The sequence below is a fragment of the Salvia miltiorrhiza genome, chromosome 2 (genome assembly GCF_028751815.1).
Source record: "Salvia miltiorrhiza cultivar Shanhuang (shh) chromosome 2, IMPLAD_Smil_shh, whole genome shotgun sequence".
NCBI classification, from domain to species: domain Eukaryota; kingdom Viridiplantae; phylum Streptophyta; class Magnoliopsida; order Lamiales; family Lamiaceae; genus Salvia; species Salvia miltiorrhiza.
Window position 1 is genome coordinate 48253271 of NC_080388.1, and position 72089 is coordinate 48325359.

Genomic DNA, 72089 nt, shown 5'->3' on the forward strand with positions numbered 1-72089 from the left:
TACACTCAAAAAGTGGGACCCTTAAACTATTCACACTACACTCCATACACTTCTTAAAACCCGTGCCGTCCACAAATGGGTACTCATTTCGTGGACGGAGGGAGTATTAAATAATCGTATAAAATTATTAGATAAAGTCTGTATTATTAAATAATTGTATAAAACTATTAGATAAATCCAACATATCTATTTAATTATAAATCCTACATATATATAGCAAAATAAATCTTATCCGACGTGGCATCGTATAATCACTCTATTTTAATTTTCTTCAATTTTCATTCATTCTTATTTTTTTCTAAATTTTTAATCAATTTTCATATCTAAAAAAGATTTATATTTGTATTTTATTTTATTATATAATATTAGTTTAAGTTTATCACATCATACTCACAAATTAATATGTATATATATAATACATTTATATATAGATGTATTTACTTAAATAATTAACTATATATATATATATATATATATATATATATATGATGATTTCAAATTTGACGATGTTGTTTAAAGTTTGAGACGAGTTTATTCTCATAACTTAATTATAGTTTCACAAATTCTAGACAAAACGATACTTACAAGTAAGTTATAATCTTCAAGCTCCATACAAGATGATGCTCAAAATTCAGATGTGGTATTTCAAACTCCGAAGAATATGGTTTTCAAAATTTTGACGTTCAAATGTCGCATGTGGTTTTTAGAGATTCATATGATTATCTGGTCTTATTAGGTCCATATGAGATGATACTCAGATGACATATGTTTAATTAAATTATCTCTTATCCGTCAAATTTAAAGAATTTGAACAAACTTAATAATACTCCCTTCGTCCCCCAAGCATCTTCCTAACAGAGGATGACACGTGTTTTAATAAAAGTTAGTTATGCATTTGATAAGTGAAGAATGAGTCTCACAAAAAGTGAAATTGTAAGAGTGATAGTTAGTGAAAGTGGAGAATGAGTCCCACAAAAAGTGAAATTGTAAGAATAATAATTAGTGAAATTGTTTTCAAAAATAGGTTAGGAAGATATTTTGGGGACGAACCAAAATAGAAAAAAACAAAAAAAAAGGAAAATGTTTGAGGGACGGAGAGAGTAAATATTATCGATATACGATTAACAGTAAATGCGACACATCAATCGTACATCATATCATACTTCAAATTTACATATTTTTTTTCTTCTAAAATATTCAATCCCACATCAACTTTTTATAAACTTCATCAAATGAATATTTATATAAAAATGTAGTTCTATTAGCACAACCTACATTTAATTGAAGAAAGTGATTAAGATTAATATTATTTCAAATACTGTATTACTAATTTAATTTGATCACATCAAATTAATTAAAGAAATAATTTATATATAAACTATTTCATATGTTATAGTAATAAAAATAATTATAAATAATGATATAAAATAATTCCCGTCGAATTTCGACGGGAAGAAGGAGCTGCGTATTATGATTATTTTTATGAATCAGTGTTGTTCTTTACTTGCATTTGATGATGCAAATTCTTAGACGTGATCAAACTTAATTTTGTTAATCAATTTACTACCTCTTTCAATGTCTGTCTTTTTCCTTTGCAAAATAATTTTCTTGCCAATCATGTGAATAATAGCATAATATTTGATAATTTATTTACTTACTCTAAATATAGGAAATGTCGACGAATAATGAAGCTATTCGTTTGAATGCCATCAAGTTAAAAATACGAAATAAATATGTGGTTGTCAGAATTTTGTGCTTATGGGTTCAAAAAGATAAATTAGGCAATGAGGCACTTGAAATGATCGTGATTGATGAATGGGTAAGTCTTATCACAGTTTTATTGAATAAATAGTTTTGTAAAATTATTAATTTTTAATTTATACGATCTAATAACATATTTTTATTAGGGGTTATTGCCAGAAAATACATATACTTTGTCAATTTTCTGGTTTATATCATGACTTTATAATTTGGCCAGAAAATACATCAATTTTCAATTTAATTATAATTATAACATGACTTTATAGTCTGGCAAGAAAATACACCAAGTTTCAATTTATTCTCAATTATAACATGACCTTATTTAGATTATTTTTCATCATAGATGTATTAATATTTATTGTATTTATATTAAATTGTTATGTACAAAATATTTATAATTGATTGATTAATTTTTATAAAAATTAAGTTAGATGATTAATTATTTCATAATATATATATATATATGTGTATATATATATGTATGTATTTTTAAGCCATCAATATAATATCTTGTTATATATATATATATATATATATATATATATATCATATATATATAAATTTGATTTTAATGTTCTATTAATATATTATATATATATATATATAATAAGTATTTATTTATTTAAATTATGAAATTATAAAATATTAGGACCAATAAAAAAAATTGTGTACATATATAATAGAAACTATGTTAAAAAGTAAATAATATTATATATTATTTACATATAGATATATATTTATCAATAATATATGTATTTATATATAGTATATTGTGAGATGAAAAGAAAATTAAAAATATTTAATGTATAAAACTTGATATTATTATACTAAATTAATTATAAGGTCATGTTATAATTGAGAATAAATTGAAACTTGATGTATTTTCTGGCCAGACTATAAAGTCATGTTATAATTGCAATTAAATTGAAAATTGATGTATTTTCTGGCCAAATTATAAGGTCATGATATAAACCAGAAAATTGACAAAGTATATGTATTTACTGGCAATAACCCTTTTTTATTATGTAGGGCAACAAAATCCAAACATCCGTCTCAGTAGGGTACAAGAAAAAGTTTCATGAGTTACTTAAAGAGGGACAAATAATAGTTATTAAAAACTTTCAAGTAGTGGAAAACAAGCCTAACTTCAGCATATGCAAAAATCAATCATGAGTGGAAAATCGGTTTTAACCTTCCCGCTCCTCTTTCTTTTCCTTTTTGTTTTCGTTTTAGACGAGTACTCTTTTTTCCTTCTATGATTTTTCCTACCGGATTTTCCGTAAAATGATTTTAATGAGGCTCGGCCCTTAGTCTGCTTCTTTTGTGCTTTCAAGGGTTTCTTAGGTTTTTCTTTTCTTTTATATATAATCGCATTATAATAATGTGTAATATGAGGATGGATATATTTCATCTTTTACTCTATCATGTTTGGCTTGGGACTTCGAAATTTGCTTCTTCTTTTTTTTTTTTGGAGGGGGAGACAGAAGTTGACTTTTAAGCATCGAAAATTTCTAAAATCATCATAATCAGATTGGATTGATGGAAGTGTCTAAAATTAGTTTCTTACAATTAGCTTCGGAGTTGAGAGAATTGTTTGACTAAAAATTAGTAAAAATATATTTAGTTAACATCTTTTACTTTAAAACAAATTTATTTAATGCTTTATTTTAATAAAAAAGATTCATCAAATAAAAAATGTATTGAATAATTACAAATATTTATATGTTTTCATTTATTTCCGTCGATTTTCGATGGGTTACCGACTAGTTAATTGTATTGTGAGTGGAGAAATAAGATCATCACGTGATAAAAAAAAAGAGAGTAAATAAGTAGATATATTGAGGATAATAAGTTGTGTATTGTTCAAAATAAAAAATAACTAATTTTTATGAATGTCTCGAAATAACAAAAATAAATTATTTTTTAAAAAATGGGAAAATATTTTTTTTTAGATAGGGGTATATTTGTTCAACTAGGATAAACACTCTTGTAAAAACGTGCAAATCAAACAATAGATACATACAATGCAAGTTATACTAGATAAACTTTTCTTAATAAATTCGACTTAAAAGAACTAGTAAAATTCAAAATTCAGACATTTCAACCACAAACTCATCATCACCACCGAATAGATTATTTCATGAAGATAGTAAGACCCAATTTTGTATATACGTGCTCCTTTACAAAATTATTTAAACCGCGACTAGGATAAAGAAATTTGCAACAAAAACACCCATCCATGGATTTATTTATTATTAGAGTATGGATACTCTATATATTACTCCATTCGTCCTTAAAATATGCATCTTCCTCTTTTTTTATTTTGATCCGTTTTTAAAATATCTTTCTAATCTATTTTCGCAAATAATTTCACTAATTTTTATCCTTATAATTTTCACTTTTTGTGGGACGCATTCTCCACTCTTCAAATACATAACTAATTTTTATTAAAACTCGTATCACCCTTCCTTGAAAAGATATTTGATGGACGGAAGGAGTAATTGTCATTTTGTAGACTATAATAGAGACGACTGTTACATGAGATGTTACGAGATTTGTCAGATTTGATATTCTAAAGGATAAACACAAATATCCTATCTGAAGTATAATTGCATTCAGATATACTTTTCATCAATCAGATAACCCACAAATTTGATCAGCTACAGACCTATGGACTTATTATTCTTGGAAGATAATTAATATATTGATCGAGTTTATGATCCGGACGGGTTCTTATCTAGCTAGGAAATCTTCATGCTACATCTATATAAAGTGAAGAGAAGAACGAAGACAGGCTAGCAGTTTTTATTCTCTTAAGTCTTAGAATATTTCGTGAATTATATTTTTTAAGATTATACGTTGCTTTTGTGTGTGATTTGGTAACATCGCTTTTTCATGTTTTTGTGAGTGATGTTCGTGATTTGTTTTCTTTCTATAAGATGTTGGTGATATCGAGTTGTAAGGGATTAGGTGGTGTTCGCCGGAGTTCACACCTAGAAGATTAGCCATTGTCTAGCTTTCAATATTTCATCGTTGTTGAAATTTTGGAAGTTATAGAGGCGTAGAAAGGTTGAGTCTTTTTGTAAGTCCTGCTGTAACTTAACTTCACAGAATGGAATGTTTTTCTTAGGCGAAGCCCCCCAAACGTAGGTGTTCGTTATCAATCTTAGTGTTTTCGTTTGTTATATTATTTATTACATTCGGTATTATAGTACTACTCTGTGTACAAATTATATATGTTCCGAGATTAGGTACACGCACTTAGGCAGGTAGCAATTTCATTTATCATTTATGATATTTAAGCTCAAATACAATTGAGGCTGCGTTTAGTTTGATGAATAAATTTATTCATGAAAAATGATAAATACCAAAATTTAATTTATGCCTTTAAATATCTTATTTCTTTTTCAACATTTGACACAAAAATATTTTTTCTTCCTTATTTTCACTTCAAGGATGGATAATATTATCCATTTATTCATCCTTGAAGTGAAAATAAGGAAGGAAAAATACTTTTGTGTCAAATGTTGAAAAAGAAAGAAAACATTTAAAGGCATAAATTTGTGTTATCCATCCTTTTTTATTGATAAATTATCAATCAAAATAAATTCAGCCTGAAAGGTTTACTATCTGAGTAGATCTTCAGTTTCATTGTACACACGTGATCTATTAATTGTACACACGCCCACTAGGGCTGGGAATCGGGTCGGGTTCGGGTACCCTACCCGAAAAAATCGGGTACCCGATCCCAAATAAGGCCGGAAACTGATACCCGACCCCGAACCCGATTTCTTAATCGGGTACCCTAATACCCGACTCGGGTACCCGAATCGGGTATTCGGGTACCCTAAATTACCCGAAAACATAGCTCAGTTGGTAGATTCAAATCGGCAAATTCAAAGATTCAAATCGGCAAATTCAAACCAGGGCAGCAAATTCAAATCGGCAAATTCAGCCGAAATTCAACATTAACAGTGAAATTCAAGGACCAAATTCAATTATTCAAAGCAGCAAATTCAATTATTCAACATTGACATAAGAAATTTGTATTAAAGAAGAAGAAGAAGAAGAAGAAGAAGAAGAACTGGGCGACTGCGGGCGGACGAGGCGAGGAGAACGGCGATGGCGGGCGGGCGGGCGAGGCGAGGAGAACGGAGACGACAGGCGGGCGAGGGGCGCCGCTGGGTCGCCGGATTTCTGGATCGAGTGGGCGCCGCGGGCGGACGAGGCTGGGAGGCGGGCGGGAGCCGCGGGACTCGCACGAGGCTGGGAGGCGGGTGGGACTCCGGCGCCGCTGGGTCGTGGCGGGTGGCGGGTGGGACGATGGGAGTTGCGCCGTTGGGTGACTGGGTCGAAGAGGGAAGAGAAGGAGTTTGGAAATTGGAACAGAGGGAGGCGGCAGGAGACTCAGTCACTCAGGGAACAAAATGGGAACAAAATGGCTAGGGTATTAAATAATTTAATATATATTTAATAAATTAATCGGGTATTTCGGGTATACCCGATACCCGATCGGGTATACCCGATACCCGATTTTTTTACACCCTAACTACCCGACCCCGACCCCGACCCCTAATTTTTCGGGTATAGGGTACCCGATACCCGATTTTTTCGGGTCGGGTATCGGGTACCCGATTACCCGATCCCGAAATTCCCAGCCCTAACGCCCACTAACATGGGTTGTGAAATACTAGAAAAATGGCTATTAAAGGTTTACAATTATCAAGCAAGACACCAAAAAAGTACTTTGAAAAAATTAGACACCAAAAAAAATAAAAATAAATAAAGATACATGAGCTTTTATTTATGAAGCACTGTTGCTACGAAAATTATACTATAACAATAAGGGTGCGTTCTCATTGGTTGTAAATTTATCATAGGAAAAGAAATGATAAATAAAATTTCACCCTTTAAATCCTTCATTTCTTTTCTCACATTTCCTACTTGACCCTTATTGATTCCTCATTTACATTACAAATGAGGAATAATATTATCCCTTCAAAAATGGTGTGATAATGTTATCCTTCCTTTATAGTGTAATTGAGGAATGAGTAAGGGTCAAATAGGAAATGTGGGGAAAAAATGAAGGATTTAAAAGGTGAAATTTTGTTTATCCTTTCTTTTCCCATGATAAATTTACAACCAAAGAGAACGCAACCTAACACGTTGTTGTCCTCCAAGTTGTCCACTATGAAGCGTGATGCAAGCTTAAACGTGTACTAATTCACATGAAAATTTATGTGATGAATCAGCATTTTCACATTTAATTAATGAATGTAATTTTGAGAGAACTTTTAGACGAATGTTGTTGAATTGAATTGGCTATAAATTGACAGATCTAATAAAATTATAGGTAAAAATTCATACGAGCCTCGCGAACTCGAAATGTTTCGGTTAGAGTTGGTTTAAAATTTATTGTGAATTTTATATAATTAGAGTAACTTGTGTCTATAATGTTCAATTTTAATTAGACTCTCTTGTGTTGTGTTCACATATATGTTTGTAAAATACTCGATTATTGATAAAAGATTTACAAATTTTCATCCGATTTTTATTTTTGACATGTTTTATGGAGTAAATCTTTTGAATAATACTAACATCTTATTCCAATTTATGATGGTTGGAGAAATGACGTGATATGTCTTTTTTTTTCACACTATGAGAGTATTTGATGTGTACTCATCATATATTATTCATGAAACAACATTATTTATATATTGAAATATCAAAATGATGTCGTCAAAATGCATTAAACTGCTAAAAACTAATGTAATTATTATAATAATTTATAAAATATTTTAGTAATTGTCCCTATAATATAACGAATACTATTACTACAATATTCCATCCACATTAAACTATCGTCATTCCTTTTCTGTTTTTGTTGGATGATTAAATCCAGTCCACGATTGAAATTGTTGGAGCATTCAAACCGGAAGAGTGGCCCACAAAAAGTCTGGCATAAGTCAACTCTGGCAGTCTGCAAATTGGAAATAGAAACCAAAATACAAATAATAGCAGCGGCCCATATTTCCCGCGTCGCGTGAGATCATAACCACCAAACCCTTACACAACTTGCCACCTCAAGACGGAAAGCATCACACTCACCCATCCTATTCCTTCTATCTTTTTTAGATTGTCCCAACTACTTTAACATTTTTTTTTGAATAATTAATTTATATATCATATTAAATATAAATTCATATATTTTGACATTATAATTTTAATCTCTTAAATAACTATCTCAAAAATAAATATGCTGAATAAAGTGGGACAGAAGAAGTATTGATTATCAAAGGTACGTATTTTGATATTCCCTCCGTCCCATAAAAACATGTATAGTATGAGACGGCACGAGTTTTAAGAAATTATGTAAAGTATAGCTAGTGTGAGTGGAAAAAGAGTCTAACATTAATTGTGATGTTTAATGGGAGAATTATTATTATAAATGAACTGTGCATGTTTTTATGGGACATACGAAAAATAAAAATTATGCATATTTTTATGGGACATAGTGAGTAATATTTATTTATAACTTACTTTAAGTTTTATACTTCCTCCGTCCACGAAATGAGTACACATATTTTTTTTCTTCGTCCGTCCACGAAATGAGTACTCATTTCCCTTTTTGACAAATGTACCTCACACATCTCTTTAATTAATACATTCAAAAAGTGAGACCCTTAAACTATTCACCTTGCACTCCATACATTTCTTAAAACCCGTGCCGTCCGCAAATGAAATCTTATTACACCGTGATTAGTCTTTTTCTTCTTTTTTGGCTCTCAATACAATTTTTATTTTGCAATACTATGGTTAAACCATGTTTAGTCATTAATTTTATTATACCGTGGTGTTGTTTTAGAAGATCCAATGAAAGCTTATGATATTTTTTTTTGTATTTTGTGAAGGTCGGACATTTTTTTAAATTCGGACCAAAGATCGTACCACAAAATTTAATTAATGTAATTTTTTTTTTTTGAATTGGGGAAGTTGGGTAGTGAAAGCAGTGGGGTTTAAAGTCGGAACATCTTTGATGTGCGACTTACTGTGGAGTTCGAGGATTTTTTAGGACAGTAACTTAGATTGATTTGGAAATTAGAACAATAACTTTCGGACTTGTAAAAATAGGACACTAATTTTTTTTAAGAGTAAAATAGGACACTAATTAATAAGTGTTGCATCCGCAGGACATTTTTCGGCCAATTATCGGCCGAGAAATGTCCTATTTTTACGACGCTTATTAATTAGTGTCCTATTTTTATTCTAAAAAAAATTAGTGTCCTATTTTTACAAGTCCAAAAATTATTGTCCTAATTTCCAAATCAATCTAAGTTACTGTCCTAAAAAATCCTCTGAATCACCTACTGTGTGTAAACAGTAAGGTGCCAGTAACACCATGCGAATTAATTAATTAATTAATTGTCCCCAAGGGACATCAAACGAATTGGTGATACTAATAATTTAAAATATAAATGAATTCTACTGCCCACTAGCTTGTCTACTCTATAGTGGTGCACTAATTGATCATTGACTATTTGGTTTGACTCTATGAATTCTGGCCGACAATCAGGTGAGTTACTGAGTTTCACGTGGCGGAGACTCGGGGTTGACTCGGCGGTGGATGCCGCGATTCTTAGACTCGCAGCCGCCGCGTTTTTCAAATATGGGCTCTTCGACCTCCCAAGAGCTTAGTGGGCTTGTGCTTTTCATGTTGGACTACGGTGCTAGCAACTTTGTTTTTTCTTTTCATTTCTTTTTTCTTGTTTCTATTGTTTGGTTATCGTACATTATTTTTTGAATACCAGTACGCTCTCCCGTGTGCATCGCACGGATGCACGGGCTACGATTACACTAAAACATCAATATAACTTAATTAACAGCTGTCATTTAATATAATAATTTTGGCTCGTAAAAGTCCAAATCGTATATTATTAAATTTTTATATAAGTAAATAATTTGTACACATAATTAAATAAATATATATAATATTTAAATTCTAATTTTAAGATATATAACTAATATTTTATTTATAAATTCATATTAAAATTAATACAAATTTCCTCCTCCCTTAATTACATTAAAAATGACTGCAGTTTAAACAATTATAATTAAAAATCATGTTAAGTTTTTTATAAGGAAAAAAATGACATATGCTTATGTTTGTCGCCAATAAATGAAAATAGAGTATGATATTCAACATTATAGATAAATGAGAGCGAACACAAATTAATTTTAATATTTTAATCGATCATAACTTAATAATCTCAAATTTATTTTTTATAATTTTTATATCAGATTAAAAATCTTTTCACAATCTTTAATTTAACATCCATTTTGAGCATTATTTTTATAATAGAAATTAATGATTTTTTGAAAAGAATTAAAAAAAAAAAGATAGAAAATTTGGAGGAAAAGTTTATGGGAGAGAGAAAAATTGTAGGTAAACAAACTCCTCAGTATTATATATAGATATAGATTACTCTATGAAAGATTTCTGCCCTTTTGGATTAGGAAAATTCGCGGAATAGTTTATCAAGTACTCCATGTGCGTTTCCCCTCAAAAAAAAAAAAAAAAAAAAAGTACTCCATGTGCGTTGTTACTATTAAAAAATGTTAACTAAATAAAATTCAAGTTGGTATGGAGTGGTTCCAAATTCAAAAATGTTACGAGCTATTCTATTAGTATATGCTCTTCATTTTTGTAAAAAATAAAAAATAAAAATAAAATAAAAAATGTATGTCCAATATTGGTAAATAAAAGAAATTTATGATTACTTGCTCTCTAACAAAAATTTGAAATCAAAGAGCCACGAATTCAAGTCATGCATAACGAATTTGATTGAGAAATGATTAAGCTTGTAAAAAGTTCATTAACTGGGAATACTAACTTCCACGCAAAATACTAACTAGCAAATTTGCTTTATGTAATCGTTCTCAACCCCAGACGAGGGTTGTCCTGTTTTATTAAACTCCTCTGATGTTTAGTTGTGAAGTTTTTCTTTTTCTCTCAAAAAAAAAAAAAACTTCCACGCAAAATCTAGTACCTAATAGTTACGACTCAAACTCAATTAATCAAGAATTGAGTAAAACCACATACGATTCCTTTTTTTTTTTTTTTTATCATCTTCAATACAATTAAAATTTCTTTCACGTGTTTAACTGTCAATTAGTTACAACTAGTATGCCCATTCATGCGATACACGACAATCATCAAAATTAAACTATATATTTAAGTAAATAAAAATAAATATTAAATAAGATCAAAATATAACACATGGATTACTCAATAAAATCCTGGCTTTAAAAATATAAATTTTCAACTTTGTATAAAGTGTAATGATAATTATAGTTTTTAAATAAATTTAAAATTATTCAATAATGAGAATTAGCATTATGTAGTATTGTTATGGAGTGTTACGCGTTATAACAAATATATAATTATTTTGACATACAAACATAAATAAAATATTATAAATTTTTAATGAAGAAATAGAAAATAAAATATTTTGAATTTTAAAAATTTCATAACTTATTTGTTTTAAATTCATTTTTGATGATTTTTATACTATATTAAATTTAAGATGCATATTGAATATTTTTTCATGAATCATATTTGACGATATTTAAAAAAATTAAAATATATAAAAAAAAAGTAAAAGAAAAAATAGTGGAAAATTAGTGGGAGAAGAGAGAGAGAGAAAAAAGAGGGAAAAATGGAGGAAAGAAACTCCTCTTTTATATATTATATAGATTTATTTTATTTAATAAGGGAATAAGGATAGGTGGGCTACACATGTAGAACGGTTAATTTTATTTTTTGTTAGGATTTTGAATATTTTTTCACTATATAAAGGCAGAAAAGAGTATTTAAATAATAATTTTAAGGTCCCCAAGGGGACACCAAGCGGTGCGACCTTCTGTGTGTGAACAGTGAGGTCCCGGGTTCAAACCCACTGCTCCCCCTCCCCAACTCCCCCAAGTCAAAATAATAATAATAATAATAATAATAATAATATTTTTAAGATTTCAATTGACGATGGAAAACAGATAAAAAATAAATGGATATTATAATGGGCTTGGAAATTGAAATAAAGCTGAGGGCCCAAACCCAAAGAGTTGAGGTCTTGTATTGGGCTGTATACCACCAATTTGATAATCATCATGCGTGTAGATTATACCAACAAACAAGGCAACAAATATTACCCTATTTCAATAGTTTCTTGCGTATCTATAAAAGAGAAAGATAAAAAAAAATTCGATAACATTTACGCACAATCATCAGTTATAGCATGCGAATATTATTTAATAATTATGCATAACGATCAAATATTAACGAAAACAAGTATTATTCTCATCCACAAATTTCAAAGAAAAAAAATGGTATATCAAAATTCTCATCATTTGTTCACTAAGACTTGCATAAAATATGGGGACACGGCATGATTGACGAAAATGTTATGCAATGAAGTTGAAAAGATTAGAGGGCACTCTCTAATCTAATTTGAAAAAATAGCTTAATATTTACTAAATTAACTTAGAAATAGAATTTTGATTTCTTTTCTTTTCTTTAACTATAGAAGGAGAACCGTGAATATTGAACAGTGAACACTATACTTTTTACAATTGGAGAAGATTTTTGCGACTTGAATGCTTATGGAGGAAAGATACTTTTGATCTTAACTTTCTATTTTCACATGATTCATAATATTAAAATGATTCTTAGTTCTTATATGTTTATAAGATATCTATGTTAAACAAGGATAATCTTTGTATTAAGTTGTTAACAACGAAACCATGATTCAATCTTTTTTTCTTTTTTTTACGGAACATGATTAAATCTCATTGTTCTCTTTTTTTCAAATAAAAAAAGTATAAAGAATATTTATTACTTTTTTTTGATAAGAATATTTATTACTACTATAACTAGTATAGAGTATTAATTTATGCTTGTGTTGGTCTAACAGTAAAGCAATTAACGCCTAAATTTAAAAGTCTTGGATTCAAATTTAGCGTGATAGTAGTTTTTAAATTTATCTATTTATAAAAAAAATGAATATAAAATGTTCCATTCGATAAAGAAAAGATCTAATCCACAGTATATATTTTATTTGGAAAATGATATTTCGGATAATGTACATTAATCATTAGCCACGTGTAACACATCAACCATCTACCTCACCCTTCTCTACTCCATTAGGTCTCTCTGCTCAATCATCTGCTGCTGCTTCACTCACTCATTACAAATCACAATGAAATTCTCCATTTCTTGCTTCCTCGTCATCAATTTTCTACTATTATCACCCCTGTTTCCACTCCTGCACGCGCTCGACTCCATATCCTTCACCACTCTCGGAAGATCAAGCTACGCCTTCGACATATTCGCCCTCCCCGCAGCCGCCCCGCCCCAAGAAATCCGCCTCACTGATGGCAACTCCGTCAATTTCAACGGCCATTTCCCGCCCCCCGCATCCCTCTCGGGTCGACCCGACCCGAATACCCAACTCATCTACGTCACCGAGCGCAACGGCTCATCCAAAATCTACCTCGACGTGCTGCTTCACACGAGAGCTGGATCGAGAGCCGCCCTTGAGGTCTCGACCGAGTCAACTCGCTCGCAGCTCGTTTTGATTGGCGACGAGCAGACAAACGGCCGGGTCTCGATGAAGGACCGCCCGAGTTTAGTGGGTCATAATTTGATCTACATCTCAACCCACGAGGACCCGGGCAAGCCGCGGTCAAGTTGGACCGCGGTCTACTCCACCGAGCTGACCACCGGGTCGACCCGGCGGCTGACGCCGCAAGGGATCGCCGATTACAGCCCCGCCGTTTCTCCGTCGGGGTTGCTGACGGCGGTGGCGTCGTACGGGGAGAAGGGCTGGAGCGGAGACGTTGAGGAGCTCGGCACCGACATCTACGTGTTCTCGACGCGGGACGGGTCGGGTCGGGTCAGGATCATCGAGCACGGCGGTTGGCCGAGTTGGGCCGACGACTCCACTCTTTACTTCCACCGCAGGTGTGAGGATGGTTGGTGGAGTGTTTTCGTGGCGTCTTTCCACGTCATCGGCGGAGAGATCGACGTTGACTCGGTGGTGACCCGGCGGGTCACTCCGCCGGGTCTGCACGCCTTCACTCCTGCGGCTTCTGCTGCCAACAAGAGCTTCATAGCGGTCGCTACGAGAAGGCCCGGGTCGGATTATCGTCACATAGAATTGTACGACCTCGTTTCTAACAAGTTTTATGACTTGACCCGACCCATCTCACCCAATACCCATCATTTTAACCCGTTTGTATCCCCCGATTCCGGTTGGATCGGGTACCACCGATGTCGGGGTGAAACCAGCTATGGGAATGAAAATGGCAATGATTTAGTATTAGAGGATGTTCGGAGCCCATTACCGGGCGTTTCCTTATCCCGGGTTGACGGGTCGTTCCCATCGTACTCCCCGGATGGCCAACGAGTCGCCTACGTGAAATTCCCGGGAGTGTACGTGATGAACAGAGACGGGTCGGGTATCCGGGAAGTATCCAACTTATACGCCTTCGCAACTTCTTGGGATTGGAAGAGAAAAGTAGTGTATACCAGTGCTGGACCCGACTTCGCTAGTGAGAGCACCAAGGTTGACATAGTCTCAATAAACGTGGATGATGAAGATCTAAGTCATAATTACAAAACACTAACCAAGGGAGGTGCAAATAATGCATTCCCTTCCCCCTCGCCTGACGGGAAATGGGTCGTGTTCAGATCAGGGCGAAGTGGACACAAGAATTTATACATAATGGACGCGTTCGATGGAGAAGAAGGCGGGCTCTATAGGCTAACCGAGGGGCCTTGGTCCGATACGATGGGCAATTGGTCGCCCGATGGTGAATGGATCGTGTTCGCCTCGGATCGGGAGGACCCGGGTGCGGGTAGCTTCGAGATGTTCAAGATCCATCCCAACGGTACGGGGCTCCAAAAGGTGATCCAAAGCGGGTCAGGCGGGCGAACCAACCACCCGTGGTTCAGTCCGGACGGGAAGCATATTGTGTTCACCACAGACTATGCAGGAGTCTCGGCCGAACCCATTTCAAACCCGCACCATTACCAGCCCTACGGTGAGATCTTTGTGATAAACTCCGATGGGTCGGGGCTCCAGAGATTGACCCACAACTCGTACGAGGATGGCACCCCAACTTGGAGCCCCAAATACATTAGCCCTACTACAAACGTGGAGTGGCCTTATGGTGGATCCAAGTGTTTGTTTGAGGATTGCCACTGGCTTAACATTCCCCCTACCCTCGCATCTAAGAGGCAATGTGCTGCTAAGTAATTTTCAACTATGTTTTGCTTGTTAGTTGGTGTAATACATATGTGTATGATAAATAATGCAATAGCCCTCAATGTTGTTTTCGCTAGAACTCAATGTTGTATAAAAAAGACCCAATATCGAAATAAGATCATAACAACATTGAAAAATCTGAAAAGATCTCATCTATACATGAAGTGATCGACGATGTTAGGCTAGAACTGAGTTACACTACTGCAATGAGCTGACATCCCATCCAATAGAGAGCATTGGAAGTGTTGCAACCGAGACTAGCTAGCTGCTGCTTACATCGTTGAAATATTCTGTTGGTATTGATGGAGGGCAGTATTTCTTTGCAACAAATTTGTACTGTTTCACAGAAATAAATATTGTTAATTTCACCATCAATTATTTGATAGAATCATTAAACATCCATTACTGCAAGAAATAATCTCACCTTATGCTGGCTGTACTTCTCCCTGATTGCAGGCAGGCTTGAATTGTTACTGTTGCAGCAAAAACCGTGTAGCGCCAACACACAATCGCGCAACTCAGAGGGTTGGTAGAGGGTGTAATGCTGCAAGGTGGCATTCTGCATTGATACAAACACGAATTAGGAGAGGCGCGACACATATAACTTGAAGCATGTCTGCATTTCTCAGAAATCTGACATACCCAAGGCCTCTTAGAAGGGAGGAGAATGTATCTTGCCAAGAAGATTGATGAAGCTGCTATCAATGACGGGGCAAAACTCAACATACTGTACTCCAATAGAGATAGCTCCGCGACGTAGTTGGCCATGCACTCCAATTGCATCAATGGAGCCTCATTCACCCCTTGTGCAGCCCGAACGAACCTCCTATAGATACATTCAAGAAATACCAAATGTTAGTTATCTCATTCTCAAGGAGTTCTAACCATCATATGTGTAAAATGTGATTTACCTCAAGAAACATTTAGCCGTTGGCGCTGTCATTTCAAATTTCAAGTAATTCAAAACTGCAGATTCCATTTGCAGAACCTGAAGGTGAGTTTGAACTTTTTATGAGAATTCATTCATGTTCAAAAAGTAGCTGTAGATTTGAAGGGGATGTGAAAATTGAAGAGTACCTCTTCCTTAACATATGTGTTATCTGTTATATAGCAGAACTCCTCCACCTGAGGTGCACAAATCTCTTCATATTTTCTGCAGAAACACACAATCATATAATCAGGACATGTCAATTTAGTGCACAAATCTCTTCATACAGGAGAAATGTAAGAGACGAGGCTTACGACGCAATCATCATGCAAGCTACACCAAGAAGTTGTAATCTTTGTCTGTCCATGACATTTCCGGAGAGATAACGATCTATGTAGTTAACAGCCAGGTACAAAGTGTCAGGAACAAGTCTGTATTCCTCAGCTACCTGTGGTTCCAAGAATTTGTCAAGAAATGAATACTAATACAAACTGGAACAACAAACTTCAGTTACATAGTAGTAAATGAAAATGAAACCTCAATAAGCCAATCAATGAGAATTGCTCGCATGCTGGCATTGATATCCTTCTGCACCCTCTCCATGAAGCTAGCAGAAGGCCTTTTCTTTGCCTAACAAAATTAAAATGGATAAATAACTGTTATTGACAAACAATTCAAGTAAAACAGAAGATGTCTGTCAGAGCAATCTCTAACAAATACCTCAGATGCTCTCAAGTGCTTGTATATATCACAAGCAATGGTTGCACAGAGCTGTGGGTCTTCCAGATCATCGTCCACCTCGACAATCTTGTCACCTGCTTCCATTGCTGCTACTGCATCTCGCTTGCATATACCCCCTGCAAACAACAAGGGATATTGTCATCTCCCATGATTTAAAATTGCTTCAATAAAAGATATCTAGCATGCTAAAGCAAATTTTCACAGATCAAAGCACAAACCTTCAATATCCATGGGTTCTGGGATGCAAAGCATGTTTGAAGCCCTTCTCTCAATGGAATCCACTGCAGCAAGATCATTATTATCCACATACTCGACATCGGGGCTTTTCAGAGAATCACAAGTGGACATGGATTCATCCATTGAAACGGATAATGAGTCTGATTTGTCTGGAGACAAATTCATACTGTATGAAATGGAATCAGCAACAACAGCCTTAGGAATGGCTACATCGCTCTTCGTTAAAGACGAAGATCTACCCGCAGCAACCGTGTTCTGTTTCATAGAAGTGGTTGCTGCTGGCAGAAAAGCTCCAGAGAAGCTTGCATTTGAGGAAATCGAAGAACCCTTCTTTATGCTCACGATTTTGGTGGTACATGGCACCTACATATGTCAAGATTCAATAGAATTAGTCCTATGAAGTACATAAAACTAAATTCATGTCTGAAACACAAAATTACATGATTAAGGGCTTCTTAATCATTCAAACACTAAGACATCATGTTGAAAGATAACAAGGTTACTTCAATCATAAGATGACTTATTCAAGAAATGATTTTGGCTTTGCAGTTTCACAGGTAATACAAACTGTAAATACTCTTTTTTTCTTTTACAAAAACGGCAGCAGCATCGAGAGAATAATTCAAGAACAGTACTCTTTCAATAGTGTGATTCAAAAAAGGGATTGTGTATCGTTATTTAAACCCTGGGTTTATAATCCGTCAACGGTATAAAGGTAGCTTGAATCTGTTCCCGACACCTTTAACAAAGAAAAAAGTAAAACGCCCAAAAAACCTCAAAACGAAGTCCAAATTTGAAACTAATTCAACTCCCGGGGCAATGAATTTGTCAAGACTCTTCTTGAATCGAATATTCAAACAAGAGGCCTAAGAAACTCATCAAATGAGCCCAAGAAAACATCAAACAGCTAATAAGTTTTTCCCAAGAAACCATGCACGTACGATTCAACAATCGTTAAAGAAGTTGATGATATTAAATGGGTTTGATAAAGTAGAAATCACATTGAAAACCCCCTAACTGTACAAAACCATAAAAAAAAAAAAAAAATTGAAATGCAGAGAACAACACCCAAAACCACATTTCCGACGTAAAAACCGAAAGAAACGAAGTCATAAGTTTCAGACGTACAATTTTGGAGGATTCGGGCGCAGAAACCCGGCCCGAATTGAAAGAACCGGATCCATGCCTCTGGTTAGTGACGTTTGCAAGCGCCGGACGCTTCTTGGTGGCGGCGGCCGACGACGTGGCCTTCCCAATACTCTCGGAGGCAGAAGCGTGGCGCTTCGCCAGAGACGACGTGGTCGACCTCCTCACTCCCGCGGCACTCGCCATTGATTGACCCCACAAGCAATGGCGAAGGGTAAAAAACGAAGGTGTTTTCGAATGCAACACAAAATCAGGGCTTTTTAATTGCAGCGGAAAAAAAAGAAAGAATTAAAACGCAGTGTTAAATGCGAATGAAGTGAGAATGTGATGAAGAGAGGAATTAATAATAAATGGTTGCTTTCGAGCGGGCAAAAGGGGGGTGGGGGTCCGATTTGAATTGCGGATTCATCTGAACCGTCGGATCAGATTTGGGTATTCGTTAGGAGCGGACAGCGATGGGCCCCACCGGGAGCTGTATTTTTGAATTTGCAGGGGCCGTAGGTGACTGAAGGGAGCTTAGCTGGCGGGCCTTGATTGGACGGTGAGGTCACGGTGCTGTGGGTTTAGAGTTGGATGTTGAATTTGAATTCGAATTTCAGGATCTTCGTCGTTGTGTTTGGTGTGCATTGGGAAAGTAGAGTTTCTAATTTTTATTTTTATTTTTATTTTGCACCAAGTCCAAGTGAAGGACAGTCGCTTTTTTTTTTTTTTTTTTTTTCTGAAGACAAATGAAACTTTCATATACTATTACCAAAAGTGAAAACGGTCATTATCATGGATAGTCACTTACTGTGCGACTTAGAAACAAAATGCAATGTGACAAAAAAAAAATTGTTAGATGTCGCAAAGTGATTATTTGAATTTGTGGGCTTATATGGAAATGTTTTATTTTTTTCGAAATTTTAATTTGAAATTAGTGGTTTCTATGTTGCTGTTGTTTATTTTTTTTTTCATTTGTTGACTGGTACGTTTTTTATTATTTATACATTGGTTTTTGCAATCTTCAAAGTTGAATGAAATATTATTATTAATGTTCAAATTGAATGCTGCCATTTTTAGAGTGTATTTTCGGGGAATTTGTTTTCTTATGGTATAGTAGTTAATTAGTTTGAATGAGTGTAACTAAAGTCAATTATTGTTAGTATTTTGGAGGAGGAATTATTTAGTAGGTGGTTATGAATAACGGCTATATGAAAGATAAGAGAGTTTTGACTGTTTTATATTTTAAATAATAATCTACTTATGTATTAAATTATTAATTAAAAAAAAGAGAAAGAAGAAATATACAGTAGTTGAAAGAAGCATATTTTGAAGTGGATGACTAGATGCGAAAGACTTGATATTGAGAATTCAAATTCAAAATCAATTACTTCATGCTACATTTGCTAATTCATCATCTCTGGATAATAATGCTTCACATTTAATTTATAATGAATGCACTAATCACGACAAGCAAAATTTAAATTTTAAGCAACATATATGGGCACGTTGAGCTTTTTCAATTTTGTCATCTTCTCCGTCTAATTTATATTTTCTTGTTCAATTTTTTTCTTTTCATGTATTGCCACTTCAACTTATATTTCCTTTTTATTCTGCCACCTCCATTAAATATTGAGGTTATCGATTTCTCCCATTCTTGTTCATTTTTTTTTTTGAGAAACCTATTCTTGTTCAAATTTAACTCTCGCTATCATGTCTAGTTTTGAAAGAAAAATAATAATAATGAAAAAAAAAATCAAGTTTTCTTTTAGGAAGGAAAAAAAAAATTCAAGTGAGTGATTGTTCCAAGTATTAACAAAATTTAAAATAAATCACAGCATATAAGTGACTGTACACTGATCCAACTAACAACTGTTTTATCTTAAGGCTTAGTTTGATAGCCTTGTTATGGCTGTATTACTTCATTTCCTAGGCTAATATTTCTGTTTGAAAGTCAAGTAAAATAATCAAGGAAGCCCATGTTAAAGGAAAGGCCCGGGGCTAAATCACTGTAGCATCAAGGAAACACAACCGAGGCTACCCCTCGGTTAGCTAAGCTAGAGTTGCAAGTTTAATTTTTTTCACAAAATTGCCCCCAATTCATCTCTCTCTCCCTTCCTCGTTTCTTCTTCTTCTCTGGAGAATCACGCACACTCACCAAATCAGAATCACTCGCAAAGGCGGCGGCGCCCCCTCCCAGCGAGAGCAACCACCAATCGTCCCCTTCTCCCTCGACTTCTCCCTCGACTTCTCTCTCTCTCTCTCTCTCTCTCTCTCTCTCTCTCGTCTCTTACAGGTCGACGGAGCTCCCTGCGCTGCCTCCTCCCTTGGCGATGGTGAAGTTGCGACCGCCTCCCTCTAAATCCCTAGTCCCCAAGGTCGAACTCCACTCCGGCGAACAGCAGCGAAAGTTGCCACCACGGTCTCCCTCCATTTCTTATCATCGGACAACATTTTTTTCTTCACAGAATTACGACCAATTTCACACATGGCCATCGCGAAATCTCGCAAATTTCTTGCGAGGTATCAATTTCTGCAAATTTCCACTCTCTTAAGAGAGAGAGTAAGGCTGTCTTAATCCTGTGGTTTTCAATCATCACTCCTTGTGCCGTACATATTCTTCGAGTTGGTTTTCGCATCTCTCTCTCTGGTTTTCGCATCTCTCTCTACATCGCTGCCCTTTTCCTTCGGTAAAATCTCTCAGCATTTTTCATTTTTTTTAAGAGAGAGAGTTGAGCAAGTGGGTAACTTGGTGGACGCAAGCTCTCTGCAATTTCCATTTTTTTTAAGAGAGAGAGTTGAGCAAGTGGATTACTTGGTGGACGACAGAATATTATGTTGAATCTTGCAATGGTTTTACAAATTCTAGGAGATGATGGCGGTGGGGGATGGGCGGTGAAAGGGATTTTACATTTTTTTTTTTTTAAATTATAGAAGGTTAATAAAATTGGATTAATTCAGTAATATTCTTAAGGATATTTTAGACATTTTATTATTATTTCATGAAGATAACCTGTGTTATCAAACAACTTTACTACCTTTTTGTTCTTATAACACGATGGTTATGAAACACCGAGCCTATTTAGCTTTGCTTGCCAAACCCAGCAACCTTTCCTTGGGTTTGAGAAAATGTCATTAACTCAACCAGGTTTTCAAACGTACCCTAATTGTTTTTCCCTTAACTTTTTGCAATAACAAATATAAGGAGGCAGCACCCTAATGTAGTTAAAACCTTTTAGTCATAGGAAATTAAGCCATACAAATAAAAATGTGAAAATAATAGCATTTATGACTAAAATACTCTTTACACTGTTACACACTCTTTCGCAATCACACATTTTTTCACACTTTTGTAAAAAAGTGTGTAACAATGTAAAATACACTATTACACGATTTTTGAAAAAGTGTGTGACAATGTATTTTACATTGTTACACATTTTTTGGAAATTACACACTTTTACGTTATTACACACTTTTGCGAAAGTGTGTAACTGTATTAAGGGTATAATCGTACATTTACATTAAAAATGCTAGTTTTTTCATATTTTTATTTAGATGAACACTTTTTCCTTTTTTATATATAAGAAGGGCTAACTGAGCCCATTAACTCCAAATGAATGTAAGTTATTGAATTTTCCAAGTTATAAAATTACACTAGTTTAAAATTTGGAAAAGTAAAAAATATTTAGGCTCCGTTTATTAGATATGTTAGAATACGACTAAATAACTTAAGTCAAGATATACCTTGCACATAAGAGGTGATTGATATTTGTGTATTTGTGTTTGGTAGATAAGACATATGGTTAGATTCTATTGAGAAATTAAATATTTTGTGAAATTTATGATCATTGAATAGATCAATATTTTTGACGAATATGTCAATATTTTTTATAAATAAGCATTTTGATTTGGGGTTCAAATCTTGGAGTGACGAGATTTTGTAAAATAAGCTTATTCATCAAAATTATTGACTTGTTCATCAAAATTATTGATTTATTCAATATTTTTTAATTTTGTAAAATATTTAATTTCTCAATGGAATGTAGGGAGGGGCTAGAATAAAAACAGCTCTTAAAATATAAAATACGAACCGACTAAAATGTATGAATTTTATGTGTGTGTGTTGTTCGCTATTTTATTTAACACACCACAAGTGTACGGGTGCAATTGTGTACAGTAGCAAGCAAGGTCGTATTCCACAGAGACTGAATTAACCAATTCCTATCCTAAATTATTCTACTCTATCTGGATAACCGAAATTAAGAGTTTTGATTTTGAAAACAAATTAAATAAATAAATACTGAAAACAAAATAAATCAAACTGCGAAACAAAGAAACAGATATGAGAAGATTTCCCAAGGCAAATGTTTCAACAGATTATCCTAACTAACATGTTCAATTCAATTAATAAGATAATTCCTAAGGTAATCTCTAAGCTAGTTCATACCCACTCCTGTGGCATACAAACCGTTGATTACATGCAAGACTATCATCCCTGGATCACACTGCTAACATGTAACTCCTAAAAGTTCATAGGATCAATGCCCTCACAATTATCAATTCCCTTTAGAATTAAAATAAATGTGTTCTACGTTCTTAGTTCAAGTAATAATCATCATCTCGCGATCTCAAATTAAAACCTATGATTATGCTAAATTGGCGTTCAAGCAATAAAACAAACAATTATAAAAAAAACATAAAAAGGAAAAACAATCTCAATTAATTGAATCAAACAGTCAGAAATTCAAATCATGTCTACTCCCTAAACCCTGGGGAAAAATGATTTTAGCCACACATAGACATATGACTAAAAATCAGTATCTCAATAAAACAAATAAACATTCAACAATAAAACCGTAGTAGAATCGAGAATCTTCAGTTCTTGCTCTGGCTCCGTTCTTCGTCTCTCTCAGCTCTCAGGAAAAGTAAAATATGATAAAAAGTGATAAAGGTGTGATCCAAAGGTCCTGAGAATAAGTTCTTGGGGAGTATTTATATGCCCTAGGTCAAGTAGGACTCAAAAATACCCGAAAATCGCGTATAAGGCTGAAAAACGGACTTTTGGGCGGAAACTCGGCAGCTCGCGCGGCCGCATGGCCAGCCCGCGTGAGCTCGCGCGGCCTTCTCGCACGGTCCTCCAGATCTTCCTGCTCCATCGCGCGGCCGTGGCATGCGGCCGCATGCCCGGACCGCGCGACCTCTGACACACGTGCTCCGACCCGCGAACTTCTCGACGCTCGTTCTTGCTCATCCGATGCTTGATTTGAGCCCCGTTCGTGCCTATGGACTCGTCTCTTCACTTACTTCACTACACTTCATCCAAAACTTCACAACTCGAGTCCAATAACCTGTAAAAATAGCACGAACACGGAAGAGTAGTCTATTCCACAAAACTAAGCAAATCAAATCAAAGACACTCAAGAACTCAAAAAGAGACGCCCAAAACACTAAAGAATAACGCGATAAAGGAGTGAAAATGCATGTAAATCATGTGTGTGTGTGTGTGTGTGTATATATATATATATATATATAGAGAGAGAGAGAGAGAGAGAAATGTTCAATGGAGAAATGCAAATGTTGTTAGAAAAGAGAAACAATCTCTAGGGGCATGTGTACTGTCACCTTTATAAACAAAATACCAAGAACACAAAAGACCTATATCTTATTTTCAAAAGTAGTAGCTGGCAGCATAGGGCTAATCTTCGGGACTTGAATTGGCTGAGGAGTTTTAACCTGGAGGGCCGTGAGATGTTTGTTCCCTTCATCACCGGAGACGTCACCTCTTTGTCTGAGTAAGAGTCGCGTGAGTTAATCGTGGAGCTGATATCAATAATGTCGTGCGAAGGCTCATATTTGAGGATATGCTTAGGGCCGAATGCTGCGCACATAGGCTCATATTCAGGCTCTCCCTCCTTGTAGTACGCCTGCGCCCATATATTGTTCTAAATTGCCACACCAAAGCCATGGCAGTTAGCAATACATTTGTTAACAACATATGTCTTATTGGATATATACACATAAACTCACCGTGAATATCTTATCCCACACCTCATCGGTAGCATAAATGCGATTGTTCTCCCGGTCCCAGTCAATCTCCGGCATTTGCATTAGACCTTTGTATGTATTGTATCGCCCTTCCAACACAAGAAGCCTAGCTTCGATGTCGACGAGGCTGAGAGACTTCTTAAACGCCTTGTTGATGTCCACCGTCGCGATCAAAAGCACGTGAGGACTCGTGACGCTGGATCCGGCTGCACAATGAGAATTACATGAGCATTAAGAAGATGATGAATATTGTAGAGTTAGAAATGCAACAAAAACATAATAAAGCCAACTGGATCTACCAAGTCTTCCAGATTCACGCTCCACTTCCAGTAAGGCGTCCATACCCTTCTTCCACTTGGCATCATAAAAAAATCACTTCTGTTCTGGTATATCCTTCCACTTCATTTTTTTTCCCAATAAACACTTGATGAGCTTGTTGGTAATTCATTCACTCTTTGTTGTAGGGCAATTTATAGAGCATTTTTTGAGGATATGAAACAAGTTTTGCATTTATTTGTGAGTTCAACGGGTAGTTGATACATCGTTTCCATCTTAATTATTGAAAAGACACCATTTATCAAATCACCTTATTGGCTGCATGGGGTCATAATGAGAAATGCAGCAGCAATTTATCTTATTTTACGTGTGTTGCATTAGAGGGGTTAAAAAATGGCGGATGTTGAAATGATTTCACCTAACACCTGTATTAAATGCTAATATCCATCTAACATTCAAACACATATTTTCTAATGCCATAAGCACCAACTGTTGACAAAAGACCAAGTAATAACCCACTTCGATTCAAACACATAAGCACCAGTTAAATTATCCATCCCTAAGATTTAACAAAAGCCTGAATCAAACGACATATTCATGTAGCATTACAACATCTAGCAGAAACACTAGTAGATAGTAGTTAATTTACAATAACTGGAAATAAGTTCAAACGAGTTTCCCTACAACAATCTGTGTCACTTAAACCTATCAACCTATTCAAGCGCTTCACTTGATCGGGGATTCTATGAATCATTCCATATGGCTCAACTAACACTCGTCGGTTTCATTTTCGTGTCTTATCCTTTTCAATACTATCGAGCACAATGATTAACTGTATCATTTGTTCTTGTAAAATCTCTTCAACGGCCATACATACACAAGCATTTATACGCCTCATATTTGACATTGTTTTCTGTTATCACAAAAGCACCAACAAGCAAATTCATATACTGAAATCATATATTCCCAGCACACACACTACAACCAGCATCTAATACACAACAACATCATGGCAAACGAAAATACATGAGCATAAACATTTCAGAGTCTTCAGACAGTGCACATACTTAAGCAAGCGTGAGTTTCATTCAAGCAAATGTCACAACTTGTGATACAGCCACATATACCATATCTTTTTCACAATCAGATTCAGGTCCATAGTATGAGGATGAAAGCACTCACTAGATTTCAGTAGCTTTCCAGCGATGCACAAGTAGTTCTGATGCGAGCCCTAGCGCTCTCAAGAATTGAAGAACCCAAATTGGGCGGAGAAACTTCAACACAAACCTGCGAAAAAAGGGACCCATCGAGGTGAAGAATTGGGGGCAATTATGCCCATGAAAAAAATCTCTAGAGTACTCATGAACCAAGCATAAATTCCAAGCAAATGAATTAAGACACATTGTTTTTCCTCTATGAGATTATTTCATCTAATATCCAACACCCAGTTATACCTAAATCACGTACTAGAAAACCTGTGCTCCAAATGAATAAACTTAAACCTTGCTTCTCAAATAGAGCCACAACTACCACAAACGACAATAGCAAATGCAATAAACACGCGAAAATCTCAATGACCAGGTCGTGGAATACAAATTGTCATTCTCAAAACACATGGACACACAACTCAATCCCTAATTAAAACGAGAGATTACCGTGCAGTAGAACCCAGAGCAGAAACGACGGCATCCTTGGTAATCCCGTTGCAGCAGACGGAGAGAGAGTAATATGCGAGAGGTCAGCGGGGCGGATGAGGGTGGAGTAGCTCCGAAGTTCCACCAGCTTCTTGGGGCAAACCAGAATGGCGAAGCCCTGCGGGCGGATGAGGGTGGAGTAGCTCCGAAGCGCCACCAGCTTCCTGGGGCAAACCAGAATGGCGAAGCCCTGGAACAGTGATATTCACTTCGAAGAAGGCTATCTCGAATCTCTCTTCTGGATTGGAGGTGTGTGATGCCAAGCTCGTGAATTTGTCTATGATATGAGCGGCGAGAAGAATTTGATTTGAATTTTGAGGTGAAAAATTGGGGGCAATTATGCCCATAAAAAGTTAAGCTCGATTTATTGTAGCATTCGGTTTTTGGAACTGAGGGTGACCCCAAGTTGAATTTTCGTTGTTGAATAGTGATTTTGCATCGGGCTAGTGACATAATGCGGGCCTTCCACTTTATTGGACTTACAAATCAAACACAAAAAGTAGCCCAACTAAGCAACTAATATGCTATTAACTTACAAATCAAACTAGGCCTTAAGAGTGATCCGGGGATGATAAAATTGCATGTAATCCATGATTTGTATGCCACGGGAGTGAATGTAGACTAATTTTGAAATTGTCTTAGAAAGAACTTGTCATTGATTGATGATTTTATCTAATTTTCTGAATCTGTTAAAACCAAAACCTTGAGATATTTATTCTTCATAGTTTTCCCTCTTTTTGGCTTGAGTGAATTTATTTCTGCATTCATTTATTTTAATTGTTTAAAACAACCTTTTATTTTCTATCATCAAGATAAAGGACAATAGCTTAGAATAATAATCATTAGGAATCAATCCATATGGAATACAACCTTGCTTGCTGTTATACACAATTGCACCCGTGAACTTGCAGTGGTAAAAAACAAGCGAACAATAATAAAATGAAACAACAATGACTCAATTTATTCGAGCCTCCTAATAATCACTTGGAAATCATACATTTGACATTTCTCAACAATTGGATAAGTAAACAGTCCTTAATTAACCTTAAAATTGATTGTTTGTAACCATAGCTCAAGATCACATTGCATTCTATTTTTCGATATTTTTTCTTCACCTTATGTGGAGACATGTTGGGACAATGATACGAGTCAAAGTAGTCAGAGAACACAATATTTAAAAGGGCTATTGTCCATAAATCCACAAATTAAACCTAAAGTTTGTTTTTTAATTAATTAGTTAGGTCTATTTTTTTGATATATATATATATATATATATATATATATATATATATATATATATATGAAAAAGTTCATTGACGAATAACATAATTGTTTCGAGTTCAATGAGAAATTCGAAGGTACCGTTAGAAACCTTTCGATGTTAGCTTTCTAATGATACCATATCATTGGTTTGTTATCATCAGAAGTTGTTGAAATAAGGGAAAAAAATATAGATTTTCATGTCATTTTTCGACCACTTTCTTTGACCAAAACCCAACAATATAAGTATTAATAGAGAGTTATCAAAAAGAGCTTTCCAACTATACCTTCAAATTGATTATCAGACTCTAGATAATCAAATTGCTATGCTAAAAAATAACAGCACTAAAATAATGCTAGAAAATCATGAACGTGGTTGAAACTTTGAGACTTTGTATATTGATAAGTAATTTTCGTGTGTGTAATGCGTAGCGTATATCGTGTAGCTTGTGTGTTTACAATGAATATATGCCCATATTTATAGGCTAAAAATATTAAGAATCCTAATAGGAATAAGACTTAGTTTCTATCTCAATATAACTAAAACTCTTTAAGTCGATCTCTATCTTCAAGTCAATCTCCTATTTTATTGGATATGTGACAACTTCGGGATAGTGTCAAATCCTGCATATTCAGAGTTGTCATCAAAGTTGTCATCAAGATTGGGCTGAAGCTGAATTGAGCTAAAGCGTCAGGGTTGCAACGTTGGGCTTGAAACACTGAGCTGCAGGGCTGTACAGTTAAGGCTGCACCGTTAGGGCTGCTCAACTCTGCCACAACTTAGTCTATGTGTCGATTTAACTTTGATCTTCTATTTTCACCTGTAACAACATTTGACATAACTCATAGGTACAAATTAATTGTTAGCTTTGGACCTTTAAATCTTGATTTATTGGTCCAGGCTTATAAAGCTAAGCCCAACAAAAAGGATGTACGAAGCTGTCTTCATCGCATATTATTGACCAAAAACTTTTGAATTCAAGCCACTTTTTGACCAAAAAAATTAATCAAATCAAAACCAAAAGTTAAATATAGGTCATATATTTATAGGCAATTAATCCTATTTAGAATATATATTTATCTAACCCCGAAAAATAAGAGATATGTGCAGTAAAATATACGAACTTTCAACAAATTTTGATTTTTTCCATTACCTTTAAAATTTGAATAAGAATACACCATCTTTTGATTTTTCTGATTTTTCTAAGGGTAGGAAATATCTCCAAATAGAAGCTGATTCTAGAACTTTTGACTTAATTTTTTTGATACCCAAGCATGAGAGATAATAAAGGTGGCATAATAAAACCGATGCATATGTGAATTAAAAATCTCTCACGCTTAATTGTCAAAAAATCTAAGTCAAAAGTCATAAAATTAGTTTTTATTTGGGGTATTTCATACATGTGAGAAAAATCAAGAAAATTCAAAAGGTGGTGTATTTGTTTTTAAATTTTAAAAATAATGGAAAAAATATAAACTTATTAAAAATTTGTGTATTATACGGCAAATATCCCAAAAATAAAGTGTACTAATTTCGGAGACTTCAAGGACTGAAACGAAAATTGAAAAAGACTATAAAGTCCCAATTTTCGCCTCTTATAATAAGCGGGAAAATAGAAAACCCTTTCCTCTCTGAAGGAAAATAACCTCAATTTCACATTGCAGCAATGGCGCCAGTTTTGCCGAGCTCTCAGCAATGGGTCGAGAAATAGTAATCGATCGATTTACCCTCCCTCCTTCCGTCTCTCTCTCTAACAAGCACACTCTTCACTAATTTCACATTTTTGTTCCATGTTTTTTCTGTTAAGAAAGTAATTTTGCATATGTGAATTGATAGTCGACCGAAACAAGTGAAGGATGTTGCGCACCAAGAAGAGGTTGTTCGAGTTCTTACCAACACTTTGGAGACAACCAATGTAACATTCCTCTGTTCCTATTGTCTTTCTTAATTTTGTTTGCCTTTTTTTTTTAAAAAAAGTCCTCTTCAACCTTTTTGTGGTGTTGTTTGATTAAATTTTCAGTGTCCGCACATGCTATTTTATGGGCCTCCCGGTACTGGGAAAACCACTACAGCTCTTGCCATTGCTCATCAGCTTTACGGGTAATCTCAGATTTCTTGCTCTGATCCGAATTTTGGTTCATGAAGGAAATAGATCATGCTTTTTTTTAAGTTATATTAAATCAATGAGATTACAATATTTTTTTGATCGATATTGATGCTTTTTAGTTAGAGTATCAGTAGTGGTGAGTTTATATTGACTGGTGTTTGACTTGAGGCCTGGCAAATAATGTGAAGATAATTAGGGAAAAATGGATGATTCACTTTATGCTGATGCTTAGATGTGAATCTGAACTGAACCAGCTTTTCTCTATAGCCCTGAGTTATACAAGTCTAGAGTACTGGAGCTGAATGCTAGTGATGATCGTGGGATAAATGTTGTTCGTACGAAAATAAAAGATTTTGCTGCTGTTGCTGTTGGCTCTGCACGTCAAGGGTAGTAATCTCTATATGTTTTAGAATGAAGCATATAGCTTGTCTTTCTGTGTGTCCTCCTTTCTCATTTTAATGCCTTTCTTGCTGACTGTAGTGGTTATCCTTGCCCACCTTATAAGATTATAATTCTTGATGAGGCAGATTCGATGACTGAAGATGCTCAGGCACGTATGCTGGTTTCTGTATGTAGTATTACGTATTATGGATGTCTTATTGAGTGTTTAATTTATGGCTTCACAGAATGCCTTGAGACGCACCATGGAGACATACTCAAAGGTTACAAGATTCTTCTTCATCTGTAACTACATCAGCAGGTAGAGTTTTGGCAATCAGTGAATATACAAGACAATTGTCATATGTTTAACATGTATAACACCCCTTGATTGGATCATGATATGTTACTAAAGCTATTCTATTCTGGGATAGTTCTATTTGGATATATATTCTTGGAATTGCAAGTATTTTCCTGAGATGATATCGAGTATCCTCTGAGCTGACTTTGGGAATGATTCAATTTATACAGAATTATAGAACCCCTTGCATCTAGGTGTGCGAAATTCAGATTCAAACCACTTACAGAAGAAATTATGACATCTCGCATTCTATACATCTGCGACGAGGAAGGTCTTAACTTGGATCCAGAGGTTTGGTTTGTCATACTTGACATCCGATGCTTGTTTAATTAAATATGCATGTAATGCCTTCTTCGTTTTGGATCAGTTTATGAACTATGTTTCACTGTAGGCTCTTACAACCTTAAGTTCTATCTCTCAAGGTGATCTGCGACGTGCTATAACGTATCTACAAGTAAGACATAGCTAAAATTTTCAACTTTGCTAAATGTCTGTATTTTAGTAAGTTTAAATAGTCCTTTATTATTGTCTGGAAACTACATGGTACATAATTTTGCTCTGTTGTATGTTCTGACAGAAATTTTAGTTATCATGTTGCTAACTTATATGTACAGAGCATGAATTAAAAAATATCCTTGGAAGTAATGGTGATTTGGAAATATAATTAGTATGGACTGATAGATACTTTTTTGGTAAGTTGGATATTACCATAACCATTGATGGACCTGCAATGGGCCCAAGCGGTGCCCCCTTGGATTTCCAAGAAACTCCAAGGAGTGTCAGAAAAATAAATAATTAATTATAAATTCTCCTGGGGATGGCTTACTAAAGGATTGGGGGTGCTTGAAACTGTGCTTTGTCATTGTTTTATTACAGTTTTGGGAGAATTATATCTCAGTTTTCATATTCCCTTTTTGTTCAGGGTGCTGCTCGCTTATTCGGATCCTCAATTTCATCTAAGGACTTAATCAGTGTGTCCGGTGTAAGTTGTGCTCCAGAATTTATGAATATGACTTCAGATGATTTGCCATGTTCTGAAACTGGAAGTTCTTGCTTCTTACCATGTTTACATGTGTGCATGTGTGCGTTTTGATGGTATTATGACCAACTTGTTTCTCAAAATTCTGATTGAGAGGATACCATTCTGTTTTGGTTGTCTGCATCTCTGTAGAACATTCTTTGCATTTGAAGATATAGAAATATCTAATAATTTTGTTGCTTTAAACCCCTCAAGGCTTACGCTTATGTGTTCTTAATATTGCTCAAATTTTAGTTATCACTCTCTGGCCAGGCAGGGGTTTGGCAAATATAATACTGACTTATTTGAAAAACTTTGGGATTTGAAATTGTTTGGGACAAATTATGCATTTTAAAATATTTTTGCCATTTTTGTGGATGTGAATTTGCTTCTACTTAAAAACTGATAACATGTCCTTGGTCAGGTCATCCCTGATGATGTCGTGCAGGCTCTCTTTGCAGCTTGCAGAAGTGGTGATTTCGACATGGCTGACAAGGAAGTAAAAAACGTGATTGCTGAAGGTTATCCAGCTTCTCAGATGCTCAATCATGTACGGTTGATACTTGATTCCACACTGTTTTGTCTTGCTTCTTCCTGCTGAATGCTAACATGTCACTATTTCAGTTGTACGATGTAGTTGTCGGATCAGATGACATACCAGATGACCAGAAAGCAAGAATATGCAAGAAATTTGGAGAGGCAGATAAGGTGAAAAAGCTGGGTTTTTGATGTTTCCTTCTAACATCTTTCCCTCATGGGTTCTAAGTTCTCATGATTCCTGCTTTTGTCAAAAACATTCCATTGTTTTAGTCTGTATGGAACTCCACATGTGAAAATGTCGTTGCTTCTGCTGTGGCGTCTGATCAATAGCTGATTTATCTATCTTTGTCTCTCTCTCCTGTGGCGTTCACAGTGTCTTGTAGATGGAGCTGACGAGTATTTGCAACTGTTGGATGTGGCTAGCAGTATAATGCGCGCACTCAACAACATGCCACAAGAATTCCCTTTCGGGAGCTAGGTCTCTGCTTCCTCTGGTGAGCTGTCTAGTTTTTTCCTAAGTCTAAGAATCCTTAAACCTAGTGAAGAAACTTGTAGTGGATTCATGCTGGAAGAATCCTTATTACTTTATTATCAGATTTTAATGCCATAAAATTGGGATAGAGAGGGTTCTTGGTTAAGTATGAATCTTTTTGTATGTATTTGCGCTTACAAGTTTGGGAAACAGAAAATCAAGTTTGATATCATGGTTCTAAATACTGTCTATAATGACACTTTTCTGAAAAAAATTCAATAACATTATTGCTTTATTGATCGAAAATATTCAAAATGGAGTTAATGATTCTTGTGGTGCATAATTAGTGTACGAATATACTATCATATTATTGAAATCTATACTTAAGAATCATTTTAATAAAATTATAATTCCTAAACTAGATATTCAATATGGGTACTCCAGTAGTACTATTATTGTAAATTGGAAATGCTACATCCCGAAAGAATCACAGTTTACAAAGAAAGGCATTTTCAGTCGAATGCATTCGTTTTCACCATATAAAATTTTAGTAAAAGAATATTAATATAGTTCTCAATAAACATAGCGAACAAATACTCCCTCCGTCCTATGAATTTTGACACCTTTGATTTTGGTACGAGAATTAAGGAGTTGTATATTAGTGTTTTAAGTGTGTAGTTAATAAAGTATAAAAGTAATAAAGTAAGAGCGAATGTAATAAAAGTGATAAAGTAGGAGAGAGAAGATAATAATTATTACCTTATTTGAAAATGTGTCAAGATTCGTGGGACGGTCTAAAAAGGAATACGTGTCAAGATTCGTGGGATAGAGGGATTAGAAAACAAAAATTACATTTTCGATGTTCAAGGAAAAGAACTACTAATAGAATCGAGACCAACTTTCATGGTTCTTCACTTTTTAAAATTGAGTTTTAATTTGTTCCAAACGAAATTTGAGGAAATACTATCTCACGCATGGTTTTGATATGATTTAGGGTTTTGACTCCTAAATCATAATCAAACGCAAGCATGAGACGTTAAATCATTTTGCCTTGCGACAATCACATCTTCTTTTTCAAGATGCCATTTCTTATTTTCTCAACTTGATGTAAAAATGTCAAAGTTGAGGCCTCATTTTCCACTTGAATTTTAGACCCTACAACACTAATGCAATTCATATGCTACACCTCACCTGTATATAGCCTCATTTAATTTTCTGCACATGTACGTATTTCTTGCATCGCCTCTCAATTGAAAGAAAACGATCCCACGACCGACTTATCTATTTTTAATTGCCAATCAATACACAATTTATATCCGTCATTTAATTTTAACATGATTTTAAAAATGTTATAATATCATCGCATTTCAATTTGTTGCATAATAACACTCTTATTTTTGCGGTAATTGAGGAGTTGACAAAACATTGATGTCATGTAACCACACTCGTGAAAATGCCAATTTTAACAAGCCATGCCACACCAACTCTTGGATGATGAAAAAATTGAGGGAGAAAGAGTCTTAATTTTTCAATAAATTAAAAAATGGCGACATTATTACTATATTTTTAAGTTATATTAGTTTGTTCGTAAAATTTATGATTATGTTCATTATTTTAATTTCTCACAAAAAATCAAATTTTTAATAGAACCTAACCATATATATATATACTTTATATTTCATGAGAGAGTTACGGCCAATTTATTAGAGTCTGCCATAAAACTACTATGTCAGAATACTTTGGAGACACTAGTTAATTTACATAGGCTTTAACTTTTAAGTTATACATACATGTCGGTAAAGGTAAAAGTGTTCAGTAAAATAATATTTACACTTTAATCTTTGTAGCTAATAAGGTGAAAACTAAGGAGCGAATGTGAATGAATTGCCCTTCTTGAAATGATTTTTATTTTATGCGAGTAATCAAATTAGAGTAAATTTTTGTGAAAGGTGAATTAATGATTTTATTAGATTGATTCATGGTCCCATGTTCGAATTTTATAGGAAGCAAAAACATTAATTTTTGAAATTTAGATATTTACACAACAAAATTGAGACATATTTAGGTGATGGTGGATCCATACAGTGCTGGGGAAGGAGGCTGATGGGAATTTGCACACGAAGCTCGTCGTCGCCTCACGTGGAGGAAGCAGATGCCCAAGCTCGCCGTTTCTCTCAGCCTTGGTGATAAGAAATTGGCCATTCATTTAAGAAAGTGTGGTTCAAAGAAAGATGAAAAATAATTTAATTTTAAGATTTTTTTTTCTGATGATTTAATTGGTATGATCTATAGTTAGAGAAATATGGACAAAATAGCAATAATATTTTAGGGTTAATAGTGTTTTATGTCCCAAACTTTCAATGTTTTCCACAAAATGTCCCAAACTTTCATTTTCTCCTAAAAAACCTCAAACTTTCAATTTTTTCTATAAAATGTCCTGCTATACAAACTTCAGTGACAAAAGAATTACTTATCTCGCCAAAAGAAATATTTTGGGGACCGTCATTGTTGAAAAACCATATTAGGAACCACTATTATTGAAAAACGCTGAAAGTTCGAAATTTTTTTTTATCATCTTTTCGTCATCGAATTTTATATAGCGGGATATTTTATGGAAAAAACTAAAAATTCGAAACTTTTTAAGAGAAAATGAAAGTTCGAAACATTTTATGAAAATGCTGAAAGTTCGGGATATAAAACACTATTAACCCTAATATTTATTTTCAAACACATATTGGAACACACACATTTTTTTTTTAATTTTTGTATTCAAAAGTTATAGGGTACTGTATAAATAATGGGATGGATTGAGTATTTCCCTACATGTATTTTGACTCGAGATGGACGATGGATACATACAAATGGAGTAATAAATTATTGAGCACATCAAAATTTGACCGACGAAGAAATTGTGCTTGTTTAATTTGTACGGTGCCAAAAGTCATGCACAGTTTATAATTTGGTGTAATTGGAGTATGAATTTTCAGTACGACTAATCTAAAAAATTAACAAGACAAATACGATTTTGTATTTTTGTGAAATCAAGAGGCCCACAAACCCCCACTTCCTACGCCTTTGATCATGCCTAGACCGATCCATTAATTCAAACAACTTCTTCTATAAATTCATTTCCACACACAAAATTGAGCTTCCACTCTCACTCTCTCAATAACCGAAAGTTTTTTTTGTTATACTCTCCAACATGAAAATAGATGATTCCTTCAAGAAGCCCGGATCCGTTCCATTCAAATGGGAGATCCGACCCGGAGTCCCCAAGCTCCAAGCACAATCGGGTCGTCGCCAGCTTGAATCCGGATCTGAAAAGCAGCATCAAAGGAAGCAAAAGCAGCACCCGTTACCAGAAACACCAAGAAAACTCAAACCGCCACCAGCCGGGTTATACCTCCAGCCTCCGATGGATCCCCAAACCCGCACCCGCTCACTCCGATCATCACCACATTCATTATCGGATCGCTTCGGCCATTCGGGTCGTGCCCGACCCGACGTTGTTTCCTCGGCCGGGTGCTTCCCGTCTCCTCTTGGAAAGTTGAAGAATGTGAAGGGAGCTAGGAACCCGAGATCCATATCCGAACCTGAATACTATTCGGATCTTGAGACCTCGTCGCGGTGGTCCGTTTCGAGCAGGAAATCGGTCTCTCCGTTGTCTCCTTCCATCCCCTCCCACCGGTGGTCGCCCCGACCCGTTTCCAATGCTGAATGGGCAGGGTTCGGGTTATTTTAGAATCATATTGATCATCAATAATAATAGAAGCCCTATCTTTTGCTCCATATGTTTTAAACATCCATGCAATCACACAAACTTATATATTAACGTGTGTGAAATGGGGAGCAAATTTTACTCTCTAAATAATCAGTAAATATTACATTCCTTCTGGAATTATTTGCTAGCATGAATTTCATACCCTCTTGTGATTTATAGTTTTATGAATTTAGAACATATTGGAACTTGGTTGTGTATATTTATAATGTATTTTAGAAAATGTAGCAATTTATATTTAAAACAACTACTCACTCCGTCCTATTTTAAATGACACAATAGAAGAAGACACGGAGATTGAAAATAATAAGGTGTTAAAAATGTAAAGTGAGTAGAAATCATATACTGTTATTTTAGAAAATATCGTTATAAATAGGATAAAAAGTAAAATGTGTCATAATTTATAAGGGGGTACGGAAGGAGTATTTGTTGTGTACAACCCCTTAAATATTTGAAATAGTACATCACGTCCCTCACTTCTATGCACGTACAATTATATATCGCCAAATATTTATCAATTTTTTTATACGAGCGACCATAATATGCAAAATACTTTTACCCCTGAGAAGAGTGTGTGTCAGTGTGTGTACTTTATACGAGTGGGCATAATCTGCAAAGTACCACTCCCCCGTCTAATTATTGGTGTCTCGTTTCTTTTCGGCACGAGTATTATGGAGATTAAAATTAAGGGGTAAAATGTGTGGCCAACATACTTAATGTTATTTTTAATTAATCTTAAATCATCATTAGTATATCTCTTCCCTTCCCTTCTCCTCCAACTCAAATGTTCTGCCGTCGATGGCTGGTGGCTGGCGCCTCCACCGCCGAGTACAACAACTTTGTGTGCGACTCTCAGCAGCTCATCTCCTTCGAAAACTCCCTCTCCGACCCCAGCCAACTCCCTTCATGGCAACCCTCTTCAAAAAAACTCCAATTCTATTTTCAAATATCCTCTTCCTAAAAGAACAATCTCAAACTCCCTTTAATTCACACTAACAGGCTGCGTCTCATCCATTCTGCTCAACCAAGATGAGGAATTTTCCAAAATCGGCGATTTCAACCACCACATCATCTCCCTCACCTCCACCACCTACAACCTGCTCACCATCCACACCCCCCCCCCAGAGAAGATGGAGGAGGACGGGGTGAGAGAAATTTAAGGGAGATGAGAGAGGTTGTGGACGATAACTTAGAATTAGGAGGATGGGATAAAGAATTAGAGTTTGTTAGTTAAATTAAAAAATTTAATTAATTATTAATTATAGTCCAAAAAGAAAAACATGCCATGAATATTGGGACAGCCCAAAAAAGAAAACATGCCATGAGTATTGAGACGAAGAGAATAGTATTTATTTTCTTTTTTTCTTCCAAATACATGGGCCTTGGGCAAAGAATTGGGCTTTGATGTCGAATAAAATTAGGCTTGGCTCCATTGGGCGTAAATGATCAAATTTACTACAAATTAATTTTTATTTTGAGGAGGCAATTCGATAATAGAGCTTCTACACACACAAATAATAAATCTTAGCAAATAAACGATTCAAACTAGTGTAAAATACATTGATGAGCAATTAACTTATCAATTATATCCTATATTTCAATGCTTTTTTTAAAAAAAAATTTAATTCTATCATATATTTTTTTTTGATCAAGAAAAGTAAATATATAAAACTGAGGTACCAGAGGTACCCACAAAAGTCTACATCAGTTTGAGAAGGAGGTCATTAGAGCTCCAAGAGGAAAAACTCAACCCCTTCTCCACGATACAAAACTCATAATTCCAACTCCAAATCCTAGCTTTAATTTCCGAAATCACACTATCAATTGTCCACGGCCTACCCTCGAAGCGGCTTTCGTTCCTCCGTTTCCACAGAATCCAGTTGGTACACATCCAAATCGCCTTGAGCAACTTCTCAATTCTTTTCCCCCTTCCCATGTGAATGAACGTAACGAAGTGAGAAGCAATAAGCCTAGGTCTCGCTGAGGTGATCCCCATCCACCTTTGCACTTCATCCCACACCCTTTCAGATTTCGGACAAGACAAGAAGGTGTGGTTAGCCGATTCGGGTGAATGAAAACAAGCATTGCACGTCATCTCTTCCGTTGTCAGCGGCACACTTCTTTTCCCAAGATTGTCGCATGTCGGCATTCTATTTTTCAGAATTCTCCACGCGTTCACTCGAGCTTTGTGAATAGCTGGTGTGTCCCACACCATAGCCAACTCCTTCTCGTTGATGACCGCTGGAGCAGTTGCATTCCTTGAAGCCTTGATCGCCATGTAAGCAGTTTTTGTGGAGAAACTGCCATCTTTAGTTCCACACCAAATCCACTGATCATCAATTCCTGCACTTGGACAAACATCAGAAATGACCGAAAGTAAAGAGTTAGTCGCCCCCGCTCCCAGTCGAATAACTCTCTCCTCCATTTCAGCTCCCAAATCCACCTACCATTTTCCCACCTGCCCAAGTCGTTCACATTAACATCCTTATTCTCACACAGATGAAAAAGCCTAGGGAAGGTAAATCTAAGGGGTGTCGTCCCTGCCCAAGGATGAATCCAGAATTTGGTTTGTTTTCCCTCCCCTAATTTACATTTCATATTATCCAAAAACCACCTCTCCTCCACGCTTCCCCCTTTTGCCAACACCGACGCCCACCACCCAGTTGCAAGGCAACTTTTCCTCGCCCAGCTCAGCCCCCCTTCCCCCCACTCTAACTCCCCATAAATAGATCTCACAACTTTAACCCAAAGCAAACCTTTCCCATTTAAGTATCGCCAAATCCACTTCAACACTAAAACATGATTAAACCACTCTAAATTCCTATCATATATTTTAATGGGATATTTTTTTTTATCAATTCCATCTCAACATTTAAAATTTAATAATTCTATTACAATCGTCAACAACTATATCACGACCTTTAAAATTTATCAGTTACAACTTGTGTCAATTTTACTAAACATTTTTTAAAAGTTAGGGTCTTTACATGGAATTTAATGGAAATATTAATACTCACGTATACAACTTATTTTTAGGACAAACAAACAAGTCCTCATTCGGTGCACCACATCACGATTCAATATTTGGAGGGAAGTTGTAACTTCTAGTGATAAAATTGATACAAGGCTGAAAAGGTTGAGATAGAATTGATAAATTTTAAAGATTGAATGGCTGATTAAGTTCAAATGTGGTGATATAATTGAATAATATTATTATTAAAAATTAAGATATAATCAATAAATTTTTAAAAATTAGAATAAAATTGATAAAATTAAACACCGAGTAGTAATAACAACAAAAGCTCCTTTCTGTCGTCTCCGAAGTCTGACAGTCTCTTAGCCGCTATATGCATTAATGGGCCAAGAAATAGAATTAATTAATCACAATTCTAATCCAACTAATTAGGCCCACAACTTAACTACGTCACGGATCAGTCCTAATATTAATATAATAATAAAAGCCCTCAATATTTTTAAATTGCAATTAATAAAAATATTCCCAAGCTCTTTATCCAATCATCCATTCACTCGTCATCTTTGGGGCTCTTCCAAATTTGCAACAAAGTCCTAATTTTTCCCTTCCTTTACCAATCCACTCATTTTTTTTTTCCAGTTCTTATTATTTTCTGCACCAAAAAGCATAGGAAAAGGTAGGGATTGGATGAAATTAGTGATAGTGATGAAATAGAGTGAAGGAAGCTGCACCCATTAATGCCAATGTTTAACTACTCAACATTCCCTCAACCTAAGCCATCTGCTACTATATATGTATTCTGTAATACTATAATAGTCATTAGTATTAATATAATATTGTCAAAGAATCTAAATTTGTAATAACAAGTGACAAAATATTCAACGCAATACTTCATAGTAGGACATTAAATTTGTACAAGTAACTATTAAATTTATGGGAAGTCAAAATAGTTAAAATTGAAACTATTTTTTTTTAGAAGAACTAGATATACATGTTTGAATGATTTCAAATGTGAATCTATTTTCTCATTACATTTTCCCTCGTTTGACGTTGGAGAACATGTGTTTTTTTTATCCTAGTCAGTTGTAATCTTCCGATTTATTTATTTTTTGAGTTGCACTTGATGAGTTGGGTTGGGCCTTCGAATTGCTGTTTTGTTATCTTGTGGATGGTTGAGCATATTTGAATTGAAGTTTTGTTGGGTTCTCGTTGATTTGCATGCGTTGTATGTAGGGATGGCAATCGGGCACGACGGGTACGGATAATAACTATCCATACCCATACCCACGAACTAAATGAATAGTGGTTTTTACCCACGAAACTATCCATGAATATCAAATGGTATCCAAATCCGCTACCCGCGGATACCCGCTACCCATCGGGTATCCACGAACCTGCTATCCGACGGGTATCCGTCACCCGCTATTCGCCGGATACCCGCCATCTACTATCCGCCGGATACTCACGAAACAAAATTTAAATATAAATTTACAACAAATTTAATAGAAAAAAAAAATCAACATAAATAACATAGTTCAAATCCATATGTTGAAATCCACAAAAAACAATGTTTAAATTCAAATTCATCAACTAAAATATAAAATCCAACAAAATTCTATAATTGCTCAACAAAATTCAAATTTAAATTAGACTATTAGAATTTGGTCCTTAGTTCAATTTCTGTTTGAGCCTATTTTAAGATATAATATGCTAGCCCATAATCTCAAAATATATATTCAAAGCCCTTATTTTATGGAATTTTTTGTGGATATTTGACGGGTAATTCACGGATAATTGACGGGTAATTGACGGGTATTTTTTGCGGGTAAACGGGTTTCGCGGGTATGGATAGTAAGTATCCAAACCCATACCCACGAACTAAATGGATAGTGAATTGTAACCACGAAACTATCAGTGGATATCAAATAGTATCCAAACCCACCCTAATAGGTTCGAGTTTTTGCGGATATCCGTTACCCGCGGGTAGATTGCCATCCCTAGTTGTATGATGATTTAATTTCAGTGTGGATTAAGTTGCGTTGTATCACATTGGCTGTTAGAGTGAGGTGTGCAGAATCATTTTTCGCCCAATCAATGAACTTCTTCAAACTTAGTTTATATATTTTTAAAGACGAGCTGAAAGAACGTACGTTCTACGTGTAATTAATGTTATTTTATTTGATAATTTTTTATTTTAGAAAATCTATTAATTCATTACTTTTATAATTTTATTAGATAATTTATTGAATGGATATATTTATCTATAAGCTATAGATATATATCACATAGATTAAATGTAATATTTAATGAATTAATATATTCTTATAAATATATAATATGTAAAATAATTTTAAAATAAAATATATAATAGGAGTAAAATAGGTAATCCATAATTTATGCCTTAGGATGCCTGAGGCTCTTTTTCTATTAGTATAGATTTATCAGATTAAAAAAAGGTAGAGCTGAGTGAAACAACTATTTATAATTATAAATTATTGAATGAAACGCATTACTATTTCGTCGAACATGTAAGTGTAACTCGTGCATATAATGGTAATCTCCTAGTATGATCAGGGTAATTCTATACCTGCAAATCTGCAATGTATAAAATAAAGTTTATATATATATATATATATATATATATATATATATATATATCTTGTATCTATAAAAAGGACAAAATATATATGATGATTGTATGTAAATTATGCTTTTTAAAGAATATTAAATACATTTTCTTAATTTGTAGTATGAAAATTTGGGGACGGGCCGGCGGGGGGACATATGGGGAATCTTTTTTCTTGATTGAGAAAAATAAATATTGGAGTAGGTAAAGTTAAGTAACAACCTTCCTATATATATATAGGGAGAAGATCAAATAAGAATGAATAAATGCGGTGAGAATAGAAAATGATCATAAGTCAGTATATGTGTTGCATAAAATGCTTGTAATTTGCATAAGTTGTTTGCAATGACTGCATAACGAAATTCAATTAATTAGATAAAATTTTCGTTTAGAACAGGATTCGAACCCAGGTAAAAAAATTATACAGTATTATACTGCAATTTATGCAACACTATCTACTGACTTTATGCAAATTCATTCTCATTTATCACGAAAATAACATTCTCAGTATAACCCATATATATATATATATATATATATATATATATATATATATATATATATATATATATATATATAGGGAGAGGTTCAAGAAAGAACCATAAATAAAAGAAGACCGGAGAACCATTTTCAGCCATTCGATCATCAAGATCTACGGTGGATGCATCATCTTGTTGGATGAATGCAGATCCTGGGTTCGAATCCTGAAGGGAGCATTTTTTTTTAATTTTTTTAGTGCATTAATTTTAACAGCGAATGCATTAATTTTTACAGTGGATGCATTAAATTTGATGGTTCTCCCGTTCTCACAAATAATGTAGTTCTCTCTAAAACCCCTCTTAAAATGAGAACTAGGAACCTAATCTTAGCCTTTGAAATTTTAGATCTAGTGGTTTAGATTTCTTATAAATTAAAACCGCATAATTAGCTTTTAGTTGTTTCATTTTACCATTTTTTCATGTTTTTAATTAGTGGGAGGATAATTATGTCTTTTGCAATAGTATTAATTAATTAAAGACTCAAAGTAGTTTTCAAATAAGTTACGTATTTAATCTTTCTTCTTTTCAAATTAGGTTTTCTACGTCTTTTTACTTTTAGTTCTTATTTATCGTTCATTTTTTTTTCTAATTAAGTCTTCTATATTCTTCCATATTGTTAATATCAATTCTTATTGAAGCCAGTTGAAGCAAGTGTTTATATACAATGAACAATGAAGGTATTTATGAATATTTAGTAATTGCTTTTTTTTTGTAGATTAATTTATATGATTTATTTTCGAAATTTCTTCCTCGTGTTAATTATCGAAATGCACATATATCTGACGAAAATGCACAAATGCACACATATGATAATGTTTACAATTGCATAGTATTATATCGAAATGCACAACGGAAATAAAAATGATTTTAATCCATATATTTAAGATTTTATAGCTATCAATTGCACGGTAGATATGAAGTAATGCACAATATTTAACCAAATTAATTAATATCAATGTTTATACCATTCTAATATAGCCAAAAAATATACTCCCTCCGTCCACCAATCAACTTCCAATTTGGTGGTCGGCACGGAAACTAAGAAAGCTGAAAAAGGTGGTATAAAGGTGGTGTAAAAGACTAAAAGGGTAGTGTTAATGTATTGTGATTACTTTTACTAATCTTTCACTAGCTATTTGACATTATTTTAATGCCTTGACTTAAAGTTTTTTTTTTGATAAGCTATTTATTTATTTATTCTTTTTTTACACTTTAATTAAATAAACTAAAATTTCAGAAAATAAATAAATAAACTAAAAATTCAGAAAATAAATAAATAAATAAACTGAAAATTCAGAAAATAAATAAATAAACTGAAAATTCAGAAAATAAATAAATAAACTGGAAAATAAATAAACTGAAAATTCGAATATAAATAGATAAATAAATAAACTGAAAATTCAGAAAATAAATAAACTGAAAATTCAAAAATAAATAAATAAATAAACTGAAAATTTGGAAAATAAATAAATAAATAAACTTGAAATTCAGAAAGTAAATAAATAAATAAATTGAAAATTCAGAAAATAAATAAATAAACTGGAAAATTCGAAAGTAACTAAATAAAAAATAAACTGAAAATTCAGAAAATAAATAAATAAATAAACTAAAAATTCAGAAAATAAATAAATAAACTGGAAAATAAATAAACTGAAATTCAGAAAATAAATAAATAAATAAACTGGAAATAAATAAACTGAAAATTCGAAAATAAATAAATAAACTGGAAATAAATAAACTAGAAAATAAATAACCTGAAAATTCAAAAATAAATAAATAAATAAATAAACTGGAAATTCAGAAAGTAAATAAATAAATAAACTGGAAATTCAGAAAATAATTAAATAAACTGGAAAATTCGAATGTAAATAAATAAATAAACTGAAAATTTCAAAAATAAATAAATAAATAAACTGGAAATAAATAAACTAGAAAATAAATAAACTACAAATTCGAAAATAAATAAATAAATAAACTGGAAATTCAGAAAGTAAATAAATAAATAATCTGGAAATTCAGAAAATAAATAAATAAATAAACTAGAAATAAATAAACTGAAAATTCAAAAATAAATAAATAAATAAATAAACTGGAAATTCAGTAAATAAATAAATAAATAAACTGAAAATTCAGAAAATAAATAAATAAACTAGAAAATAAATAAACTGAAAATTCGAAAATAAATAAATAAACCGAAAATTCAGAAAATAAATAAATAAACTGAAAATTCAAAAAATAAAAAATAAACTGAAAATTTTGAAATATCCTACTCTATTTAATTAAAATCAAAATTGGATTAATTAGACAAGTAATGATAGAGTGTGGTGGGTCCAATTGATAAAGTGTAGTAATTTAAAAAGTAAGGGAGGGTATATAAGTCCAAAAAGCAGAGTGGGAAGTTAATTGATGGACAAAATTTTAGAGGCAAATGGGAAGTTGATTGGTGGACGGAGGGAGTAACATATTTTTCAAAACAGGTTAAATGAATTGATATATTAAAAAAACGGACAAATTCATGTAAATGTTATATGTAATCATAGTTGAAAACATCATTTGTTTCAACACAGTGTACTATTCAAACTCAAAGTCATCCAAATATCTTTTCCATCTTTTTATTCGGTACGGACACGAAATTTTGATAATATTCAGATGCACCCCTCATTACATCATCCTTGACGTAGTTATTTGTCCATCATATCATAATTGCACAGTATCTTGTACGAAGTCTAGCCAAATGCCTTTCTTGATTTGTGGGGAGTCCACATACCCAGTTGCACGAAGTCTCTCCCATATAAGTTTCCATGTGGCGCATGAGATATATACCGCTGTTTTTCATGCAATTTTTGCTACCCACTTGATATCGACAACAAATTTCTTCGCCTTCAACGTCTTTACTTTCTTCATCGAATCTCCATGCAGGTCCAAGTATTCTCCAAGTACATTTGTCTATATAATCAAACAATTACAAAGCAGTTAAATTTAGGGTAAATATCATATTAAACCTTGAACTATTCCCGCTTTATCAAAAATATCCTCAAAGTTTCGAAATGCTCTCTAAACCCTCAAAGTATCAGGATTTTATCAAATATATCCCGCATCTATTTTCCGGTCACCAGAAACGTGACGTGGCTCGCCGGATGACACTGTAATTTAAATTCTATTTTTTTTAATCCATGTTATTTTATATTCTATTTTTTAAATCTACGTCATCCATATCTCCTTCTCTCTGCGTTTCCTCTCTCACTCTCTCTACCGTCTCTCTGTGTGTCCAAAGCTCTCTCTCTTTTTGTCTTCAAAATTCACAAAATCAAACACATCCAATCAACAACCGAAAATCACAAAATCAGAAGCCGCAGTTTCTCCCAACTCATGCTCATCCCCTCTTTCTCATCCAAACTACACTCAATTTCACCTCTTCCCCAAAACGAAATTCAAATTTCTCACTCCTAAACCCTAATTGACATGGTGAAATGAAGCAGCAGCAACCTTCCTCTTTCTCCGCCGCCGCTTTGGAGGTTGTTCGAGAAGCTTCCTCTTCCTCCTCCTGCAAACCCTGATACGCCGTTCGCAAGCGTAGGTGGGGGAGATCCAGATCGTCGACTTCCTTCCTCCGCCGCTCCATGACCCCCGCCGAGATCCAGGCCGCCGCTGCCCGCTTTGCCGATGCGGCCGTTGGCGTCGAGACCTTGGGTCGGGTCGACGATCTCGACTCCCAATCGGACTCGCTCTCCTCGTCGGAGGCGCTGCAGCACGCTGAATCGCCGTGCCCGTCGGTCTCCGACGGGGCGGCGCAGAGGGATACCTATATTACTAATATACCCCTGGATAATGACTTCTTGGACCAATTTTTGACCCTGGGCACCGAGAATAGCATTTCAGATTGACAGAGAAATAGAAAGCTTTGGACAGAGAGAGGGGAAGAGAGAGAGAGAGGGGGAGAGAGACGCTAGAGAGAGGGGGAGAATATGGATGACATGGATTTAAAAAATAAATATAAAATGACATGAATTAAAAAAATATATTACACTGTGTCATCCGGCGAGCCACGTCACGTTTTTGGTGATCGGAAAATAGATGCGGGATATATTTGATAAAATTCTGATACTTTGAGGGTTTAGAGAACATTTCGAAACGTTCAGGGTATTTTTGATAAAATGAGAATAGTTCAAGGTTTAATATGATATTTACCCTTAAATTTATGTTTCAAAAAAATTATAAGCAACGCTAAAAATTATTAAGAATCATACCAGGTCATCTATAATAACACCATATTTTTCTATGCAACAATCTTCCTTTGACACGTTTGTGCTATCAAACACTAGTATGCGCCCTCTTTTCACATCGAATATTATTGAATCACTATGCACTTGATTCTTTTAAGTATGCAATATATTTAAAATGAATCACTATGCGTCTAATTTTTCCAATTGTGCATCACCAACCTATACAACATCTATGCAATTCAGATATAAACTATGCAAGTACAATATTTTCAACTATGCAATACAACTGTTAGAACTAAGAATTTTCGATCAAAGCTGTGCAATTAAAATAGATACACCTACACCATATTGATTCCAACTACTCAATCTCAATAAGTCCTATGCAACTGCTTCATCAAATATGCAATTCCTATTTAATTATGCAACTAACATACTATGAATCTGCATTTTTCATTTGTGCAACACAAACAACAACTATGCAACTCATATATCTACGATTCAACTATAATATATGCAATTAAATCATACATGTGTAATTAAATCATACCTATGCATCTATGCATTTAGTATAATCGACCAAATAAACTATGCTTAAGCAAGATTCTGAAATAAATACTTATTTTTAATGAATTTTAGGTGTCAACAACTATACATGAAGTCAAATTGCAGGGGTTCTTCAAAGTAGATCATTAATATAAGATGAAGAAGCCAACAAATATTGTTAAGATGAAGAAGCAAGAAAGGTAGATGAACAAGAGATCAGCCGCACATTATGTTGCAACCACACCAATAAATCATTCTTATGCATCTATGCAATAGGTCGCAACCGTGCATCTATAAATCGAAACTGTGCATCTATGTAATAAAGTGTGCAACAATATACAACATCTATGCAATTTAAATTTCAAAGGGTTAAGGAATGTCGGAAAATTGAATTACCGGACTTCGTCGCAGCCGGTAGTGAAACGCACAGATGCACGCCGCTGCTTTGTTTTCAATCACCGGAAATAAACGCACAGATGCATGCCCAAATCTCCCTCACACGTCGAAAACCGATTGTTCTGCCTTCGTCTTGAATCTCCCAACCACAAATCTCCCAAATAAACGCCGAAAATAAACGCACAGTTCGCCGCTGCCAACCACAAATCTCCTAAATCTCCCACAACAGATCGAAAATCGTTGCACGGATGCACGCCCAAATCTCCCTCACAAACCGACGCTCAAAACTCCCGCAACCGATCAGAAAACTTGGTTCACAGAAGTCGCCCAAATCTCCCTCACAAACCGGCGCTCAAAACTCCCACAACCGATCGGAAACTTGGTTGCACAGAAGTCGCCGCCGGCCAAAAAACCAGCAACCAAGTCGCCTTCTCTCGCCGCCGCCGCCGCCGAAAATGCTCTGCCGCAGGAAATTTCGATTGCCTTCCAATTCTCCCAAGTCGGCAGATCGGCTCCTCAAGTTTTAAACCCTAGATAAAAGTTAAAAAGTGAAATAGAATTTGGAATGATAGAACGTGTGAATTTTTTAATTGTTGTGTTACAATTCTACCCTTTGAATTTTAATTATATTTAAATTAGTAATTAAATTGTGCATCTGTAATTTAATCTCAACCATCTATTTTATTAAAATCAATGGTTTAGATTAGGTTCCTAGTTTTCATCTTAAGGGGGGTTTCTACATTAACCCCACCCTATATATATATATATATATATATATATATACACACGTGTGTGTGTGTGTGTGGTCGAAATGGCTGCGTGAAGAATGCCTTTAATTTCTCCTACGCTATTTCTTTATTCAATAAATCTTGTTGGATCAAGATCATTATTAATGATAAGATGTAACTACTAAGAGCACCCGCATCGCGGGTATTCGAGGAGCTCCTCGAGGAGAGGGAGGGCATCGAGGAGGGCGATGCAGCGTGGAGCTCCTCGAGGACTCCTCGAGTTATCGAGTATCCTCGAATGGGCGGAGGAGATGGCGCGTGCAATGCACGCGCCCAATTTAAAAAAAAAAAAAGACTACGGAGGAGGGCGGCTTCACCACCTCGGCGTCGGGCGAGGAGATCTCTTCTGCCCGGCCCATTGGCAACAAGGCGGCGAAGGCGGCGGCCAAGGCGGCGGCGAAAGGGAAAGGGAAGGCAGCAGCGTCGCATACGAGCTCGGATCCTCCACCAGAAATTGTGGAGATGTTGGATAGGAACGACGCGCAGATGAGGGCATTCACTGCCCAGTACCAGCGGAGGAACGATATCCGGGAGAGGGAGCTCGATATGCAGCTCCTGAACACGGATACGACGCACATGACGGACGCACAACGTGCATTGCACGCGTCCATGGTCGCCGACGTGCTCAGGCGTCGTGGTCTATCCTAGGCTTTTAATATGTGATTTTAATGATGTTTTAGGTTTTTTAAATTTTTATGTTTTTTTTTTGGTGTTTTTAAATTTTTATGTATTTTTTTTTATGTTTTAAGTAATTTTAAATTTTATGTTTAATCCAGTATTTAAATATGCAATTTAAATTATGCAATAAAATTTAAATGAAAAACATAAAATCAAAACTAATATTATCAAGTAGGCTATCAAGGAACCCCAATGCAGCACTACCTACTCAATAACACAAACACTATCAAGTAGGCTATCAAGGAGGCTATCAAGGAGGTCCCAATGCGGATGCTCTAACCTTTCAAGCTATATTGAGACCCAACAGATGTCGAAACTTACAACTTTGATTAGAAAAATTCAAGCTATGATTTTTGAAGTTATTAATTGACCTTTTCTTAGATACAAGATATTTATTTTATATAATAAATTTGTAATTATATTACAAATGATTGATCAAGTACAAACTTATTTTTTATGCAGAAAGATATTTATTTTTATATATATCAAATTAATTGTACATTCGAAGCCGATTAATTACATTTTAGAATTAAATGGCGTAGTTTGGTGAGTATATGAATTAAACTATCAAACATTTGTATGGATATTATCAATTAATTAACCTTATGCCAATGAGGCCTAGCTCAAGTGACAAAGTTGAGGCACCCAAAGACTCTTCTTCAGCTCTTTGTGAGAGATCTTGAATTCAATTATATCTGCGTGCGAGTAATTTTTTCATTTTTATGTGGATAGTGATCCCGTCTGCGTGCAGGTAGCTTTTCCATGTTTGTGTATCGTAGCCTTTAACGAACAATCCGTTAAGTATAATAGTTTGGGATATTCTTACATCTGTTATTTGATGAATGATTTAATTTGAGGTTGTCACTTATCAAAGGTCATCCACACCGTGGAGCCTGAGACGAATCTGACCCACATGAATGATGTTTTTATTTAATAAAAATGATATTTTTATTAATAATAAATGATACTTTTATCGATAACAAATGAAATAATTATATACATAAAATTTTATCAAAAAAAATTATGCACATAAAATATGATATAAAAACATATTTTTCTTAACTAGAGCTGGTAACCGATCCGGTTCGATTTTAACCGAATCGATTTATCGATTAACCGGAACCGAATAAGAACCATTTTGATAACCGGTAACTGAATCGGTTTATATTTCGGTTAACCGATTAACCGATTAATATGCTAATTTCTGAATTTGTTCAGAAAATCGGACCGTAATTTCTGAAATGGCATATCAGTATATGAGCTTTGATTTTGATAGAATGTAGTAATCTTGGCATACTTTGATTAGAAGACAAGACAGATGGAGTTGAGAAGCAGCTTTGATACAACGAAGCAGTCAAGGATGAAGAAGTTGGCACCTCATCCTCATGCTGCACCTAGAGGTGTAATCGAGCCGAGCCGAGCCGAATAGTGTCTTGTTCAAGCTTGGCTCGTTTAGCTAATCGAGCTGATGTTTGATTAATTATCGATCGAGCTTTAATCGACTCGAATACAGTGCCGAGCCTAATCGAGCTTTTTAAATTTAAATTTTTATTTAAAATTTTAGTTATTTTCCTAATACATAAGTTAATTTTCAAATATATAAGTTATTTTATTCACAAAAATATAATATATTTACTATTTTCTTGTAAATAAATTATATTAATTAGATACTTAATCCAAATATTACTACATATAGTATAAAATATAGTAAGACATTTAATGAATAATCTTATGCTTTTAAGATAAATAACTTCACGAGCTTGTTCACGAGCTAACGAGCCGAGCATCGTCATGCTCAAGCTTGGCTTGTTTAGCTAAACGAGTTGTTCATTAAATTATCGAACGAGCTTTTATCGAATCGAACGTCGAATAGCTCACGAGTAGCTTGACTCGTTTACAGCCCTAGCTGCACCTGCACACCACAAACTCATTTGGATTTTACTTATTTTCAATACTCATTTCATAAATAATTCCATTTTCTTGAGTCACATTTATATGTTTTCAAAACTTGGTGTATGCAAATTGATGAGAGACGCATCTGTGAGATGGATCTTAACAAACAACAACTCTGAGCTGGACCACCAAATTTACTTCTGAAAACTCAAGAACAACAAGTTCACAAACTCCAATTCTTGCAATTTAATATATAATGAGTTATGGAACACTCATATCATTACACTCAGCTCAATGCAATATTAATACCACACAAGAGTTGCAACAAAACTAAGGAAACTTGCAAAGACAATATCAGCAAGCCAAAGACTAAAACAACCGATACTTATATCCCCTGCTCTCTAAGAAACAATCGATACTTATATCCCCTGTTGATGAATGGTGAATAGGGATTTTAGTTGTTGAAATTTCTTGTGCAGCGGTGGCGCTGGAGGGTATGTGGCGCCGGTGGCCGGTGGGAAGAGGCGCCGGTGGCCAGAAAGAGGCAAGGCAGCAGGAGCGGTAGGAGCCTGGAGCCTGGAGTGGAGGCGTGCGTGATAGACGGTGGAACGGGAATGAAATCCGATGCCCTAGTTTTCTAAATTGTAATTTGTATTTTGTAATATACTCCCTCCGTCCCAATAATGAAGACACACTTTCCTTAATGGGCTGTCCCAATAATGAAGACACATTTCTATATATGGAAATAATTAGGGCTCTCCAATAGCTAATTAATTGTGGCTTAATTACGGTACAAATAAGAAAAAAATAACCCTATTTTCCTCAAACCCTTTCCGCCTCTCTCATTCTCTCTTCTCAAATGTTATCTATTCTCCCATCTCGACACCATTTCTGAAACACTCCCATTCCCGCCGCCCCATCTCCTCCTCCTCCTCGGCGAAGTCGTCGCCGGTGAGGCACGACCACCACCGAACACCCATCGCCCCTCCGTTCACTACCATCTCTGTGAAGAGAGGGAGCAGAGGCGAAAACCCCTCGCCCCTCCGCCTGACACCCCTCGCCCCTCCGTCACCCTCCTCTTCAACCCTAGATCTCCGGTCCTTTCTGAAAACCCTTGGCCCCAATTTCCAACCTCAGATCTACACTGCCGCAACCGCCGCCCTCCTCTCCAACCCCAGATGAGAATGGAAGAAGAGGGAAATTTCTGGAATTAAGTGGGAAAAAGAGGGAATTTAGTGGGAATTTAGAAGGGAAGAAGAGGGAATTTTTTACTCCGCCAATTTTTATTTTCTGCAATTTTTTGTTTTGGAATGGGAATAGGTTTGTTTTGGAATGAGAATTGTTTGTTCTTTGCCAATTTTTAAAATTTCGAATTCACAAATTTGCTAAAGCTTCATCAAGTCTGCACTTAATTTGCAATTTTGGTGCTTATTTTGAATCAATTTTTGGACCAGAGATGGGAATTTGATGGAAAAAAACTTTGAATTGAAGCAGTTGTGAGGACTGTGGTGGTGATAACTGCGGTTGGTGATGAAAGGAGCAGCAGCGGCGGCAGCTCTTCGCCATCAACCGTCCGACTGATGGAAAGAGAGAGAGGACGCATGAGGGGGAAGGGCGGTGGGTGTTCGGCGATAGAGATAGAGTGGAGAGAGAATAGAGAGGCCAGGGAGATGAAGGTGGTGTGAACGTGTAAGGAAGGGGGGAGAGACAGATGCAGAGAGAGAGAATTGGAGATGTTCAAAAAAATCGTAACAGTTAATTCTGCAAAAAATAAATAAATTAAATTAAATTAAAAAATTCAAATTTTATTAATTTAAAATTTTATATTTTCAGAATAAATTTAAAATAGAAGTAAATAAAGTCTCAAATTAACTCCTTAATCAAATGCACTAATGATATGAGCAACAACACTTTATTCCCTAAACTAGCTCGCCTTAACCTCCGTGCCCAAATGAAGTGTGTCTTCATTATTGGGACGGAGGGAGTAATAAAATATTAATTAATTAATTAATTTAACAATTAAATCGGTTAATTCGGTTAAACCGATTAACCAGTTAACTGAAAATATGATAACCGATAACCGAACCGAATATGTAAAAATCGGTTATCGGTAACCGATAACCGATTTTTTCGGTACGATTACGGTTTTAACCGGATAACCGGAACCGATTTACTAGCCCTATTCTTAACAATAATTGATACATTTATTAAAAGCAAATACTTCATAAATAATAATTTGTATAAAAATAAATTATAATACATTGCAAATTAAAGACACTTACGTTTTTAGTAATAAAAAAATAATATTTTTATTAAATGCAAATAATATTTTTTATATAACCAAATGATACTTTTTACATGGAAATACCACTGTCTATAATCAAATGATACTTTATAAAAGGAATAATGATGAGTAAATGTCGGCACTGCGTGACTAAATAAACTGTGACAATTGAGTATTTTGAGATTCTTTTATAAAGAAGATGAAAAATAAATAAATGGGATAATTGCGTGAAAATACACAAACTTTGCCAAAAATCTATATTTGACGCGAAGTTGGGATTTTACATTTTAATACACCAACTTTCGTTGTTGTCCAAATTTGACACGATTTAATTCTTAAAAATTCAAAAACAACCCATTTTTGTAAATAATTATACAAAGACTCACTTATGTTATTATTTGGGACATTTAAACCAAAACAAGATATTTCCTTATAATGTTTTCTTTTAATTTTTTATCCGCGCCTAAAATGGTTTAAAAGAAAACATCATAAGGAAATATCTTGTTTTGGTTTAAATGTCCCAAATAATAACATAAGTGGGTATTTGTATAATTATTTACAAAAATGGGTTGTTTTTGAATTTTTAAGAATTAAATTGTGTCAAATTTGGACAACAACAAAAGTTGGCGTATTAAAATGTAAAATCCTAACTTCGCGTCAAATATGAATTTTTGGCAAAATTTGTGTATTTAGGTGCAATTTTCCCTAAATAAATTATTTAATAGTTGATCCGAAAACAATCACGCTATTTGGATTTTTGTTTATTGTTATTTGTCTTTAATGAATTATAATAACTAATTCTTTTTTAATTGAATTAAATAGGAATGATGTTAATCGGATCAATTCACTCATATTCTTGGATTATTCAATTTGGATTATTTAAATTAATAATATTTTTTTCAATTTTTTTTTTAATCTTAATTCTAGACTATCGGATTTCGAGCTAATTCCTGGAGCAATCGAGTCATAATTATAATATTATATATTTGCCCACTTTTTATTCACTTGATATTATCTTATTTCATACAAATGAATGCTATTTTTATTTTTTTACTAAAAATGAATGCTATTTTTGCTGAAACTGAACATCATGATTCGAAGTGGTAGTTACTGCAACTACAAGAACGAATTATTGCTTTGTTTATCCCCAGGAGTCTATCGGGTTAACCCGTAAATATATCGGGTTAACTCATATAGCTCATTGATCCAATCAATCTAACTGATTAAGCCCTTTCTTTATTTTAGGTTATAACTTATATGAGTTCAACATTAATCCTTTAATTCTTTCAATTTATTTGGATCAAATTCATAAATTTCGTGCTGAATTGAGATCATTAAATTAAACTCTGCTCGATCGTATACCGAAGGTGTATGTATAATTGTATATACAGTTTGAAGAAATTTAAACATTAACAAAAATATTCAGTTCACATTGGAGAGAGAGAGTAGTACACATAGTTCCAAGAAGATAGGAGACAAACATAAAAGTCTAAAGCTTTATATGTCCCCTGCAGACATAATTAAATTAATAACAACTCATTGTGGAAATTTGACTAACTCACACTATTATTACTCATCACCCATCACCCTCACAACTGAGGCAGCCCTAATTCATGCCGCTTTGAAATATATAGTACAATATTTTTAATTAAATGTTTATTTTTTCAACCAGGTTATCTGAATCTGATTTATTGAATACGGAGTAAATTTTAAACTGAATCACTTCAATGATAAGAACTTTTATTAAATGTTAATATTGTATTTCAATATTTAATTTGAAATGCAATGACTTTTTTTATTCTTTTATAGTGCTCCCTTCGTCTCACTAAACACGGTTTCTTAGAGCATCCGCATTGGGACCTCCTTGATAGCCTCCTTGATAGCCTACTTGATAGTGTTTGTGTTATTGAGTAGTTAGTGCTGCATTGGGGTTCCTTGATAGCCTACTTGATAATATTAGTTTTGATTTTATGTTTTTCATTCAAATTTAATTGCTCAAATTTAAATAACACAATTTATTACAAATTTAAATTGCATTAATTATAAAATCCTAAATATTACATAAAACTTTAATAAAATAAAAACAATTCCTAAAAATTAACTACTCTGGCCCTAGAGGTCCGAAACGTGCCCAAAGGTGCTCAGTCAAATCATATCGGAGCTGAGCATGTAGTTGTCTATCTCGGAGAAGGCTATCCATTCGCACATATTCCTCGAAGGCCACCGGTGTTTGTCCAGCACTCTCCGTCGAACCACTGCTAGACGCCCCGTCATCATCTCTCCAGTTGGCAGCCGCTTCACCTTCGTGCTCCACAATCATGTTGTGGAGAATGATGCAACACAACATGATGTCCTTCAAGTGCTCTACGTACCAATTGCGCGTCGGACTTCGAATGATTCCCCACCGAGCTTGAAGGACTCCGAAGGCGCGTTCCACATCCTTCCGTGCCGATTCTTGCATCTTCTTGAACCTTGCCTCCTTCGGATTGGTTGCCATTGATGGACTCTTCACGAAGCAACGCCACTCCGGATATATGCCGTCACACAAATAGTAGCCCATCCGGTATTCGCGCTGGTTGGCATGAAAGACCACCGGCACCGCAGTTCCTCCTAAGACGTCGGAGAAGAGAGGAGACTGATTCAGCACATTGATGTCGTTGTTTGAACCAGCGACGCCGAAGAAGGCGTGCCAAATCCACAAATCGAAAGAGGCAACGGCCTCCAATATCAAGGTGGGCTCTCCCTGATCCCCGCGTGTGTATGCGCCGTGCCACGCCTTTGGGCAGTTCTTCCACGCCCAATGCATGCAGTCTAAGCTCCCGAGCATCCCGGGAAAACCATGTCTCGCCTCGTGCATTCGGAGTAGGCGTTGCACGTCTGTTGCCGTTGGACGGCGCAGGTAATGGGCTCCAAAAGCCCGTATGACCGCCTTGCAGAACTTCTTTAGGCATAGACGACCGGTTGAGTCCGCCACTTTGAGATACTCATCAAACACATCCGCACTAACCCCGGTGGCTAATTGGCGGATAGCCGACGTGCATTTCTGCAAAGGAGAAAGAGAATCTCGACCGAGTGCATCAGTGCTCATATGAAAGTAAATATCTTCACCTTGAACAGCCTCGACGATGCGCAAGAAGAGCTCCTTCTGCATGCGAAATCGACGCCGGAAAAAAGTAGGGCCATACGTTGGATTGTCGACGAAGTAGTCTTGCATAAGACGTACATGGGCCTCTTCACGATCACGGTGGACGTATGATCGGGGACGTTTCGCACGCGCCGGCTCCGGCGCCGGTTGGGGGTAGTATGATTGAAGCACTTGTTTCTGCAACTCAACTGTAATGCCCCGTTCTTTTAAATACATATTAGATTAAATATGTGCATTAGTTATAAATTTTTTTTTAATTAATTATTGTGATTATTTTGTTCAGATAATATTATTTCAGCAAAAGTCTGTATAAGAGATACAGAGCTGCGATTTAATATTCAATCATGAATCAAACCAATAATTAAATTATTGGTTTAGCTACACATTGAAACTTTGCATTACCAGTTGATTGATTCAATAGTATTAGAAATTTTAGATTTATAATCGATTTCATAAATCGTGTTATTTAAATCGAATTGTTAGAATTATAATTTGAGATCATATGCATAATAATTTTATTATTTCGCGTTATATGTGTTAAGGTATTAAGTCGCGAATTAATTCCGACTTTCACGTATTAAATCTCAAGATTGAGGATTTAATTTATATAAATACGACGAGTATTTATTAAACAAGAATTGGAGAATTATTACAGGAACTAGGAGAAACTAGATCACGGCACTACACGTATTTCTCGATTTTTCATCCAACACAACAATTCCTACATGTTAGTCAAAAAGCAGCTCCCACAATTGTCAAAAAGTTGCGGCAAGCCATTCAACAATGGCAACATTTCTTTTCACACTGCAGCCACCTACCACCTCAATTCCCTATAAATAATCCTCGAAGCAGCATTTGTAAATACACCCAAAACCAAAGAAAAAAAAAAGATTCATCTGCAATCTAGAGAAAGAGAGGAGCAGGTGAAGGGTTGGGAGAAAAGGTGAATAGTGAAGTACTGTTCAAGTGAATAGTGACAGTCGTCGCGAATAGTGAAATTCGTGAATAGTGAAAATTAGATAGTAATTTTCACGGGGAATAACGGGTTGTGAGTTGAGTGTTGTGAGTGTTGTAAACACTGTATATTTTTCTCCCTTGTTAAATAGTTCTGCAGAAGGAAGAAGTGCAGCAAGAGGTGTGAGGCAAGAGAGAGTTTAGGAGAATTTTTTTAAAATTTCTTACTTGCAAGAGCTCAAGTGAGTTCCCTTCGCCAGGCTATTTCTTCGCCGACCGGCCACTAGGCTCTGAACCGAGAACGTGTACTCGTTCCTCCATCTTCAGGCTACCAAACCCAACAATCGAAAGGCCGAAGCCTTCTCTATATTTTCCTGACCAAAGGCCGCAATATCCTTCGGAGGCCAACGTCGAATTCCCGACTTAGCCACCGGCCAACTTACGGCTTTCGTTTCTCACTATCCTTACGACGAAAAAGGATTGAGAAAACACCGTTGTGTAGCCTGATCTACCTCGCACGAGGAAGACTAAGTCGTAGACCTTCGCGGCTAAACACCATCGCGGAACGACGACCAGAAAACCCCCGACGAACAACTTCCATTAGTGCTCACTTGGACAAGGGTAAGTTGACGCCCTTATTTCGATGCATTCCCGTTTCTATTATATTATGGGAAATTTCTGGGGTATAGATGGGAGTGTGGTGAATAATTTGTACAAAGTTTCATGTTATTTGAACTTCGTTTACTACTCTTTTAAAATTTGAGAAGTCTACTGCCAGTATCTGCTGAAACTGTCGTGAGGCAGATGATTAGGTTAATTATTTCAGTAACCATATGTTGATATTTAGCTCTCAAATTTTTATTCTATGAAGATATATGTGTTAGCTATCTACATATAAAATTTGAGCTCATTCAGGTAACGTTTGCTATTTTTCAAAAATCTGGACTTTCAGTTGGCAGAAACTGCCGAATCTGGTAGGCGATGGGAAAATCGCTATATCTCTTAAACTACTTGGAGTTTTTCAACATACATTTTTTTCAATTAAACTAGACTCAAAGAGGTTTCTATTGATATAAAATTCGACTCCATACGAGTTCGGAGTAAAAGCAGTTTATTAGTTGAAGTTGAATCTATACAGTTTTGTTGAGATGGAAATGATTCAAAATAATTCCTATTAAGGATTTTAAAGTTTTATTGTTGATAAAATATCACTTTTAGATTATAAATGAGCTATTGATGTGTATATATATATATTGGTGATTGGCATTATTAAATGGGGAAAAGGAAAACGTTTTATGTTTATAGAATTATTCTTTATTTATAATAGATAAATAAATGAATAATATAAAATGGAATTTCCTACATCCTCAAAGGTACATGAAATATTTTGATAAAGGAAGAACGATTGTATATGAGTTAGATATAGTCGTTTAAGGAAATATGGGTAGTTAGAGAAATGAGTGAATAGTGATTCACTGCATTTGTTGTTATCTTTTCTATTATTCACTCGAACACATGTTTTCGTGTTATCAAAGGTTCAAATAAACAAAAGCGTCTGAGTAACCTATCGCGCTAAGGAAAGAGAATCATTGTCTTAAGTAGCAAAACACTGCAATCAGGTGGGCATTACTTTTACTATACGTATATAGAGATCCCCTACGTATCGTAGGCCTCTTATACGAATGAATGCATGAGATGATCTAACTGTTAATTTCAGTTTCATATATATCAAATGAGTTTAAATGTTACATTCAAGCAAGTTATTTCATGACAAAATCTTTGAGTTAAAGTTATTTCAAGTATTGTCTTGCCATAAAATGTTTCAATTTTAGTATGATATCTATCTGCTTTGGCTTTGCCAATGATGCAATCGAATTCGGGTCCTGAGCAGTTGATAGCTATCCTGCCAGGACTAGTGTACACCAGTGACCGTGAGTCATCTAGCGGGTTGGCCGGTCAAGTGACCGTGAGAGGTGGCCACCTCTCCGGCACACAGTTCCAGATATGATAGATTACAAGAGAACTTAGACTGCAGTCGAACTTTAAGAATCACAAATGAATTTAGTAAGCTTGGGCCTTTTTAGCGAAAAAACTCCCTTGCTGTACTGTTTATGATGGCATGACAATTTACAGTTTTGAAGCATGTATTTTTATACCTAGGCATACGTGCCCACTGAGTGCTTTTGTACTCAGCCCTGCATATGTTTTCTAAATGTGCAGGTTGAGCTGATGTGATGATGGTGCTGCAATGAGCGGAGTCTCCAGGGTTGTTAATAAATAGTTAACCTGTCTAGAATATGTCTTCATACATATGTCTAGCTACTTTCCGCTGCAAGATGTTGTTGATGTTATAGTATGTTATGTCATACTTTGAGTCTTAAGAGAATGGTTTCATATGATGTATAACTTGATTAATGATATTAATTAAGTTTTATGCTGTCTTTCATAGACTATTTTCAATTGAGTATTCATGAATAAAAATGACGAGTTTTATTAAGATGAGTAAGTTTTACGGCTATAAATGACGCCCCTTTTCTTCCCCTTCTTCTTTAACCCCATCCCTAGTCGTAGATCACTCGGCTTAACTATCCTTAGTTAGGGCGGGCTGTGACATCAACCAACTCCATGAACTTTTCAGCGACTTCGTCGGAATCGGGCGAAGAATCATGTTCAGGTGACGACATTTTTGGAAGAAAAATTGTAGGAGGAAGAAGGAATGAGTTGTGATGAATGAAAGTGAGTTGTGATGAATGAATTGTAGGTGAATGAGTTGTAGGGAGAAGTATTATTTATAGAGAGAAAAGAAGATAAAAAAAAAAAAAGGAAAATGGAAGAATGCCGTTGAAAGAGCCGTTGGAAAGCAAAAAAAAAAAAAAGAAAAATTGAAGAAACGGTCGAAAATCAAATATAAATAATATTTTTTTTTTTAATTATGGCGCGTGCAGAGCACGCGCCTACTCGAGGATACCCAATAACTCGGGTACTCCTCGAGGACCTCCACGCCGCATCGCCCTCCTCGAAGCCGGCCTTCTCCTCGAGGACCTCCTCGAGTACCCGCGATGCGGGTGCTCTTACTTTATACACGATTATTAAAAAGAAGAGTGATTAAATAAGAAAAGTGATAGAAAGTGATGGAACTCACAACTTTTTGTGTGATAAGAATTTATTTTGTTTAGAAAGGGTCATTTATAATGTGACAATCAAAAATAGCAAAGGAACCCCGTTAAAAATGGGATGGAGGGAGCTAGTATTTATTTGATCAATAATGATGTTTGGACACTAGGTGTGCAATACACCTCCAAAAAACCGCCGGTTTTCCTACTAGTCCAAATGGGCCGGTTTTTAATGATTTATTGATTTACTAATTTATCCTTTATTAGATATATTGTTTTATTATTTTTTTTTTCTGTGTTATGATTTTTGAAATTTATGGTTTTTTTTGTTTCCTAATTTTTCGGTTTTTTGTTTTCTTATATTTTCCAACTTTTAAAAAAAAATAATATTATTTATTTTTATTGATGATTAAATTATTTATTTATATTCTAAAATTGTGTTTTATTTTGTTTCCACTAATTTTATGATTCTCTTTAAAAAAAATTCTTTTTTTTTGTTTCCACATATTATTTTTTTATTGTTTCGAAAATATTTTTTTCTGAATTTTTTGTGTTTTTCGAAAATTATATATTCTTTTTTTTGTTTCCACATATTATTTTTTTATTGTTTCGAATTTTTTTTCTGAATTTTTTGTATTTTTCGAAAATTATATATTTTTTTATTTGTTTCCACTAATTTGGATATTCTCCTAAAAATAATCCAAGATTTGTTTCCACAAATTTAGAAATTCTCCTAAAATAATCTTCGATTTGTTACTACTAATTTAGATACTATCCTAAAATAATCCTTGATTTGTTTCCACTAATTTAGAGATTTTTATTCTCCAATAAATAATCTTTGATTTGATTCCACTAATTTAGAGATTCTTATAAAATAATCCTAGATTTATTTCGACATTTATTTTATTTTTTGATTTTTATTTTTTATTTTGTGAATTATATGTTAATTTTATTTATTTCTACTAATTTAGAGATTCCTTTCAAAGTATTCCTAGATTTGTTTTCATTTTTATATTTTTTTCAAATATTTAATAAAAAAATTCGAAGATGATTTAAAAAAAAAAAGCGAAATACAAGAAAAAAGGTGCTTGGTGGATTTGAACCTGAGACACCAATAATATGTGAGTTATACTTTGCCACCTTGTCCGGTAGTGGCAACCGCATTAGTGAAGCGTTAGAAAGAAAAATAAAATTAATCATATGATGGGGCATCGATTGAAAAAATAAATACTAACATATACTTGGATTAAATGTATTATAATAATCCAGTAAATGCTATATAACAATAGGAAATAAATTTTAATTAATTAATTAAAATAAATTAGTGAAGTTCAAAAAAAAATTGTGAATACTTTGTAATTTTGGTTGGAAAACTATATAACATATACTTTAAGAGAATGTATTATAATATTTTATTGAAGTCGAAATAATTAAACTCAACGTTCATCAAGTTTAATTACATAATTGAAATAAATTAGTGAAGTTGAAAGCAAAAATACAATACAATCAATTCTACGTAGAGATTTTACTCGGAAAACTATATAACATATACTTTATTAAAAGCGATATGATAATAAGAAAATGAACTACTATAGTGTGAGTAACGAAACAGAATATTTTCAACTGAATCACGCGATGAGATTTTGCTCGAAAAATAATATTACATATACTTTATTGTAATATGTTATAATAAAGTATTGTATTATATTACATGTTATATGGTTCTCCGAGCAAAATGCCATCGTATGATTCATTTTTTTTCTTTTCAAATTCACTAATTTATTTCAATTAATTAATTCATCTCTATTTCATTGAGTATAATTATTTCTTATTATTATATCGCGTTTAATACTATATTATAATTCATTGTATTCAAGTATATGTTATATAGATTCCGAGCAAAATCTCTACGTAGGATTGATTATACTTTAATAAAATTTCCTTCATTATATATATCTTATAAAATTTATTTTTATTACAACTTCACTAATTAATTAAACTTCATTTCATCGAGTATAACTATTTCGACTTCGTTACTCACACAATAGTGGTTCATTTTGTTATCATCATATCGATTACAATACTTCATTATAATATATATTCAAATAAAGTATATGTTATATGGTTTTTCGAGCAAAATCCCATTGTATGATTCACTTGAATTAATTTTTTTTCCATTACTCACACTATATTAGTTCATTTTCTTACTATTATATCGCTTTTAATAAAGTATATGTTATATAGCTTTCCGAGAAAAACCCCATCCTATGATTCATTTTTTATTAAAACTTCACTAATTTAATTCAATTAATTAATTCAACTTCATTTCATCGAGTATAATTATTTCGACTTCATTATTTACACTATAGTAGTTCATTTTTTTTATTATCAAATCGACTTCAATACTATATTATAATACATTGTCTACAAGTATATGTTATATAGTTTTATAACGAATAGTTGAATCGACCTGATATACATAGTCTTGCAAGTGAAATACATTCATATCAACCATTTCACCTCATTTTATTATATTTTTCCTCAAAATCACTAATTTAATTTAAAATAATTAATAAATATTTATTTTATAACGAATAGTTGAATCGACTTGTAATACATAGTCTTGCGAGTGAAATACATTCATATCAACCATTTCACCTCATTTTATTATATTTTTCCTCAAAATCACTAATTTAACTTAAAATAATTAATAAATGTTTATTTTATAACGAATAGTTGAATCGACTTGTTATACATAGTCTTGCAAACGAAATACATTCATATCAACCATTTCACCTCCTTTTATTATATTTTTCCTCAAAATCACTAATTTAATTTAAAATAATTAATAAATATTTATTTTATAATGAATAATTGAATCGACTTGTTAAACATAGTTTTGGGAGCGAAATATATTCATATGAACCATTTCACCTCATTTTATTACGTTTATCCTCAAATTCACTAATTTAGCTTAAATTAATTAATAAATTTTTATTTTATAACGAATAACTGAATTGAATCGACTTCGTTACATAGTCTTGCGAGCGAAATATATTCACATGAACCATATGAATCATTTCACCTCATTGTATTATTCATTGTATTATTTACAATAATACATAGTTTTTCATTCAAGTCTATGTTAAATCCTAACAAATCCTAAAATTTAATTAATTAATTAATAATAGGAAACAAATTAGTGGAAAAAATAAAAATAACAAAATTTTAGCAATATAAATATCCGAAATTATAACATAATTTTATATTAAATAAAAATAAATAATATTATTTTTATCTTATAAAAAACTCTAATTTTCGAAAAAATTTAAAAATAATAGCCAAAAACAAATCTAGTATTATTTTAAGGAGAAACACAAAATTAGTTGAAACAAATTAACAAAAAACAAATAAACACAAAATTTAGGAGAAATGATTTTTGAAAAAAATAATAATATTAATTTAGAAAAAAAAAATAGCTGGAAACAAACCTAGAAATATTATAACAAGAAACACTAAATTATTGGTAACAAATCAATAATTAAATTTAAAAACAAATAAATCAAAAACAAAACCGAACAAATTTTTTTTAAAAAAATCGAATTATATAAATAATAAAATTTTCCAAAATAAAAACATAAAAATAAGGAAACAAAGTCTTCAAAAATAAAGGAAACAAACTAACCGAAAATAAAGGAAAAAAATGGCCGAAAAAACACTAAAGATGTTGGCCGAAAAAAAACTAATGATACTGGCCGAAAAAAATGAAATAATATGGCAGAAAAAAAAAGAAAGAAAAGGGATGGAATAAATCAAGGATAAATCAGTAAATATACTAAATCCATAAAACCGGCCCACACTCTTAAGCTGGTAAAAAACCGGTTTTTTACCAGGTGTAACGTACATCTGGTGTTCAAATATCACTACTCTTATTTGATATACTCTGAATCGACAATGTCTCTCAAATCTATGGATCTAAACATAGTGCTTTTTTTTCTTTTTCTTTTTAATTTTACTATTGAAAAGTGAGATCTTTTTCACGATTCATTCTTTTGCGGAAACTTGTTTGCATATAGCTAGTTTATGCATGTTCAGAAAGTTGGAACTTAATTAGTTCTTTTATACTATTTAAATATTAATATTTGTGTTTTTATCGATTATTAATATAATCTTTATGAATCTTTCATTTTTTTTATTAGATTGATTGGCCATTTGAAATAATAATAGCAACAATATACATGGACTTTATGCTATGCCTATTAATTATGAATACTATATAAAAAAAAATCACTAATGACATGAGGTTTCATAATTATTATACGTGTCATAAAAATTAATAATATTTGATGACATAATTAATCACTAATAATTACATTTTTAAACGTGACTAATAAAAACTTTTTTTATAGCGAGAAATGCTAAAGTGGCCGATCGAGTGAGCTATTTATAAGTAAGTGAGTATGTTAGGATGGTTTAATTAATAGTGTATCAATTTCATGATTGACATGTTACGGGTTAAATCCCACCAACATATTTTAGTTTGGTGAATTAGTGCAAATTAATAGGATTCTACTCGACTTTGCACAGTTCCAATAGCTCTCTCTCTCTCTAGGGGCAGTTCCAATGAGACCCCCCTAATTTTAGTGAGATTTAGGGCACGATTTGGTGCGTTTATTTTATCAATTTTATGACTGATATTGTATTTAGAGGGAGATTTTTTTCGCAGAGTTCGAATCCTGGAGGGAGCATAATATTTTAAATTTATTATTCATCAGTATATACTGTATTGTTCATCAATATATATTGTCTTGTTCATCAGTATATATATCTTATTCATTACTAATTTTTAAAATTTTGTTGTTCATCAACATATACTGTTTTGTTCATTAGCATTATATGTCTTATTCATTGTTCTCATGTTACATGAAAAATAGGGGGTCTCACTGGAGCGTGCCCCTATATATATATATATATATATATATATATATATATATATAGGGGAAGGCTAAAATAAGAACGCTTCTTAAAATATAAATTAGGAACCATTTTCAGCCCTTAGATCATCAAGATCTACGGTTGATTCATCACCTTGTTGGATAAATTCATGGTCCTGAGTTCGAATCCCAAAGGCAGCAAAAAATTATTTTTCGCAAATCATGCCTTTATACAGTTTATTCATGCGTGTTATACATAAAATTCATGCATTTTTGCTGGTTCGTAATTCTTAAAATAAGGGTGGTTTATTGAATAACCGCCCCCTATATATATATAGGGTCAAAATTTAAAATACCCACCTTCATAACTTATCTATCAAAAATACCCACTTTCACAAAACACATATCAACCATACCCAACTCATAATTAATGACAAAACTACCCTTCAACCAATCCTCAACAAATCCATCTTAAAACCATTTCATGTTCAAATTATCATAATTCAATTAAGACATAATCAGGCCCAACATGCTTCCGTACAACTTCGAAATAATTCAAAACATAAATCAACAGTTTACCTTTCGTCGACTGGTCACCTTCCGGAGCTTTATCGCGTTTTACGGACTTCTTGCCTCCACGGCCTTCGTCCAACCACCCACTCGCAAGTGATGGTTGCAACCTTCTTCCCTCACTGTGTTCCGGCTTTCGCCGAATGGTCACCTTCAGGAATCAGTTTCCCTTCTTCGCTGTGTGTCGACTCCAAATATTTTTGTTGAAATATGAAAAGAAAATATTTTTACTAAACCGGAATAGTTGGACAAAAACTAAGTGTTTATAGAGGAATTATATAATAATTAATTTTATTTCATAAAATATTCCCCAAAGGAGGAGACTAACTTGTTTTAGCTACTCATAGTAGCTAATACTTGTGTACATAAAATTAAAAAGGAACTAAACTAAAAACGAAAAACTTTGAAAACAAGAATTAAAAAAAATACAAAGGATAATTTCTAGAGAGAGGAAGTGGTGTGTGAAAATGTTGTGTATTTTCCGGATGCTCCTCTTCTCTCCAGCTCTTGTGATTTTATAGAGGTCTGATTCCCTCTATTATTGCTTGGTGGTTGGCCTCGGGTGCTTTCTTCGTGGCCAGCTTGCTTGAAATTGACAGCCACCTTCTATTATTGGCCATTATTGCCGACACTTGTTGGTGTTGTCACATGTGCTGGGCCCTTACTTTGTGATAATGCTGGTAGGGGCCGGCTGCTTTCTTTCCACTCACATTTGTCCTGGTGCGTTTGGTGAGTGGCTCTCCTGTCACTCCACCCACTTTTGTCGTTTCTTTTGTGGGTGCGATCCTTGCTGTGAATCACATGATTCACTATGCTTTGTCGGCCACCTTACTTTTTTGGTGCCCGAGGTGCTCTTCCTTTTGGGGTCTGATGCTTATCGTGTTCATCAGATCGGAACCTCCTTCTGTCCGGCTTTGGGAAGAATCCTTTGCCGAATTCTGGCTCCTTCTGCGACGAACATTGATCGCAGATTTTCTCGATCCATTGGCCCGAATGAGCCATATTGCAGAATTTGCGACGAGTCTCCTGGCTCCCCGCTATCCTGTTTCCCCAAATCGTTTGCCTCTTTTTCTCGAAAGATTTTTCGGCAAACTCAGTGGTTGTTCCTGTCATTGTGTTAACCAGGAACGTTCCCAGATCAGAACTTTGAAAGAACTTAAATCTGGACTTCATTTTGTCCATCTCTGTAAGACAGACCCATAACCCCCATGCTCGTCTCGTGGAGATTTGATCCTCCGTGAATGTTGAGGCGATTGGGACTTGAAATTCAGGAACTTTGATTCGGTTCAAGGCTCCTGTATCTGGTCTTCGAAGCTTGATGAAATGGAAAGCTTCATAGACTCCTTTTCCGACGGGTTCTGGTGCTGCGCTGAAGAAGTACAGTTCCAGAACATCTCCCCGCTTAAGGGACTCGTTGTTCTCCCAGGCTTCAAACACCGTTCTCTGGATCCACTTGGGTAGACCCTTGATTTCGTTGAAGGCTGGAGAGGTGGTATAAACTGAGGCCAAAGCCCCAAACTCATACCATTCCTTGATGTGATTTGGATTGGCTCCCGGAGTTGTCCAAATCCGAGGGTATCTCCCTGCAACATCAACCCGGCAATTTCCCGGATTAATGCCCTTTCTCGTGATGAGTTTCTCCCATCTGTCTTGATAAATCTGCCAAGAAGGAGAAATATCAATAAAATTAGTATCAACCTTAAGTTGGCCAGTCATCGGCCTAAGATTGATCTCTCCCTCTTTTTCCCCAGAGGTGGAGGGTTGACATGTTGATTCAGGGTGTGACCCCTTAACAACATCTTTTCCTCGAGCGTCCGGCTGTAAAGCCATTCTCTCAGGACTTGTGCTAGGGGTACTTGAATCCCCTGCTACAGGTAATCCGCCCTGTACGGAAAGCATTGCTTTAGTCCGGTTTTCACGGACAACGCGCAAGAGCGGCTTGCTGAGTACTTCCTGAAGATTGAACATCTTCATGAAGCAATCATCGATTTGGTTGGATACTTGGGCTTCATCAGCCGCTTGTATCTTTCCAGCTTGTTTAGTGTGTAGTACACACTTCTGCCATTCTTGTTGTAGCAGCTCTAGACTTGCAAAGAGCTGCCCCTGTATTGCCTCGATGGCCTCCACTTCAGGGAGCTCCATCCCTTGTAAGGAAATCTGCAAGAACATTCTGATCAGATTTCAAAACGACAATATCATAATCATAATATTGACATTCGGCTTGCCATCTAAGCAATCTAGATTTTTCAGGCTTAGATTCAATCTTTTTTGTTAAGAAAGCTTTAACGTTAGTGTTATCTACTTTCAAAACAAATTTCTTAGCAAGTAAGAAAAGCGGCCATTTTTTAAACGCCTTTCGCACTGCAAAGAATTCCTTTTCGTTGATGTGCCATCGCACAGCTTCATCATCGGAAAAGAGACCGCTACAGTATCTGCAAGGTTCTTCTCCATAGGGGGTGATCTTTGTAAGCACTGCTGCCCACCAAAAATCACTCGCATCGGTGTAAAGGACCAAGTCATCCTCATCTTGTGGTATTGAAAGTTTTGGGAGATTTTTACAAATCTCTTTTAACTTCTTTATACCCTCCCGATGCTCCTCTTTCCAAATGAATGGAACATCCTTCTTCAGTAATGGACTGAAGATTTTCTGGTATTTTGCAAGATTTTTGATAAACATTCCTGCAAAGTTGACAACTCCGAGAAAGCTTTGGAGCTGTTTTTTCTCCTTGAGATCCTCTGGAAATCCTTGGACTTTTTCCACAATATGATCTTGTAGAATTATCCCAGATTCATCGATCTCGATCCCCAGAAACTCCATCTTCTGGGTGGCTATGACTGCCTTCTTTTCTGACAGCACAAGTCCTTCTTGTTGACAAACATCCGCAAAGATCTCCAGATGCCTGACATGTTCATGAATGTTTTTTGATGCAATAAGGATGTCATCAATGTAAACAAACATAAACGAAGAATAATCTTTGAAGAGATTATCCATCTTTCTTTGGAATATCTGAGGCGCGTTGGCTAACCCCATTGGCATGACATTCCAGACATAGTGTCCTTGTGGAGTTGAGAAGGCTGTGAACTTCTTACTCCCTTCCTCCATGCGAATCTGGTAGAAGCCTGATTTGCAATCGAACTTTGAGAAAACCCTCGCACTTCTGATGCAGTTGATGAGGTGTTCTCTGCTTGGGATGAAATATCCGTCAAACTCAAGAATGTCATTAATCCCTTTATAATTAATGACCAATCTTGGTTTTCCTCGTTTGATCTCCCCATGATTTCTCACCAGAAATCCCGGACTGCTGTAGGGTGATCTTCCTTCTTCGATCAGCTTTAAATCAAGGTGTTCCTTGATTATACTCATCATATCCTGTTGATCTTGAGGGTTCATCAGGATAGGTCTAAACCTTACGAACTCATGCTCCTTTCCAGTTTTAACTTTCAAGGTTGCTCTGAGCTGGTTCTTGTCCCACCATGCCAAAGGATCCTCGTGGTAACACTTCTGGATTCTCCTTTTGACGTCGGCAATGGACACCTGTTCTTCTTCCTTGATATCTTTATGTGATATCAGGGATACTTTGAGGATTTGAGTTTCTTCCTTAGAGAGATTTGGGAATCCCTCAGTTCTGCATTTGAGCAAAACTTCTCCGAATCTCCTTTGATCCTTCATTTGGGGTCTCCGGAGTCTGCCATCATCACCACGCTTGCTGCGAAAGTTGATTGGCATCGAACGATGAAAAGCTCCTTTGAGCCTTTGCACAATGATTTTGTGATCACAATTGGTTGTGAACACTAGCCTCCTGGCTTCATTGTCCTGTATGTACCGCTTGAAGCTTTGCAGAAAATTATTTCCAAATAATATGTCTGCTCCGGTATCATGGAAATAAATTGGTGGAGTTTTGACCTTGTACCAAGGTGTCTGTCCTGCTCCGCCAATCAATATTTCCGTCTGTTTTACTCCCTTTGATAAGAGTAAAATCTTCTTGGAGAAATCCCTTCCTGCAATTCGAGGTAGATCTTCTTCCACTTCTGTTGGAAAGACTCCTCGTTTTGCTGTACAGATTCCTGCTCCTGAATCCACATAAGCAGCAAAATATTCTGCTTTGTAATTCTCGTATAACATCCCTACAGAGATGTATATCGAGAATGGGCTGGTCATTGGATCGTCACTCTTTGGCATCCAATGGTGATCTCCATTCCTCCTGATTTCCATGACCATGGTTTATATTTGTCAAGGAAATTGCGTCCTAAGATCAGGACGTCTGCTTTTTGTCCGGCTTGGCCTTCGGTCTGAATTTCAAAACCTCCAACCTCCAGAGTTCCGATGTATCGGTTGTCGCCTGGATTCGCCAGATAATACAACATACTGCAAGGAAAATTATTTTCCATACTTGTTGTATCAATTCTTGTAGAAACCTGTCTCCATCCTTCGGGACATTTGAATTTGACCCTCATGTCTGGGACTGGTGTTGTCTGGATCGCCTTTCTCTCATAGGAGTGAGAGAAACTTCTTGTTATAGGCCCTGAAGTTAGCCTATTTCCTTGAAATGATAGCCTGGGTGTTCCCAGTCTGAGACTCTGGGTATGGCTAAGCACCGGTTTGTCTCCAACATCGATATCAATTTCCCTGGCTTGGGGAATTTCCACTCGGTTTGGAGGGGCTGCCTTAGCAACTTCTTTGAATATTTCTGGAATTTCAATAAATTCTTTTCCCAGAAATAACTCCGTATGATGGGAATTTGATAGGGCATACGAGACTTGATAAGTCAATGAGTATGGCCTGTTTCCATCTATCATGTACTCCTTCTTTTTGTAGTCCTGATAGAGAGTCAGGGCTCGGCTGAAGGATGAATCCTGTAGATTATAAGTGATCTGTGGATAGAACTCGGTTATAATCTTCTTGGCATAGAGATTGCCCGAAAAAGCTCCAATAACTGATTCTCTGGCATTTCTGACCCTTTTATCGCAAAGTGCGACGTCAATTGGCTGGTCTGTCCCTGGGAGAAGGGAAGATTTGAGCACCAATTGAATTGCTCCAATATGAATCCATTTCATCGTACTTGCGACTTCTGGCTTCATTTTCCTGAGATCCTTCCTAATATCTTCGGCCGGAACCAGCTGGATTTCCACCTGGTTGCTTGTGATCTCAATTGGAAGCGCCGTTTCTTGGCTTGTGACGCCAAAATAGACATGATGCTTCCTCTTGGTTGGAATCAAGCTATTTAAAACTCGATTCAATCTTCCATTGGAAAACCCTTGGTAGGTTTGAACCTCTTCGGTTTCCTTCTTGAGTTTTTTCACGAGCTGCTTCACCACTTCCTTTTGTGGAATCAGGAAATGGCTAGTAAATCCATTCTGATCCTCCTGCTGGGTGTGGTGAACCTCGTGCTCTTCTTTAGTCTGACTCGGCTCCGGTTGATCCATCGGACATCTCCGAATCTTCAGAACTAAAGATTTCCTCTTGCTCATATATACTCTCATCAGAGGATATATTTTCGAATTGATACACGGGTATCAAATCCTGGTGGTAGATGGCGTCTTCGATATCCGGTGTGGATTCGAATTTCCTCATCTTGTTATCCGGGCAATTTGTAGAGATATGCCCCTTTGCACCGCACGTCCAGCAGTTGCAATCCTTGAAACTTTCATTTGCCTTGGCTTGAGTGCGCCTGAAAGTTTTTCTCGCCGGGATTCTCTTTTGATTTGAGAATCGGTTTCTTGATGGTCCGCTCCGTTGGCCTGACTTGTAGGAGCGTGCCTTCTGTCTGGTCCACATAGTTCTTGGCTTCCAAGAACTCCTTCTGGACTTTCTTTCATAGGGTTGGTACCTATGTTTCTTTCGGCTCCTCCTTTGATACAGCAACTCAGCACCAATCTCTGTTGGAAGATCAATGTTGTCGCACATCAATGGGGATCTCTTGTTGAGTCTCCTCAGTCTCTTGAGATTCCTCTGGTCCGCTGCCTTTTGGCACCATTCGGACAGCTTCTTGTGGACATAAGACATCCTCCTTGAAGCACTATCAAGGGGATATGTTCCGGGTGAAACATACTCCTTGATGAGCATCTCCCTCCATGGACTTGGAAATTTTGGGAAAAATAGGTCCATGGCTGTCTGATCTTCAACTTCCCCCATATGGACATATAGGGTATAAAGGCGCAGAAATTCATCAAGAGCTTTTGGCTCCAGCACCATCAATCTTAGATTGTGAAGTGCTTGTTGATATTTCTTGCGCTTCTCCTCCGCGGATCCTTCGAAAAAACCCATTCCCAAGAAATGGATTTTAATCTGCTTAGTAATCTCCTTGATGATGTCATACATGGATGGACTACTAAACATTTCTTCCCTTACTGGGATCTCAAGTTTGTCCCAGTATTGTTTTGCCAT

General features: G+C 35.0%; 5 protein-coding genes and 1 long non-coding RNA gene across 7 annotated transcripts; 4 read left to right on the plus strand and 2 right to left on the minus strand.

Annotated features, from left to right (window-relative positions):
• Positions 1 to 12987: 12987 nt before the first annotated feature.
• On the minus strand, positions 12988 to 18465 carry LOC131011846 (cyclin-A1-1). 2 transcript variants are annotated; one of them, XM_057939720.1, is made up of 10 exons: positions 18118 to 18462; positions 16971 to 17352; positions 16732 to 16868; positions 16549 to 16641; positions 16326 to 16459; positions 16161 to 16236; positions 15995 to 16071; positions 15726 to 15909; positions 15508 to 15642; positions 12988 to 15419 (listed from the first exon to the last, which is right to left on the minus strand). In XM_057939720.1, the coding sequence occupies exons 1-10, from the start codon at positions 18319 to 18321 to the stop codon at positions 15345 to 15347; spliced, it is 1497 nt and encodes a 498-aa protein (XP_057795703.1). In that variant the 5' UTR covers positions 18322 to 18462; the 3' UTR covers positions 12988 to 15344. The 2 variants fall into 2 exon arrangements, with proteins under 2 accessions (XP_057795703.1, XP_057795702.1); XM_057939719.1 differs by having other exon boundaries at positions 15508 to 15909; positions 18118 to 18465.
• LOC131011844 (uncharacterized) lies at positions 13014 to 15220 on the plus strand. The gene has a single exon (XM_057939718.1). The coding sequence runs from the start codon at positions 13014 to 13016 to the stop codon at positions 15072 to 15074; it is 2061 nt and encodes a 686-aa protein (XP_057795701.1). The 3' UTR covers positions 15075 to 15220.
• Positions 18466 to 28967: 10502 nt separating the features above from the next.
• Positions 28968 to 32508, plus strand: LOC131011847 (replication factor C subunit 2). Its single transcript, XM_057939721.1, has 12 exons — positions 28968 to 29100; positions 29227 to 29305; positions 29411 to 29490; positions 29765 to 29884; positions 29978 to 30047; positions 30124 to 30197; positions 30407 to 30527; positions 30628 to 30690; positions 31159 to 31218; positions 31679 to 31804; positions 31879 to 31962; positions 32168 to 32508. The coding sequence occupies exons 1-12, from the start codon at positions 29057 to 29059 to the stop codon at positions 32270 to 32272; spliced, it is 1026 nt and encodes a 341-aa protein (XP_057795704.1). The 5' UTR covers positions 28968 to 29056; the 3' UTR covers positions 32273 to 32508.
• A 2906-nt stretch (positions 32509 to 35414) lies between these two features.
• LOC131011848 (uncharacterized) lies at positions 35415 to 36177 on the plus strand. Its single transcript, XM_057939723.1, has one exon. It carries the CDS (start codon positions 35469 to 35471, stop codon positions 36006 to 36008), a length of 540 nt encoding a protein of 179 aa, XP_057795706.1. The 5' UTR covers positions 35415 to 35468; the 3' UTR covers positions 36009 to 36177.
• Positions 36178 to 37743: 1566 nt separating this feature from the next.
• Positions 37744 to 38469, minus strand: LOC131009642 (uncharacterized). The gene has a single exon (XM_057937055.1). The coding sequence runs from the start codon at positions 38467 to 38469 to the stop codon at positions 37744 to 37746; it is 726 nt and encodes a 241-aa protein (XP_057793038.1).
• An 18216-nt stretch (positions 38470 to 56685) lies between these two features.
• LOC131011849 (uncharacterized) lies at positions 56686 to 59547 on the plus strand. Its single transcript, XR_009097126.1, has 2 exons — positions 56686 to 57708; positions 58623 to 59547. It is a non-coding gene; the product is annotated as an uncharacterized LOC131011849 (long non-coding RNA).
• Positions 59548 to 72089: the final 12542 nt, after the last annotated feature.

Excerpts from the sequence above, each read along its gene's own strand:
- LOC131009642 (XM_057937055.1), bottom strand. The coding sequence starts at position 38,469 with ATGGAGGAGAGAGTTATTCGACTGGGAGCGGGGGCGACTAACTCTTTA.
- LOC131011846 (XM_057939719.1), bottom strand. The coding sequence starts at position 18,321 with ATGGCGAGTGCCGCGGGAGTGAGGAGGTCGACCACGTCGTCTCTGGCG. Across the intron at positions 16,460-16,548 it reads TCATTGATTGGCTTATTGAG|GTAGCTGAGGAATACAGACT; the intron begins GTTTCATTTTCA and ends TTGGAACCACAG. Across the intron at positions 15,420-15,507 it reads AGAAGTACAGCCAGCATAAG|TACAAATTTGTTGCAAAGAA; the intron begins GTGAGATTATTT and ends TCTGTGAAACAG.
- LOC131011844 (XM_057939718.1), top strand. The coding sequence starts at position 13,014 with ATGAAATTCTCCATTTCTTGCTTCCTCGTCATCAATTTTCTACTATTA.
- LOC131011848 (XM_057939723.1), top strand. The coding sequence starts at position 35,469 with ATGAAAATAGATGATTCCTTCAAGAAGCCCGGATCCGTTCCATTCAAA.
- LOC131011847 (XM_057939721.1), top strand. The coding sequence starts at position 29,057 with ATGGCGCCAGTTTTGCCGAGCTCTCAGCAATGGGTCGAGAAATA. Across the intron at positions 29,306-29,410 it reads ACACTTTGGAGACAACCAAT|TGTCCGCACATGCTATTTTA; the intron begins GTAACATTCCTC and ends TTAAATTTTCAG. Across the intron at positions 31,963-32,167 it reads AATTTGGAGAGGCAGATAAG|TGTCTTGTAGATGGAGCTGA; the intron begins GTGAAAAAGCTG and ends TGGCGTTCACAG.